General features: G+C 39.8%; 3 protein-coding genes across 5 annotated transcripts in view; 2 read left to right on the forward strand and 1 right to left on the reverse strand.

Annotated features, from left to right (window-relative positions):
* tmem164 (transmembrane protein 164) overlaps nt 1-15818 on the forward strand; it is a 21071-nt gene extending 5253 nt beyond the window's left edge. Inside the window, exons 2-6 of the mRNA XM_085363518.1 lie at nt 5238-5287; nt 7635-7701; nt 9337-9415; nt 12665-12765; nt 15460-15818. Coding sequence (XP_085219644.1) covers nt 5238-5287; nt 7635-7701; nt 9337-9415; nt 12665-12765; nt 15460-15666 — 504 coding nt within the window. The 3' untranslated portion in view covers nt 15667-15818. The remainder of the gene's footprint in view (nt 1-5237; nt 5288-7634; nt 7702-9336; nt 9416-12664; nt 12766-15459) is intronic.
* A 14839-nt stretch (nt 15819-30657) lies between these two features.
* On the reverse strand, nt 30658-49264 carry ammecr1 (AMMECR nuclear protein 1). The gene is made up of 6 exons (XM_085364382.1): nt 47686-49264; nt 40264-40374; nt 36667-36781; nt 35943-36033; nt 35728-35824; nt 30658-34039 (listed from the first exon to the last, which is right to left on the reverse strand). Exons 1-6 carry the CDS (start codon nt 48156-48158, stop codon nt 33925-33927), a joined length of 1002 nt encoding a protein of 333 aa, XP_085220508.1. The 5' UTR covers nt 48159-49264; the 3' UTR covers nt 30658-33924.
* A 6721-nt stretch (nt 49265-55985) lies between these two features.
* On the forward strand, nt 55986-70982 carry kif4 (kinesin family member 4). 3 transcript variants are annotated; one of them, XM_085363514.1, is made up of 30 exons: nt 55986-56108; nt 56236-56350; nt 56533-56723; nt 56806-56895; nt 57013-57179; nt 58604-58698; nt 58839-58958; nt 59854-60029; nt 60161-60222; nt 60335-60467; nt 60649-60707; nt 60883-60988; nt 61245-61400; nt 61497-61673; nt 61937-62040; nt 62133-62277; nt 63354-63464; nt 63606-63689; nt 63817-63930; nt 64033-64188; nt 65310-65407; nt 66608-66737; nt 66870-67040; nt 67127-67246; nt 67360-67437; nt 68145-68246; nt 68325-68492; nt 68697-68822; nt 69444-69551; nt 70794-70982. In XM_085363514.1, exons 1-30 carry the CDS (start codon nt 55986-55988, stop codon nt 70980-70982), a joined length of 3774 nt encoding a protein of 1257 aa, XP_085219640.1. The 3 variants fall into 3 exon arrangements, with proteins under 3 accessions (XP_085219640.1, XP_085219641.1, XP_085219642.1); XM_085363515.1 differs by having other exon boundaries at nt 61245-61352; XM_085363516.1 differs by having other exon boundaries at nt 61245-61352; nt 61515-61673.
* Nucleotides 70983-72089: the final 1107 nt, after the last annotated feature.

The following is a 72089-nucleotide window of genomic DNA, read 5'->3' on the forward strand; positions in this document are numbered from 1 at the left end:
AACAAGCCATTCTGTTTTTATCGACATAAAGAAGTTTTTTCATTGGCTCTCCCTCATAAATATGTTTGTACGTGAGCCACCTGCAGCCCACTATAACATTTAGAGTGAAAGTGTTTACACAGCAAGTCCCACAAATATCTTCATATAAAAAAGTGCAGTTTTAATAACAAGTCTGGTTTTCTACATGACAGAAATTCTGCTGTAAATGAAAGAAATCTGTCAGCATTTCTGAGCTGTAGCTCTAAGCTGTGTAAAATGACCAAAAATGTTGGTATCCAAGTTTTTCTTAATTCACAGACAGTGGATTCGCTCTGAAAATGGAAAATTATGTACTAAATAGTCATTATGTTATTTAAATGTTTATTTGTTACTTCAGTGCACTATAAATGGCCATGCAGGTCTTTATCAGTAGGAAAAGCTGTGGGAAAAAAATCCTATTTAAAAAATACAGTTAGTCTAAAATCCCTCTTTCACATTTTCTAGTGGGCCAGATTGGAGTCTTGGCAGGCCAGTTCTGGCCCCTGGGCCTTATGTTTGACACCCCTGGCGTAGAGCCTTGGATTCTGTCTGAGCTCTTTGCTTGTCATCATGAGTGTTCAGGGATAAAGGTTAAAGGCATTTACATCCATACAGTGTAACGTTTATACGCTGTCCAAATGAGGCATCGCCTGCCACTGGATTCTCCCTTTTTCTTTTTCTTCTTTTTTTTCCCACAAGTTAAAGACACACGACCTTCTTTTATCAAGTGAACTTTCTTCCCTTGTAGATCTCGCCAGGCACAGCTGAACTCGCAGCTAACAGATATCACGTGGGCACGTGATAAATGTTGCTGTCGGCTGCAGGAAACGTCAAGTCATCTGTCTGCAAAGCAGGTATCTTGCATTTCTGCAGCAGCTTTGAATGGATGCGCGTAGGCTGCCGATAAATGGATGTATCGCAGTATTAACAGTCTGTGTATGGCAAAAATAATCAGCACCATTATAACAGATCATCGGCCTCATCGTTAGGTATAGCCACATTTAATGTAGCAGCTGTCGCAATAACCCTGAGCATCACAGTATGTTTACTCATGTGCATCGCACTCGAAACACTGCGGCATGTCACTCTATGGTTGCACTCGTTAAAAGGAAGTCTGACTTATTAGCAATGATGTATTTTAATCTATAAATAACTCCTTTATCTTTCTATGCAAACAACTTTCAGCTGTACCCTTACCTTGACACAAGTTGGTACACACTGTGAAGGTAGTTTAAATGTCCCCATCATATTCGCCCATGCTGAACTATATTTGTCTGCAAGGTCATGTTCTCAAATTTTTTATTTATTTTGTCTTGTTGAATGACTGCTTTCCCTTTTACTCCCTGTAATTCCAGAAAATGCTTCGAGTCAACACTACTTAATTATTGTTACCGGTATATTTATTTCTGGTCTTTTCCTTCTCCACTGCTAGTAGAAGGGCAACAGGAACCTGACAATATTTGGGGCACAATGTTCCAGCAAGCTGTACCTTGAGATAAAATTGTGTTTCAGCTGTAAAATTAATAGGGAGAAGCAGCAGTTAGACTTAACAGTGTCTTTATTAGTACAACAAGAGCATCAAGGCTGGTTTGACTCATTACTGTGATTATACAAGTGGAGATAATTCTATTAACTGTTGTTTTTGTTGTTGTTGTTGGCGGGGGGGGGCGGTATTATTGGTGCTCTGAGCTTTCTTTGCAGTCTAGACCCTTTCCCTGGCATTTATTTACATAGTCATATTTATTTCCTCATATTAGTTCTCCACATTGTGGACACTCTGCTCCGTTTAGCCATGGGTGCACCGCTGCTCTGCACAGCCAACAGCAACATGCCTGGTTCTCCGCTCATCCACTTAAATATAAAATATCAAATATGGAGTTACCTATAGTTCGTTGTATGTTAATCCTATCAATTGCTTCATCTAGCTAGTTCTGGCTAACGTTAGGGCCTTGATATCAAAATATGTTTAAACAAACAACCTGTTGCTAGGCAACCAAGGATGCCATGAGCATTTTTCATTGATTTCTATGGGTGTCAAAATGACTCTTTTAGCAATTCTTTGTTTCTTGCACACCCTGAAATTCACTATATGATGAATGAACCCATTTTAGAGTGAAATCTGACATGCTGGTATTTTTATTTCTAACAGAATTACATGGGTTTGAAAATTACAAGGGTTCTATGATATGGGAGCATTTTGATGCACTTGTGTGGTTGAGGTTTGCATGTTTTAGTGTGGTTGACGACTACAAAAACACCCACTCGCAATGCGTTGCTTTTTGAGCACATGACGCACTGTGTGATGTGTTTCCTGCAGAGAAATCCTACAGCTGTAAACTGTGTAATAGACCACAAAGAACAAACTGGACTTATTACAGATTAGCTTCACCAGCTTTAGCTTCAGTGTATGTGAGGAGTGGGCCCAGTTCCAGCCTTGTTAATCCATCCTACAGCTCAGGTAACAAAACAGGCTCTCATATTAATTATGAAAAACTTGCTTCACACAATTCCGTCAGCACGCTAAATAGTTAACCAGCCCAGTTTGTTTGCTTTCAGCGGCAGAGCGAAATTCACACTGCATACCAGTCTGTCTTTTGTCACTGAGCTCGCCTCCTGGAAGGTTCATGGTCACAACTCTGTCAATGTTCACAGCAATCAGGAAGTCATTTCCTGTCAATGCCAATTAACTCAATGAGCATCGAAGAACATGCCAGTGACGACGCACGGGAGAGAACTGCGTTTCCTGAACCAGGAAATAAAAATATCTAGTACCTACTTATTAATTGATGGCCTTTCTCAGAGAGCGCAAATATGATTCATTTCTGTACCTTTTAGTTTGTTCAGTGAAAAAATGAACGTCAGATCTGGCATTAACTGACACCTAATTTTTACTGTGCATACCTGATTTGCATATTTTTGTACTTGCATCACAGCAGATTTTATACCTTTTTTTTTTTTCCTTTCTTTGTTTTTAATCCAGGACTTCTTTGAAAATATACAGCAGTCACTGGATTACACTTAAGTAGTCTTTCTCACCTATAAATAGGATCATGACTTCTTGGACCAGTGTCCCACCCAGAGATCAATCCTAGTTATAGGCTTAAGTGGGATTTTGAATTGAATTAACACAGAACGTCTTTCCCTGAATACTTCTTGGATCAGACCCAACCTTAGCATAATTTCAAATGAACTCAACTTATTTTGATTGAGGAATATCAGTGTCCGTCCAAGGTTGGAGTGCCGGCATGACCACATGAATTTCTCTTTCTTTTTGCTTGCATAAAGTCAACAATCAGAAGTGTTTATGGGCTAAATCTTCTTGCTCAGTAATTTGCATGAAATCCATTTCTGAGTCTATTCTCTTGTGTACTGTTAAAGTAGAGCTAATGGCACCGCTGGAGCCAAGACCTTTACTGCTGCCACATACAGAAAAGCATCCACTTACTTCTCTTAAAAATGTGTGCAAATACAACCCATTATAACATTTGACATTTTATGATATTATGTTAATGTTATTTGCTGAATGTTGACTGTCAGTTTTTTTTTTTTTTTTTCTTAGTTGGCTCGTACTGCAAAACTGTGGAAGTTGTCGTTATAAGAAAAATACTTCAGCGAATGTTGTGAATTATATACTTCTATCCTTCACGGCATTAATGTTCAAATAAAACAATATTTTGCAGTGAAGGCTGCCCTAAGGCTCTGGCTAACAGTCAAGCAAGGAGTGACAAACATAAGAAAGGCAAATTTAATGTTCTCCTCTGATTCTGTGATGCAAAAAGTGAACAAGGTCAAGCCGTTACAAATAAGTAAAGGATCAGAGGGTAAAGTGACACTAATGCCAAAAGGGTAGCGTTACACTAGCGATTAACAGGTGCCATAAACTGGTGATTGGCTGAAAGGTGATGGAGAAAATGACGGCATCACTGCCACGTTCAGGCAAAATATTAAATCGTCACACAATATCAAAACTGATTGACACAGAAGTGTTCATATGAGACTGAAATGAGCTAAAGAAACCTTACATAGTCTGTACAACCAATTATATGCAACATTTATTTGATAATAGCTCGCAACTCTATGGCATGTTTATTTTATAACGACTTCTTATTCATTTAAAATGAGAGACTTGAGGGCTCCAAGTTGCAGAACGTTGTCTAATTGCTTTGATAGCTCAGACATGAGACAAATTATCAAAGTGACAACGTTTAACTGCCAGCAACGTATTGCCAACCCCTGTTTACAATGGAGGCTGACAGTAATGACATCTGCAGGAACCAACAAACTGTCAGCTTTGGCAAGCACGTTTTATCCACGGCAAAACATTTTCACGCATTGTTTCCTTCTCGTGACTTTATTGTGGTGTTTTAAAACGCGAAACATGACTCACGTGTTAGAATGAGGGGGAAATATGTAGAAAAGACTGAAGATGTAAATATAACTATGAAAGTCTGAGTGTTTTTTAATAGTCCCACACACGCTGCAGATTAATAAAGTTGATAGGCACGCCACAGATCAATCCCGGAGACGCATTTAAAACAAAAAACAAACCAAATATATCAACTGTGTGTTTGGAGAATGAATCTCGGGTCAGTTTCTTTTCTGTAATTCTGTTTCCAGCCTTCAGGCAAACTAAGTTTTCGTGTGTCAGATGGTGTTTTGAACAAATTCCTGTTTGAACTATTCTCGGGGCCCAGTAGCCCAATCACCATGCACAGATTGCAGGCTGTCTTTTGATCCACTCTCCTTTACAAGAATAAAGTCAGATTGTTGGTAGAAATCATTTTTGGCAATGGAAATATATCAGGAAGTCACTTCACCTTTGTTTTCAAATGCTGCCTCCCTTTTCTTGTGAAAGCTGACTTCCAAGTAGTGAGCTGTGAACTGAGATTGTTTAGCATGAAATCAGCTCATTAGTGCCAACACCCAGCAGCTCTAATGCCTCAAATTCCATCCTAATTGTGGGCCTATCCTCTTGTCTGAACCTCTTCTATGTATTTTTTTTTTTTCTTAATTTGGACTAAGGAGACCTCACAGTTGCCTTTGGGATGTTCTGTTCAATGCTTCTGCTCTTGTGTTAGCACAAACTTGTTAAAGCAGTTCATTTTCTCTTGCAGAACTCGGAGCTGAAAGCTCTTAAAAGCCTTCGAGCTGTTCCATAACAACCGTATGAGCTTAATGCAATAATGTCGTTGCTCATTTCTCTCTGCTTTCCTCAACAGATCTTCCTGCTGGCCTGCCCGCCATGTAAGACAGCTATGGTTGTGTTCAGGTGAGCGTACGTGCACTCCTGGGTTCTTCCTGTTTAGTGTTTTCAACTTGTCGTCTACATTTAAGTTAAACTTTAAAGGTCTGAATTGGCTAAATATAGAGTTTTTTAGTGCAGACTGTAGAAAGGCCACGACTGCCATATGAGCCGCTTGTCCTGCTGAATGTAACGTCTAATGACTGGGCAGACAAAGCTCATGGTTTTTGTTTTCATATAATCCAAATTGTGGTTGACGTTGATTGTAATTACTTATTGGTTTCCCCCATAGTAAGCAGTTGTATAGTAATGTATTTGGGTTTATAGTCTCCTCTTCAACAACTCATCCGGTCTGAGCAGTTAATTATTCAGCAGAAATGACTCTGGTTTTGCCGGTGGGAACACGATGTGGGATTTACTCAGAAATAAATACAAGCAGGGTCACTTTCTGTTCCAGTAGCCCACGGGAGCCTCACAGTGAACACAGTGTACAGAGTCATAGCAACTTTATGAAACCACAAAAAGCTGGTTCTTACATGGGATAGAAATGTGAAACATGCCCCAATAAATATCCAATCGTTTGAAGAATTACTGAACTGCCAACATTATTTATCCACCAGGTCAAGATGTTCGTTCACATAGTCGGCTAGTTCATTTGTTGTCGTAACAACATATTTTAATTTGTCTCATTTATGTAAGAAATAGAGTCATGGCCTTTTGTTCGAGGCGCTTGTCATTTGTTTGTGTAAACATGGCATTTTACTCTGTGATGGTGGTGTGGAACCAGGCCCACTAACTGAAACATGCAAACCTCAAGTTTATTTCACCACATTTACAGTTTCAAAGTGACTGCCGTGTAGAATGCCCCAACTAATCCTGCTACCCACCAAAGAGGGTTTGGTCTTCTACCTGCAATGAGCACAGCACATAACAAGTTTAAAATAGATCCTTTTTTATTATTTTAATATTTGACATTTTTGATGTGCTACATTTCCTGTGACTGCTTCACAATAACAGTCACTGTACCTTTCTGTAATGTGAAGTAGTAGCTGCTGGAAACGTTTGCTTGTTGCGTGTAAAGCTCAGATTCTCCTGCAGTAGCAAATGGTAAATCTATGTTTAAGATTACATCTTTATCCCTTTTATGTATGAAGGCAGTTCAACAACCACTGGACTGTACTTGCCAAATAAAAATTGTAAAATTAGCAGGAGCAGCGTCATATTAAATAGTTACTACATAAAGTAGAAGTTTACGCTACAACAGTATCAGAGGTTCAGGTCTTGGCCTATGACATGCAATTAATTACAGTGATGGAAAAATATAAGGTCGCTAATGCTCGTTACGCTTTGTAAATTTTGAATTTGAATGAACCGCTTTTCAGAAGAGTGACAGCCGGACTTATTTGAAGCGGCATTACTTCGGCACTGCTGTTTTCCCGGCGACCTCGTCTGTCACAACAGTTATTTTGGCTCATTTGACAAAAAGAGCAGTCACAGGAGATAGATGGAGCTCCACACTCTGACACACATGCTCCTTGGCTTCTGTTCTGTATTTGGAGCCTCTTAACATTAATGTTAGTTCAAAAGACACATTTTTCCTTATGCTGGGTTTATTTATACAGGTTTACTAAATAAGCATCGCAGCTCCCACTAGGAGCAGATAGGCTATATGTGTGCGCTGGATGGTGCAACTAAAAGCTTCAAACCAAATTATACTAATTAGTCTGAATGAGTAGATGGATGCACTGATTTGTTAAATCGTGACATCAAAGCAAATTTATTTTGAGAGTGATCGCCTGAAACTTTACTGACCTGACTTTAGACAATAAGCGCTCCCACAAGAAACTGACCTTGACAAAGAGTAAGAGACAGCTGCTGCTAACAGCATCAGGGAGGAGTCTGATTGGTTTTCGGCAACATGGGATAGAATCTAAGCTGTCCTCCACCTGTTCCTCTGTCCCTTATATCAGCTGGAATTGATTCATATGTCAGTAGTGGCAGAGTCTTCTATGGGTTGAATGCTTTGGGGAGGGCAAATGGCCTGCAGAAGTCAAGAGGGGAGTGTAGTAATAACAGCCCTTTTCCCTCCCTCTCCTATTCTGTTTTTTCCTCTTTTCTTTTATTGATGATAAATCTGAAAGAGATGCTTTAGACAGACTCACACTTGTTAGAAAGCCTTTATTGTTTTAACCATAGCTCAACCCCGGTAACTTCTCTCCTCTGCGCTGCTCTGTGTCTGGAGAGGGAAGAGAGCAAAGTGAAACCAGAAGGACAGGAGAGAAACTAACATGACTCAGAAAGGTTTACACAGATTAGGTAAATAGCAAGTGACCTTGTAGGTATTTTTAATGTCTGACATTTTTATTGTTTTCAGGCTGCAGGTCCACATGTTGAATGGTGCATTACTTGCTTTAATGTTCCCTGTAGTCAACACCAGACTGGTAAGTAGACCGTGATCTTCAGATCTCATTTATGAGCAGCCCTCTTCTAGCCTTTGTTAGGTCTCCAAGGTGTACAAGGTTAAGTGTCGCACTCACTGAGCAGCTAAACGAATGTTATCACTTACCTCTGGAACGGCGATGTTGTGTTGAAAAAGACTACACTGTGTCTGTGCAGGTATCATTGGTTTCCTCTATAATATCGTAAGCTCTAGAACTTGCTGTGTAAAGAGACCTATGATGATGAATATGTTATGATTTGGCGCCGTATAAAACGATTGAATTAAAATTGAAAGCTCTGACTCACTCAAGGCGCAGCTTGAGTGGGTGCAGGAGATATTTCACAAATTTAAACTTGATCTGTTTGAATGAAGTCACTTTGGTAAGTTTTAAACTTAAAAAAAAAAACCCAGCATAGCCATTAAGACTAAGTGCTTTTCCTTTTATAACAGTTCTCACAGAAATAAGGCTGAGCTGTTCTGCCATATCTGCAGTTCCCTATCAGATAAACTTGTTTTTCTCAAGCAGGGAATGAAGGCTTACACAGCTGTTTTGCATTTTATAACATCAATAAACTTTATGTCAGTATTTCTTACAGAGCACAGTAAACTATGATTGCACCCTGAACATTACGTGCCTGCCAACCAACAGGAAAAGAGGCAGTTTACATCAGTCACTTGTAAATTAAAAAAAACACTGTGGACAAAGATCTCATGTGTTTCTTGAGTTATACCATTAAAGGGAACCCATATTATGCTTTCGTGGTCGACACAGTGGATCATCTGTCTCCATCTAAGCCTGTTCCTACCATTCTCCTCAGTCACACCAACCCTTTACATGTCCTCCTGCTTTACATCCATAAATCTTCTCTTTTGCCTTTTCCTGCTGCCTGACAGCAGGACAAACAAAAGGTGTAGCCATATTCAACATCTGTTGTTCAATATTTGCACTGCATCTGTCCTCTGCACATATCTAAACCATCTCAGCCTTCCCTCTCTAACTTTTGTCTTTAAAATGTCCATGAGATTCACTTGTTTCTAAACTATCCATCTATCTTGGGCTCTGCAGCTCTTCCTGCTGTCTTTTTGGTTGCGCCACTGTTTCTAAACCAGACATCATAGCAAGTCTGACTGCAATCTTGTAAATCTTCCCTTTCACTTTTGCTGCCATTCTTCTTTCACAAATCACCGCGACACTCGTCTCCACCCACTCCACCCAGTTTTAAAAAAACAAAAAAAACATGGTCAACATATGTACACGTAATCCCTGAGAAACGAAAGCTCCAACTTCAAACTGCTGTAAACACTCAAGTTTCATACAATTTTATTATTATTATTATTATTATTATTATAGATTTTGTATGATGACAGTGATCATTAATGAGGCCATACATTTTTAGAAGAAAGGTGCCTTATAAAGGCAGCTAAAATAGACAGACGGTGTACCTGCTGTTCTTCCATCTCTTTGTTCACTTGGGTAATGTTCTGTCATGGTTGCTTGTTAAGCAGTAGCATAGCTGGAGACTGTGAGGCCACAGGTCTTTAAGATTTCAGGGCCCAGAGCAAGTTGGGGGCTGTTCTGCTGTATCTGGGTGCTGTAAAAGAATTAAAATGGTTTGTTTGCTTTTCATTTTCTCAGCTGCCATTTGAGAAAGAGATCTATTACATCCAGCACTCCATGATGTACCTGGTGCCTGTTTATCTTTTCAGGAAAGGAGGTAGGTGTTTCTTCATTCTGACTTTTCACATGTCAGCCGAGCAAAGTGATAATATCTCCATGGATGGATTCACTTTTTGTCTGTGTCATTTGAGATGCTGTGGATACCAGCTTTTTGTTTTGTCTGTTCAGTGTCTGTTAATGAAAGATTGTTTGGTCATTTCCACTTACATAGATGATACTGAAGAGCAACTATAAAACCAGTTTAACTAAAAGGAGTTCTCTAAAGAGCTTGGAAGGAAAAGCGTCTGGACTTCTTTAAGTTGCTTGAAGACGTTTCACCTCTCATCCGAGAAGCTTCTTCAGTTCAAAGTTCAAATGGTGTCGAATCCCAGATTTAACATGTGTCCTAGGGGAGTGTCCCCCCAAGAGGGTCATGAACTCCCTGTTGATCCTCCACCTAATCACACGAGCCAAGATGTGAAAAGGGGTGTAGGTCACAATCAGCCAAGGTTTCGGGTGAACCCGCTATAAAAACCTAGCTCTTTAGACTACAATGACCTGGATGACATAAAAGGAGTCTCATACAACCATATACAGGAGGCCCTTTAATACAGCTAACTTTCAAACAGTACTACTAAATTGCTCAATCTCTATATAGCAGATTTCATACTGCTTATGGCTGAAAGTACTGCACCTCTTACATGTTACATCTATAGGAACTGCCATTGGTGCTTAATGTCAGAGAAACCCATACTACGATGCACCAACTGCAGTTTCTGTGCTGACGATAATGTCAGAGGAGGTTTGGGACTCTGCAGTTATCATGTAATTTTGACAGCAAATTTTGATTTAGTTAGGACCTATTTGGACCATTAAAACAAACACACACACAGGGGCAGATCAAATGTGCTCATCCAACCTTACAGTACAAGGAGATCACTTCCAAACTTGTCCTTTCTTTCAACACAACTTGATTATGTCTGATTTGAATTGCATCTCTCCAGAATATTTTCGTAAAATGTTTAATCACTGAAGTGTCAGTACATTTCATCATAGTTTTTGCCCTCCTACATTTGTTTTTATTTAGCCATCTTCTTATTTTCGCCCGATGATAAAAGTCATGGACAAAAACTATGACGAAAATCATTGGTCAACAAAATTAACAGTGGTGTCAGAAGAGTGTTGGTGAATTTTGCATATAGTGCATTTCAACAGTTGTGAACCCCACTCTGTAGCTTGGCATGGGCTGAAGTTTCTGTCGCTCCTAGATGCAATAAGACCTTTTACAGATAACTGTGAAATTTCATCCCTCCCAGACATTTCAAACACTGACTTGTTGCAACGGTGGCTTCGTATTACAACAGAGCGAGTACAGAGCTCTGTAAAACAACCTATTTTTCTGCAAGTGTTTGTGTATGTGGTAATAGGCGCCAAAACACCTGAATTTCAAAGATTAAAAGACTTTGTCCCCCTTGTCCATGTGGTGTCCCGACTGACAATGTCTGTGGTAAAACTTTGTGCTTACTTGTAATTGTCCACTAAGGGAAAAACCAGTGTGTCCAAGCCATGTGACTGCACAACTTTGAAAAAAATTCACTGACAGTTATTTTGTTCACACACCATCACTTGAACCCAACCACCAATCCCCATCCCAACCCGTCATGGCAGATGCCTACCCCTCCCTGAGCCGCCTTGTGCCAGAAGTTTCTTCCTGTTTAAAAGGGAGTTTTTCCTTCCCACTGTCGCCAAGTGCTTGCCCATAGGGGGTAATCTTTTTTGATTATTAGGCTTTTCTCTGCATTATTGTAGTGTCTTTACTTTACAGCGTAAAGCTTGAGGCCACTATTGTTATGATTTGATACTGTATTAGTTAAAGTTTAACTGAATTATTGGACTAATTTTTTGATTATTTGGCAACAGTAGATCTATTATGCATTAGACATTATTGAAAGCTCAGTAAAGCACAATAGAGAGCCTTTGAAAGCTGGATATAGTTTCTGATTATGGACTTGGGTTTAAAAAAGCGACCAGGTTATAGTTTCTGATTATGGACTTGGTGAGTGATGCCTTTTTTTGTAGCTCATGGTGATCCACACTCAGTTATGTTTACTCTCTGGAAGTTTCACTTCTAGTTTGTTAACTAGTCTTATTTCCTTGTTGTGTGCCTCTTTTTGATTTTGCCAATCTCAGTAAACTAGTTAACATGGTTCCTAAAAATTGTTTATGCAACGTGTTGTGAATGCAGACAGATTTGAACATGAGCACAGCTCTTACTGAAGACATCTGAGCTGTTAAAACCCAGGGGTTGATAAAAGGAACTAAATGAGTGAGTCTAAAGCAGGACATCAGTGGGAGCAACGTTTATTCAACTTTATTCAAACCTTGATCTGTAAGCACAGATGACAGTTCATCTTGTTTAACTGGTAAAACTGACATCGATGCAAATTTTCAAGCTTGTAACCCAGTAATAGAATAGAAGTGCCTGATCATGTTTATTAGCAATGTAACAGTAGAGCTCAACAGATGGGGTTATTTTCTTGCCTATGCAAATCCAATTCCAGAAAAGTTGGGATGCTGTTTAGCATATAAATGAATGCAGAATGCAATGGTTTGCAGACCTCAAAGCTGTAATTTCTTCACAGTAGAACACATTTTAAATTCACACATTTTACATGTGAAAAATATTAGCTCGTTTTGACTTTGATGGCAACAACAAAAAGTGAAAATGGGCAGCGGTTCTCCATTCTGCGATAAATTGCATTTCAGATTAATGTTCCTCATCTACAGTGCATCTCTATCATCAAAAATTCAGAAAATCTGAAGAAATCTCTGTGCGCAAAGAACACAGAAAACCAATATTGGAAACCTGTGATTGTCATTCCCTCAGTGTGCATTGCATTAAAAGCAGGAATGATCCTGTCAGAGCCTAATTTCTGTCCCATTCATAAATGCAGCTTAAAGCATTAAATTGCATTACATTTACAGCATGCCAATATCTTCAGAATTAAGGTTGTACAATTAGAGCACATTTGATACGACTTCCTGGTACTTGTCCTCCGAATGCCAGCAATGAGCAAACAGGAAAAGCCAGTTTGACACCATATCCTGTTTCTTGTTTTTTCTGCGGTTCCACTTTCTCTCTATGAACTCTGCTGACGTGTTAAGGACACATAAAAGAGGAAGTGTATAGAAATAGCTTTTGGTTCTTCTCTAGTTTACATGTCGTCAAACAGGTGGCCAGGACTGGCACATATGACACATTTTGTGTGTTTGCTGTCTCTTTAACTCAAAGTGTTTCTTTTTGCAGGTGTGTACAAGCCTGAGCCTCTGGGAGATATGTGGTGGGCTGTGCTCTCTACAGGCATCCTGTTCTTCTATCACTTCACCTTCCTGCAGCTCCTTGGCCTGGTAAGATGGAGCCCTCTGCTGGACACTGTGTGCTATTTCACTATATTTTTATTACACCATCACTGCCTTAGACATAAAGTTGTGGTAAAGCTTTAAGATTTAAAAAACAAACAAACTGAAATTGTAGGTTTTTGTTTTTAAAAAAAATAATAACATAAACCTAAAAAATAGTAGTTACACAGGTACAGAGGGAAAAAAGTATTTCAGCATTGGCCTAGACTGTTAAGGTCTAAGCTTAATGAGCAAACCCTTGTGAAAATACTAGATATTTTTGTTTAGAGTTCACAGTGTAGCTAGAGCTGTTCATCCATTCACCCATCCACTCTGTCATAGGAGGGGTTGGAGCCTGTCTCAGCTGACATTAGGCGGGGTACACCCTGAGCAGGTCAACACTATCGCAACCATTTACTCTCGTATCCAACTTAAAATGACCAACACGCATAACTTTGAACTATGGGTGAAAACCCACACGAGGAGAACTATTGGTCAATTTAAAAGTGAAGAAAATGTATATTTGGATTTAAAATTATGGCCTTTTATCTAGAGCTAAAAAACATTACACACTGCAGTTGATAAAATGGAGCTTAGTTAAGTACTCTGGATGATTTCTCATTGAGCAACATGCATACTTTTCCCCCAATATGTCCTGGATAGTTAATCATCTGCCAATTTTTGGATTGGTCTGCAGCAGGCAGCTAAACAGAGACAGCAGGTATAATCATTGTCATGTTTTTAATCCATGCATGTCTGAACTGGTCCCCACAGTGATGCACACATGTTAGGCCTGTTTCTGAACATGCGACGTGCTTATGAACACCAACAAACAACCTCTTTTTCCCATTTTACAAAGTTAATACTTAAATTTTCACATAAATAATTTACAATAAGTAAATATTAAAACCGAAAGAGCTGATTCAGATCATTTTATACCAGCTTGTACAAGCAAACTGTAGGTGCATTTCCTTTATACTACTCTTAAAAATAATAAGTGAGTAATAAAAATAAACTAAACAGGGTGTCACTGGGGTAGAAAGGGAAGAGTGAGGTTTATTTGTAATAGAAGCAGGAAAATTTGGCAGGCGTAGGCTTCTGAGCGATGAGGGCCAAACTGTGACAGCACAGGCTCAGAGCTTCATGTGGACTGTTGTCAGCATGCTGTTGGTAATACTTATCAAAATTCTTCAAGGAAGGACAACCTGTGTACCAGTTGCTGCAGATGATACAAATATCCTGTTGTATCAAATCCCAAAGGTTCTCTATTGAACTGAGATCTGGTGACTGTGGAGGCCAGTGAGTACAGTGAGCTCATTGTTGAAGAAAGCAGATTACGGGGTACGCTGTGATTATAGAAGGATGGACACGGTCAGCTCCCTGTTTGGCTTGTTCATGCAGGCTGTGGTGTTTGAATCGTGCTCACTTTGGTACTAAGGGGCCCCACCTGTGCCAAGAAAATATCCACACCATTACAGCACCAGCAGCCTGAACCACAGTCTGACTCTACCATCTGAATGACACAGCAAAAATCAAGAGATCAGACCGAGCAACGTTTTTCTAATCTTCTGTCCAATTTTGCTGTGCAGTGAGAATTGTAGCTTCAGTTTCCTGTTCTTAGCTGGCAGCAGTGGTAGCCATCCGGTTAAAGGTTTGACATGCTGTGCGTTGAGAGATGCTCTGCTGAATACCTACAGTCCAGCCATTCTCCTCTGACCTCTGGCATCAATGACACATTTTCACCAGCAGAGCTGCTGCTCACTGGGTATTTTCTTCTTTTCAGACCATTCTCTGTAAACCCTAGAGATGGCTGCGTGGGAAAATTCCCAGTTGGGTCAGCAGTTAATGAAATACTCAGACCAACCAGTCTGGTGCCAACAACCACATTCAAAGCCACTTAAATCACCTTTCTTCCTCATTCTGATGCTACGTTTGAACTCAGATTGTCTCTACCATGTCTACATGCCTAAATGGTATTGAGCTGCTGCCACGTGATTGGCTGAGATATTTGCATTAATGAGCAGTTGAACGGGTGTACCTAACAAAGTGTGTGTGTGATATTGTTAGTCATAAATCCTGAGATATTAACACCTAATTATTGATGATCCACTGATGCTCCCTGTTTGGCTTGTTCACAACTTTAGAGTTTATAGTAAAAAATTATGCAGCCTGTTGCCTCCAAATTGATCTCCTATTTTGGACCAACATTCAGTTTATTTTCTGCTGGATGCAAATCAGCATTATTCCCTAACAAAGCAATTCATCAGCTTTAAGTTCCAGGGTGTTTCTGGCACAAAGAGGGCAGAGAGTAGCTGCTTGATTGAAAAATGATAGTACAGAGTAATCAATGAATTGTGATTGTAAGGCCCACAGTGCTGATGTTTGTCTTTTCTAGCATGTGCTGACTAAATGGTTGTAAAACCCCTGAAAATCTTTAGTAATTACAATGATACGACTCATTCAACAGCCGGTTAATAAGTCATGGAGGATTTCCAGGCAATGAAGTCTGACATCAGTCAATTAAGTGTCTGCTTTTTGGAGCTGAAATCTATTGGAAGAGAATGATTGTAAAGATATGTACAGCAAAGTCAACCATAATGTTTGCTTAAAAAAATTAAAATAATGAATTATCCACTGGATAAATTTGGATTCATATTGGCATCAAATTAGGTCTTACTCTGTCTCGTCTCTGCTCTCCTCCAGGCGACTGAGGTCAACTTGAATAACATGCTCTGCCCGGCTGTGTCCGATCCATTTTACGGCCCTTGGTACCGGGTTTGGGCGACGGGCCACCAGACCTTGCTGACGCTCATCCACGGGAAGCTCCTCACACTCCTCTCGCAGCACAGCGGCACCGCCTGCAGATACCTGCTGGACACACTCAGACTGCGCAGCAAGAAAGTTGACTGAATGTCCACGAAGGTGCATTCAGACCTAGCCTTTCACTCCTTTTACTCCAAATGCCTGCTTTTACAGTGTCTTTTTTTTTGTCTTTCTTTTTAAATCAACATTTTAATGCATCTTTTAAGACTTGTTTCACAGAAACAAGCGAGCATTTCAGGGCCAGTTCGTGTCATTCTTTTAGCGTTGTAGTTGGCTTGCATGCACAAACGTACCGGGCATTTTAAAGCTGGCACTTAGAATTGTGGCGTTGGCCAGATTTTAGCCCTTGTTCGTTTTTTTTTTTTTTTGTTGTTGTTTTTTATTTTCAGAAATATGTCAGCGAATTTGTGGCAATTACTCCAGCTGCTTCTTTTTAAGCTTTGAGGACAGAAAATAGGGGTCACCCAAATGTCACTACTGATCTCCAGCTGTTACACTTTTCTGATTGTTGTCGGGGGGGTTTTTTAAAGTTGCACTAGATCATATGTTAGCGAGTTTATTTGCTTCAAACTTGAACTTTGGAGCTGAATGAAAATCTGAGCAGTTGTAAAAGTTACTGCCTGTGTATAGCGTGAGGATTTCTGTTTGACACTCAGTGTTGTTACGACTGAAAGCTTTCTGGCGTTCTTCTGTTCCCACTTGACTCCACGGCTGTGCGGGTTATGAAAGCATCGCCGTGGAGGTTTCTTTTGCCTTTCTGTCTCCAACTTGTTCAGATCATTCCAGTTGTGATAATCAGGGGACAGGAGGGTGTATTAGATGCTGCGACTCAAAGCAGTGAAAGAGGATCCAGAAATCTACAGTGGGATGTTAATATTATCTCTGTGAAGGAGTTTTTTTGTTTATTAGTCTTTGTTTTATTGTGCCGTTAGACCATAATAAGTGAGGTATAATCTCGAGTGGGAGGAATTCGGTGTTTCCCAAGATAAAGTGTCTTTCTGGGTTGGATTAATGTATCTTACAAAACATCCATTCTCTCCACCGCAACTGTAACGAGCCACACTCCAGTTTGTATTTTAAGAAATGCATCTGATGTTCTGCATCAGGTCACTGTGGGTCATTTATTCATGGCCCGTTTGAAAGGAAGTATTAACTGATAAGTTAGAAGATGTCAGTCATGGTATGTATCATTTCAAATATGAGGGATGTGTGTGTATATTACTGTAGCATATTCTAAACTTCACTGCAAAGAAGGGATAAGAGGAACTTTTGTATTTCTATCAGTTTGAGTGTATGTGCTGTATTGAAAATAAAGGTGATTGTAGCTCATCACAGTTCTCCTTGTGTGTATGTTTAAGCGTGTATTTTTTGCCTTTTAACCATGTTGCTTGCGTTAGTATTAAATCTGAATTTATTCTGCTGACGACCAACAGATATTACCACTTTGTGTCTCCGTTAATACCGTGATCATGAATTGGAGCTCGCCAAATAGACTGGCATTGTGGGAAATGTGCATATTGTTACAAAGAGCTGAGAAGATTAAGAGGATTTGCCATGCAGCCAGCATGGAAGTAAAAAGGTATCTAAGCTCTACACTGCAGAAAATGCCCTGCTTCAAACAATATAAATTATAATTCAGGATTTCACACCACAGCGCTCATGCTGATAATGAGGTCCATAGTTTTTTGTGGGGTTTTTTGGAACTGTAATACATATTTTTAAAGTTTTTCCTCTGTGCACTGTCACAGTGGATTTTAAATCAAGTGTAATGAAAATAGAGACTTTTAGCTTTAATTTAAGGTTGGCTAAAACAAAATTTGCATCAGTTTTTTAGGAATTTTTGCAGAACTAACTGTGCAGACTCTTTTTGTCTGCCACATTCTAATCTGACTTTATATTGGAGCGGTTTACACCGTGTTTTCACATTTATGGGGCAGGACGGTGGTTAGCACAGTTGCCTCACAGCAAGAAGGTGCTGAGTTCAATTCCACCATCACGCCAGGGCCTTTGTGTGGAGTTTGCATGTTCTTTCCGTGTTTGTGTGGGTTCTCTCCGGGTACTCAGGCTTCCTCCCACAGTCCTAAGACATTCAGTTAGTGGGGTTAGGTTATTGGAAACTCTAAATTAGGTGTGAGTGCGAATGGTTGTGTGTGTCCAGGAGACCTGTCCAGGGTGTACCCTGCTGGGATAGGCTCCAGCGCCCCCCGCGACCCTGAAAAAGGAGACGTGGAAGTGAATGAATTAGGCATGTGTTGATTTCACACTGAGACAATTTTAAAGTCTAAAAAGTGTCCTTGGGTGTTCATGATTTGGTTGATGTTGTTTTTCTGAACCAATGAAAGAATACTGTAGTTCTTCTGTGACCTTACAGTGAGCTGCTCACTGCTTTTCTTATTTGCAAGAATGTTTCAGATTGTTGATTTGGCCACTTCTACATTTCTTTTTTTTTTTTTTTTTAAATTTATGAGGGCCTCCCTCATTTGTACTCGTATCTCTTCGTACATCATATTGAGAGTTTTGATGAAAAGCTACAAATTGCACATTTATCACTTGGATCAACTCTATTATCTGCTTAATTTCTCATAGAATAACAAGGGAACCGGTCTGAACCTGCCCTACTTGCCCATCAATTATCCAATTGCTTTTGTCTGACAATGGGAGACTATAAAAATGGATGTAATATGCTTGTCAAATATCTTGAATTTATTTATTTTTAGAAAAAAAATTACCCAGCATGACATACTAAGTTCATTATTTTTATGAATTGACTTAAAACTCAGACAGAACAGAGAGACCGCAAAGTTTAAGAGCTGATCTAATTAAGCTCACTAGAAATGAGCGATGGAGGTGGCAAAGACCAAATTACTCATCTTGTTAGATTCAAGATTGACAACCACCGTCGGCCTATTTTAAAAACCGGTTTTCTCCCAGTCCCACCAGTATTGTCTGTTACTCTCTCTGCAACCTTGATATCCGTAGGAGCATATTTGACAGGCAGCAAGCACAACTCGACAACAAACAGTGACATGCTAGATTAAATTTGGACAGCCATCCATCAAACATTCTGCCCCTATTATTGTTGCGCCTGTTAATAAGGGTTGCACACACGTTTCATACACTGAGCACAAACTGTAGTAACATAGCCAGTATAAAAGGGAACACCACAGCCAAAAACCAACTGGATTATTCAAACCAAATATCAAACCAAGTTGAGAGAGAATCCTAAACAGTGAGCTTGTCAGAGACGGTGGTGCTATGCTACAAGAAGTTACTAACAAAGTCTCAATTCATGTAGCTACAAACTAGGGAAAAATATATATATTTTTTTTTGTTAAAAAGCCATCATCACAAACCAACTGAAGGCTAAGATTAAATAGGGAGACCACAAAATTCATTTCTTCTCATTTTACATCTCTGCAAGAAGGGAATGAATTTGTCCTAAATTGTCAAACTGTTCTTCAGATAATAAGACCTTCAGATATACTACAAAATCCGTTTGCTGCCAAGTTGCAGCATGACTCATGAGCACTCAAGCCTCAGCACTGTACGTTACGGTTGGCTGTTCTCTCTGAGGCCAGACAGGGTAAAAAGCTTTAAGTGCAGCATATTGACTGAAGTGAGCTGCAGAGAGTCTTCACGGGCCTGTAGCACCTCATGATTCCAGACAGTCAAGAGTGGAGGTTGATCTAAAACCACCGCAGTGGCTGCAAAGAGACGCTGGATTACAATACACGTTGCTCTCCTTGAAATACTGGTAAGCAAAGTAACATACTGCTCGGCCAAGGAGGGAACTTTTTGATTTGTTACGGTTGATTACGGAACTCGATGGCACGTTTTGTAACTCTTGGCACATGACGTATAATAATTGCTCCGAATTATAGAAAATGAATCCAAGAGAAATTGAAAGAGGTGGCGTTTCTTGCATTTACACCACCACCATTAATTTCCCTCACTCACCGATATCATTTATTCTGGCAGATGGAAGCCCGGAGGCAGACTCAGGAGAGAATGTGATGTGTCGGACAGATTTGACCTCACGCCAGGGTTCACGTGTGCTTACATGCAGGCAGCAGACTGAGCCACTCAACTGTCTCTGAGCTCTTAGCCCCAAAGTGTCATGTAACAAGTATTTTCAGATACACCTGCCCAGACTGTGACGGGAGTGCAGCTCAGACATTTCGGTGGGAGAAATAGTAGAAAAGTAGAGCAAGTATGTGAAACCTCTTATTATGTTCACAGCTCCACACAACCCCTAACACACACACACATTTGCTTTTTTTTTTTTTGATTTATTTTCATGAGAACACAAATATAGAAATCTGTCAGATGATGCATTAATAATGATATCCACTTTCTAAATATAGTGTAGATTCTACATGCATTTTACAACAGAGAGAACCGCATAGCGCTGCTTTTATGTCTCATTGCAGAGATGCTTAGTTTGACTTGTATTTCCTATATATAATTAGTATAAATTATAGCATATGCAGTGCTATGCAAAAGTCTTGACCCACATTTCTTTACAGTTTGCAAGGAAAATGGGATATCAGTGCAGGGATTTATTGAAATGTGCCAACATACTTGGAAATACATTGTTAGGCACAACCTGAACTCTTTTAGACAAGCTCTCTTGTAATTTCTTTAGGTAGCCTTTAGGAATAGTTCTCCCGGCTCATCGAAGGACATTCAAAGATACAAAGGAGTATTATGGCCAGATTAAGGAAAAATAATATTATTGTTAATTTTGAGAAAAAGTCAGAGTCAAAATTTAGAATTTAAAGTAGTCGTTTCAAGTCAAACTACTGCCATGGCCGCTCTACGCATGTGACCAGCTCTCATGTGGCTTCAACAAACCATAGACGGATCAGCTGAAGTGCCAGAGGTGACTGCTGTTTTGAATTGGTGCTATGTAAATAAAATTGAATTGAACAGAATTTATGCTACCACTTCTTCTTGTTTCCTGTAATGTCCAGTTTCCTCAGTTTCTAGGGAGACATTGCACACCATACTCAGAATCACCTTAGTGTACAAATACAATTTTGTGCCTGTCAAAAGTGTTTTTGTGACTGGTTGCTAGCACCTAAAGATAAAATTAAAGCTGGTTCTTTGCTAAGCTGTCAGTTAAGTTTAGGCACAACACTGGTTCATCCCTCGAATTTTTTTATGCTTGAGGGATTAATAGGTCAGCAAAACATTCCTCTAGAAATGGTCAGGTACAAAGAAAAGCCGTGTCCAAAAAAAGACCCTCAGAAAGTCAGGGGAACTGCTGCTCTAGGCCACTTAAAAAAATTGAAAGTGTGTCCTTTGGAGCAAAATATAGAGAAATGAGAGGGGCTCCAGACATTTGCACTGTACTGGATCCTGTTAAAAATAATTGCATTAAAAGGCTAGTCATGCTAGCTGTACTGACCTAACTGCTAAACAGGTGCGTTCTGACTTATTGTAAACTGATAGCTTGTTATAGAGCAATACAAGTGCAACCAAAGCTAATGTGGATGTCAATCATTTTGTTGGTATTTCATCATAATGTATTGAATAAATGGAGAAAAGTGAACATTTTTGCCATGCTATTTCAATAAATTCTTGTGGAGTATTAATTATTTCTACAAAATTCGGTAGTTACATGTCCAAGTTGAAGTTGAAGTGTCGGATAGATCAAAATTGTTACTAGCTATGCATGTTTCAGCCCTTCATCCCATAGGGTGCAGGCCATCAACAAGATCTGTTGTTGGGTGTTATTTAGAGTCTTTGCCTTTAGCTGGTTCCAAGTAAGGCCCACTTTCTGGGAGTTTGCCTGGAGGTGTAGCTTGACCTTTCTTTCTTTCTTTTCCCTTGAGGAGTTCTATGTCAGGGCCTCTCTGGTAATGCTCTGGATTCCATAGAATGTGCCCAATCCAACCTCATCATCTTCTCACTCATTCCAAGCAGGGTCATGTTGTACTTTTGCATTTCTACTCCTGTTGGTGTAGTCTTCCCACTCTGGTACACAGTCTTCCATATCCCACGAATTAGGGTGTCAGAGAAAGAGTGTTTGGTCCTGTGGCTTCCAAGAACTCCTGGCTTTCATTACACAGCATCATATTCTTCAGATGCCCATCTTAGAGTCTTGGAGTTTTCTACCATTGATGTTTCTTTTTTTTTTGTGTGTCCCGTTTGGATCTTTAGCGATCAGAATTGTTGTCTTAAGGCCAAGAAAGATGCCAAGCGGATTTATTTTACCAAGTGGATCATCATGGCCTTGCCATATTGGTCCATTTGATTGACCTTTATTATAATTATGAATTTATTTTATTTTCGGTTGCTACAAACGGGACAGACATGACTGGGGGATAGGACAGGGAGAAAGAATGAAAGAAAGAGAGGGAGAGAAAGAAAACCAAAGGGGAGAAGAGACGGTGAGAAGGGGGGGAAGAAAGAAAAACAAAAACAAAAAAACACATGGATCAGGTGTATGGAGAAAAAAAACAGAAGAGAAAGCAAACAAAAAAAGAGCAACATAATAAAAAACAGCACCATCACAATAAACTAGCTAGCAGTAGATAACAGTAGATACTAAATATTAAACGCTATTGTGCAGCACGCAAGATAGACAGCGCACAATGTGCTTTGAGGCAGCAGCCAAGAAAGCTCTAGTCCGCGTCTGTGAACACCCGTGTGTACACCTGTGTGCATACCTGTGTGGATCAGCATGCTTGTATTCCAAAGGTTTCTCCATGTAACGATCTGCTAGGGAGTTTGGGGAGCCATAGCCCCGTCCACCAGGGTATGAAGCAGGTATGGAGGAGATCCAGGCCCCAGATATCCAGAGGCCCCAGTGTAGACATTTGTTCAAACACAAGTAAGAGAAATGAGACAACTGCAGACCGACTCAGAGTGTAATTAGAAAACGTGCGCACGGGTGAATGTCTCTGAGAAGACAAAACACACCGAGCACAGGCTCGCTTGCTTTATTTATAAGGCAAAAATGGGTTACATAGTACTTCCTCTTTTAACTGTCAGGGAAGAGGTTAAACATTAAATCAACTTATCTGATCTTTCACACACTGGGATAAGAATACAGAAGTATATCATGCTTTATCTGACATCACAGACACTGAAGGAAAAGAATGCATCATTATATCATGCTGTCAAACATCTCAGACACTGAGGTAAGGAATGCATCAGTTTTCCTTTAACAATAGACTTGGTTAGGTGATTCTTCAACAATAGGCTTGTTTATGTGAAAATATATGAACACACAAAATATAAGGCATACTTGGTTAGAATATAAGGCACACTTGATTATATTGTATTATAGAGATTTGGTTATAATGTATAATGTAGAAAATCTCTAACACCCAGAGTACAAGGACCCGAGGAGGACCACCAAAAGGGGGGGAACCGTGCCACCCTCCTGGGAAGAGCTGAGTAGAGCCCCAAAGGAGAGGTCCCCCCCGCAGCTACGGCGCAGAGGCCAGAGGGGGTTGCAGTGGCGTGCCCGCGGGCTCTGCTGGCAGCCAGCTGTGCCAGAGAGGACCAAGCTTCAGGCCCAGAGGCCCGAGGGCATCCCACCCCCCGGAAGGGGCCCAGCCAGGCCACAGGCGCCAGGCCCCGCCAATCGGCCACCAGGAGTGAGCCGGTAAATACATGAGCGCCCAGCCCCAGACGACAAGGACCACCAACACACCAACGTCTGAGGGCATCAGCCACCGGCAGGGAGTGTGGTGAGGGGAGATAGGCCTCCGTACTTTAGAGGGCCTGAGATGTACCCAGAGAGGTTGAGTCTAAGACCCAACCTGACATATAGACACAGACGAACAGGCGCACGCGGACACAAACGTGCATTCCCACCCCATATGCACAACCAAATACTCGGCACTCACCCAACGTGTAGACAGACACAAATAGACACTGCACAGACAGTCGCACTCCCCAAACATACTCTATATCCCAGGTCCAGGTACCCCCGCCCTCAGAGGGGCAAGCCGCACCTAGACACAGGAGATGTAACCCTTCTCTCTAGGGTGGAGGCACACGGACCACCTCCTACCATTGATGTTTCTGTTTCAAAATAATTTTTATAGGATAAGGGTCTCGACCTGGAATCAATCCTTGCTCCAAGCTCCTACCCTTTAACCTGTCCATCATGGGTGACCATAAAAGGCACAGCTCTTAGTGTCCCTATGGCACGCAAGCTCCCTGCCCATGACAAGGTGGCAACCCAGAGAATGCAGAGACTGAAGAAGCATGAAGAAAACATGCAGATTGGACAAACTGATGCCAACAGTAGTGTATTATGAAAATAATACTTGTGTATTTGTGAGCTTTACAATACATTAATGCCACGTTTGTCAAGTTTTCTGTTCTTAATGTTGAAGCAACCAGCTGTTACATGCTTTGAACAAGACAACACAGTTTCAATTTACACCTTGCGTATCAAGTTGGTGGCACATATTTTTGAGATAGATATCTTTAAGTCGTTGTTAAACACTTTACTAGGAACATAATGCTAATATTGGGTAAAGGCTCCTTTTGCTCAAAGGATCCTTAGTTTTGAGCAGATTGTACAATATTCATACCACATCCCAAAGATATTCAAGGGATTCACATGTTGTGACATGTGGGGAGGCCATTAAAGTCCAGTGAATTCACTGGTATGTTCGTGAGACCTTTTGAAGACAACATGATGTCCCCTCAACCGACCCTGCTCCGGTCCTGAGCACTCATGAGCTGAGGCGTGTGTTCCGGAGCATTAACACCAGGAAGGCGGCCGGGCCGGATGGAGTGCTGGGCCGGGTGCTAAAAGACTGTGCTGCGGACCTGGCGGACGTCTTCACCTCTATATATAACACCTCGTTGTCCTGTTCACTGGTACCATCCTGTTTCAAAGCAGCAACCATCGTTCCCATCCCAAAACAGTCAAATGTCACATGTCTGAACGATTTCAGACCTGTGGCACTCACCCCCATTCCCGCCAAATGCCTGGAGAGACTGGTCATTAAACACATCAGAGCTGCTTTTCCACCATCCCTGGACTCGCACCAGTTTGCATACAGGGAGAACCGGTCAACCGAGGATGCGATCGCCACAGTGCTGCACACATTACTGAAGCACTTGGAACACAGGAACACCTATGCACGGCTCCTCTTTGTAGACTACAGCTCGGCTTTTAATACCATCCGGCCATACAAACTCCGTCCCAAACTCCACCAACTGGGACTTAACTCCTCTCTGTGCAACTGGATTGTGGACTTCCTCACTAACCGTAGACAGAGTGTCAGAGTGGGTAAGAACACCTCTTCCACCCTTGTGGTCAACACCGGTGCCCCTCAGGGGTGTGTTCTGAGCCCTCTGCTATACACTCTCTTCACCCATGACTGTATTTCCTCCTGCGCGTCCAATCTCATTGTTAAGTTTGCAGATGACACTACAGTGCTCGGACTTATATCCAACAATGATGAGACAAACTATAGGACAGAGGTCCAACAACTAGAGTCATGGTGCCACGACAATAACTTGGTCTTAAACACCAAAAAGACCAAGGAGATCATTGTAGATTTCCGGAAGAGGGGTCATAACAACCATCTGCCTCTCTTCATTGGCAGTGAGGCGGTGGAGAGGGTGAGCAGTTTTAAATTCTTGGGGGTAACTGTGACCGAGGACCTGTCCTGGAGCAACCATATCACCTCAGTTGTACGGAAGGCCCAACAGCGCCTCTACTACCTGAGGAGACTGCGGAGCGCACACATTCCCAGATCTCTGATGTTGAACTTCTACAACTGTGCCATCAGCAGCGTTCTGACGTATGGATTTCTAGTATGGTTCCCCAGCTGCACCAAGGCCGATCAGCAAGCACTCCAGCGGGTGGTGAAAGAAGCTGGCAGAATTATTGGAACAAGTCTGCCAGAGATCAGTAATATCTTCCCCACTCGCTGTCTGAGGAGGGTGCACAGTATCCTGCGGGACCAACATCACCCTGCGCGCCACCTTTTCCATCTGCTGCCCTCAGGGAGAAGGTACAGGTCTATACAGGCCAGAACATCCAGACTGGCCAACAGCCTGTATCCACAGGCTGTGAGGCTCCTGAACTCTCTGCCCCCCTCTCACGGACAATAACCATATCCAACTTCTTAATAGCAATGAACTGGTCTGCATTGGTGCATCATATCTTTATTCTCTTCCCCCCCCCTCTTTCTTAAATAGATAACTATCATATCTGATATCATATCTCACAGTACAATAATATTGAATGGGTTGCATTGTTGTATTTTGTCATGTTTCTCAGGTCTTTGTCTGAATTTCTACGAACATTATTGCTAAGGATTGTCTTATTGCATTGGAGTCACACTGGGTTAAATATGTACACTTGGGTTTTAAGGGGTATTTATTATTTTCTTCTTTTTTTTTTGGGTTGTATGGAAGCCCCAAACGCAATTTCATTGTTCTTGACAATGACAATAAATAAATAAATACTAAAATACTAAATGTATTAACTTGCTTTAGGTCATAGGTGTCAAACTCTGGCCCGCGGGCCAAATTTGGCCCGCAGCCTAATTACATTTGGCCCGCGAAGCCATACCAAATTACTATTAGAGCTGGTCTACTGGTATTATACAGCTAATATATATATTGTTTAGTATTAAGCTTTGCTTGTTCCATATTCAGTTTTTCAGCAAAGCTTGTTTGAGTCCATAAGAAAAGATTCATTCTTATATCTGGAGGAAGATTTTTTTTTCAATAAATATTAACGTTAGCCCGCGACTTTGTTCCAGTTTTGAATTTTGGCCCACTGTGTATTTGAGTTTGACACCCCTGCTTTAGGTATTCATTAAAAGATAAAAGCTTACAGAGTAGTAATTCAGCATGTGTGGACTGTAATAACGTTCAAACCACGATTGATTGGTATTGAGGGGCCAGAGTCTGCCAGGAAAACCCTGCACCATTTCACCATAACCTGCCTACACTGTTAGCACAAGGCACAGTCAATGAATTTGCACTGTTGAAGCTAAATCTTGATGCTTCAACAGTAATTATCTGCTTTTAAAATTAGGCTTTTGAAAAAGTTTGCACTGCATTTAATCATTAGTTGTTTTTAATCTATGGCTCTTCTACAGTGTGTCTATTGTCCTGTCTTCCTCACCTCACCACAGATAGCTTCCCCCTCCCTGAGCCTGACTCTGCCACAGGTTTCTTCCTGTTAAGGGGAGCTTTTCCTTCCCGCTGTTGTCAAGTGTTCACTCATACGGGGTTTATTGCTGAGGTTTTCTCTTTTTTTGTAATATATCTTGAGGTGACTGATGTTTTAATTTGGTGCTATATAAATACGACTGAGTTGAACTGAATTGAAAATAGAGATTTATGAGACCAGACTACACTTTTCCTGCCTTCAACTGGCCAGTTATAGTGAGACTATGCCTACTGCAGCCCCAAAGTTTTGTTTTTGCCAGGTGGGAGTGAAACCTGAAGTGGCGTTCTGATGTAATCTATCTGCCTCATGATTGGCTCTGATTTTATGATTACCACATTGTTCTTGGGTTTTAAAGTGTGATCTGGCGCACATTTTCCTAGCAAAGATGGAACTTTACACCCTGGTACAACACAGCAGGACTTCAGGGAAATACTTAAGTTTTAAAAAAGCAGTTATGATTGTGTTGATAATTTGAGCTTTGGATCATTTCACGATGCCTAGTGGTTGCAAAATGCAAATATGGCCCAGTTTTGCGTTAAATTATTGGAGCCAGAAATATCACATCTTCATTTAGCCCATTGTCTCAGCATGTACCCAGCATGCTCCATTGCTAATCCAAACATCATAAAAGTATGTGTTGCCTGAAGTCATTTTGAATAATTATAGAAAAGCACTGATAGAACACTGCATACTAACATGAGGCTACAGGGGGATTGAAATGTGATCAAAATTTAAAGGGCCAATTCACATACGCTTACAGCCAATTTATTAGGTATACATTGTCATCTGGTTGTTAACGACAAAATCTTAACAGCCAATCATACAGGCAGGTAGACATGGACCAGAGAACCTGCCAAAGTTCAAACTGAGCTTTAGAATGAAGAAAGGTGATTTAAGTGGCATTGAACATGGCTTATGGTACCAGACTGGCAAGTTAGAGTATTTCAGAAATTGCTGATCTAGCTGGGAATTTCCCACATAACAATCTCTAGGGTTTACAGAGAATGGCCTGAAAGAGTGAGCAGAAGTTCTCTGGGTTAAAAATGTCCTTGTTGTTGCCAGAGGTCAGAGGAGAATCAACACACAGCCTCTCAAACCTTGAAGCAGATGAGCCACTACTCCTCTGTCAGCTAGCAAAAGCAGAAGCTACAGATCTCACAGGTGCAGACAACAGAAGAATGCAAAAACGTTGCCTACTCAGGTGAGTCGTGATTTCTTCTGCGACATTCAGATGGTAGGGTAATAATTTGGTGTTAACAGTGAAAGCATGAATCCATCATGTCTTATATCAAGGGTTCAGGCTATTAGTCATGGCTTAATGGGGTAACTCGGCCTCAAGAGTCGGTGTCATGCAGGTTTTAGATGTGTCCTTGATCCATCACAGCTGATTTAAATGGCTAAATTAGCTCCTCAACATGTCCTGAAGTTCTCTAGAGGCCTGGTAACGAACTAATCATGTGATTCAGGTGTGTTGACCCAAGGTGAGATCTAAAACCTGCAGGGACACCGGCCCTCGTGGACTGAGATTGCCCACCCCTGCACTAGAGCAGCGTTGGGATCCGCAGCATTAGTAGATTTGTATCATGTGTGTACAACAACTGTGTCAACATGGACCAAAATCTCAGAGCAATGTTTCCAGCACTGTGGTGAATCTCATGGATTTTGTTTTTTGAGGATTTGCCTGGAAATTGCCCTCCACCCCATCACAGCAAGGGTAAAGGAAACATAATGTGCTCTTAGTAAACATACCATTCACAGTTTTCATTAGGGGAAACCTCCATGTACAATGCAAAACAATGAGAATTGCTGAGGGCAAATTTGGTGTTTAAAAAGAAAATAAGATGCCAGAACACTCACGGGGGATCACATTGTTCTGCCAATTACACCAAATATTATCCTGCTCCATTACTGAAGACCATACAAGTTAACCGGACTCTTGCCCATGCTGCCTTTAAACTGGACCATGTTCCCTGAAAAATAAATGTTTAGGCATACATTAGTTCAACACGTAATTAAAGCAGGACAAACTGTAACTGTCCAAACAGCATAATGCATAGGTGTAATATAAAGTTTAGACCACCATCAGTCAGCTGAAGATACTGGAGGTTAGTTTAGCTAATTTAGTGTACATGCTGCAAGAAAGTAGAATGACACGTTCTCTTTCAAGTTGATTTTGTAATTTTTTTTATTGAATAAATGATTTTAAAAGGTAACAATGTTTAAAACTACATGATCTTCACAGCCATTGCTTACATACTCAGATAACCCATCTATATATATTCTTTCAACCCTCCCCACACTTGTCTTTTGCAATTTTTTGCTAATTTCTTTTTTTATGGTTTTTTTTTTTTTTTATTGAGTCATACTATCATAATAAATGCCCATTTCAAGTCTTGTCACACTAACAGCTATTCAATAGGAAAAAAGGAAGGGTCTAGCTCTACAGGGGTTGGATTTGAAGTTCCCAGTTCATATTATTCCATCAACAATTTGTCAAGTTACTAAAGCAGAAGGAAAAAAACAAGGATCCAAAATGTTTTTTTTGTTTTTTTTTAAAGAAATGAAATAAAAGTTGGTATGAGGAGTTACACCAGGTAACCCTCCCAGCCCATCAGGCCACTGCAACAGAAAAAAGTCATTTTGTACAGTGACACGTCTTAAGAAGTCAGTGTCTCAAAAATTCAGAACATAGAAAACCACTAAAATAATTTTGAAACTAGATCCAAAATATTCCTTTGAAAAGAATTTATTTTGATGTACAAAAACAGTCATTTTCCTTTTTTTTTTCTTTTTCTTAGGTTTTTTTTTTATATAATAAAACTCTCAAACACAAGTTTATTGTAGTTCTTATTTCTTTTGTCATTATTATTATCATCATCATTATTATTATTATTATTATTATTGATTCATTTCTTCTTTTTTTCTAAATTCATCTATCAGTGCGATTGTATACCAGTGCAGCTACTGGGTCCAGAGTAAAGAAAACAGGCTTTTTCATCTTTAATGGCATAAAAAAATAAGGAATAAATCCATAGTTCATACAAAGTATAACTGCTGGTCTTTAGGGGAAAAAAAAACATTTATAAACCCATAAAGCTAGGAGGCACACCATGGGATTTTCATTTTTGAAAATTATAGCAATAATAATAATAATAATAATAATAATAGTAATAATAATAATAATATTAATAAAACAAAACAAGTAACAACAACTTGCAACCATTTTTAACCATCCTTGAGGCCAATTACGGCTTCAGAGATAGAGTCAATGAAAAAAAATCATTGAAAAATTGAGTTGCTTATTAAGTCAAGACAGTTGAGAAAAATCGCACATTTAAAACAAACGAAAAGAAAAGAAAGAAAAAAAAAGACAAAACATTTTGTCAATTGCAGGGTTTTTTGTTTTTTTTTTGTTTTTTTGGAAGGACAGGAAGCCAGGCCTGAAGAGCAGCATTTGGGCATGGCCGCTGGCATCTTTGGTTCAGTCAAACATACGAAGGTAACACGAGCTTGAGCATTCCACGAAATATGAGAATGACCACGCAAGGAATGCTGAGGCTGAACTCTAACCCTGGTATGGAACCAAAACACAATCTGCTACAGACAAACTACAAATGTCGTTCCATAAGATCCCATGAGGTATTAATGCTTTAAACAGTTAAACCAGTACAGAAGCAGGACTGTTTTCTGTGTCCTTACGTAAAATATTAACTCTCCGTCCCATTTTAGGAGATGCTTTCCTTCAACGTGGCTAAAAAAAAAAAAAAAAAAAAAAAAAAAAACCAGGATCGTTCACTAGTCAACAACTCAAACTCTTTGAGGAGGTCAAACGATTCAGCAGCTAGAAGAAAAACTAAGGATTTGTTGTTTTCTTTTAAAAAAAAGAAAAGGGAGAAGAAGAAGAAAAAAAAAAAAAAAAAAAAAACAGCATCAAATTTTGCAGGAGGAGGCTAAAGACGACCACGACTACTGTCACCATCTACCGAACGACATACATCACACACCTTGACAAACTAGGCCATGAGGCTGGGCCACAGTGTAGGGAGCGATCAAGGGGAATGAGGTTAACTTGTGACTTCTTGTCCTTTCAAACCTGCAAGGGGTGTTGACTTGCACTGGTAGGAAAAAAACTAAACAAAAACAAACAAAATACAAACAAAATAAAAACACCTGTTGAACAGATCTGCATATATCAAGGATAGTAAAGGTAAAACATGTAAGATTTTCTCTTAATATATCACTGGTAAATTGTAATGACGACCGCAGACAGTACATTCCATAGCCCCTGTAACGTGTTGCTTCTGGGACTTTTCCTTCTTCACTATATTCCGTATTTCCCATAGGGAATTGATCCCAAAATAACCCACAGTGAACTTCGTGAAAGCAGAGGTTGCTGGGGGCTACTGTATGAATTGGTGACTATCATACTTCGGTATTAAAATGTGCCGTCATGACTCATTTCACAGGAATGTACTAAAGAGAAAATCTTATATGTATCATCTTTAAGTATGATATGATCAATGAGTCCGCATGACCAGTCACGAGATGTGACCACCCCAATATGAGGTCAGATAGCACCATATTTGTCTTAAATCTCTTAATGGTTAATAAGAGTGTGTAAGCCATAGATCAAGCATATCATGGATAAAACCATAGGTCTCATACTCATACATACATGCAACAAAATACATTGCATGTGTATACAAAGACATATGTAAAAGAGCATGGTCAATTTGGTTTTGCAGCAGAAAAATTCAGGTTGTGCTGTGTTTAAATGGACCAGGAAATGACCACCTGGCTGTTCCTCCTCGTCATGTAGTGTACAAGGAGACGCAGTTTGAACACCACAGCGGCTGACGTCACCTTTAAGAGCAGGGGTTGGGGTTTTTTTTTTTCGCCAGCTGGGTGAAAAAACTGAAGGCTGCGGGCATCCAGCTGCCCTCTTAGAGAGAGCACTGGCATTCTAAAGCAGGAAAACGTCATGTGGCTCTTTCCTACGCTGTGGTGTGATGATGGAAAAGAGAAGAGCGACAGAGGGACACTCAGGGCATCATCTACTGGTCCATTGTTTTTTTTCCTTTCTTTAAATCATTCATTTAAGGCAACACAACTGAAATCTGGGTCATTTCGGGTTACTGTGGATGGAGTGCCAAAAGCCCTTGACATTTTTGCATAAAGAAAAAAATACCTGTCAGTTAGTAAAGGCTGTTACAAAGAAAGATGTTGGTCAAGTAACAAGAACCTCTCAAAAATTCCAGTTAGCGAACTAAAACCCGAAACAAGCGACCCGCACGACGATCCTCCAAGACTCAAACGTTCTGACAAGTAAAGCCAACTATCCAGGTGTGTGTGCGGATGAGACTCACAGCAAGTAAATATCTGGATGGGAGATGGCTTGTTGAGTCTTTATGTGTAGGCTTTTTCATATATACGTAGACCTCGACTGCGAGCCACTGAGCCCCGTGCAGAGAATCTGTTCCAACTAATTCAACTGTGTTTGCTTCAACCTGACTGCCCATACAAGCTGACAAAAACGTTACTAGCGCCGTGGACACACAAACAGGATCAATGGGATCTCACTAAAGTACCGGAGCAGAATGGCAGTAGTGCAGTTTCAACAACTACGTTGACTGGCTGCACTTCTAAACAGCACAATGACATGAACGTCTACATGACACAAACATGGTAATGAGATCACTTCCTTTGTGCGTCTTCAATGGATCAAAATGACAGCTTTGATACATAATACTTTGTGGACGAGTGACCATTGTTAGCTATAATGTAAAGAGACGAGACAATCTTTCCCCATTAGCGTGGGCAACATGCAGCACATTCAGCAAATGACTAAACCCACCTGGTTTGACAAGTATATCAAGTGATGCGGTCTGTCTCGAAACTGGTTTTGCATTCAGAAGCTGGAGACTTGATACATCTACCAGAGGTTAAAGAATGCAAAACCAAACAACGGACTACAAAGTGTGGAATAGAGAGAAGACATTATGGCTTTGAGTAGTTATAGCATGTCCCTGTCAAGTGACTCCCTGCCAGTAAACTCAGAAACAAACACATACGTTCAACTTAAATCTAAGTATTACTCAGCCATGCTTTTTGGGGTGTTTTTCCTCCCCTCTGTAGGGACCTGTAGTTGTGCCCGCTCCCCCTCTCCAATGCAGAGAATTTTACACTGTTTATTAATAAATCACTGTGACACGATTATCCCTGGACAAAATGGCTTCCTCCAGCAGTTACTTTAAACTGAAAGAAGTTTAAAAAAAATGATTAAAACAAAAACCGATAAGGGACACAGCTGTTCATGGTTTAGAGCTTCCACACCAAAACACTACAAATACTCAGAGGGGGAGGTTTCCAAACTCTTTTGTAGGGGAATCTTTAAGTATCATCCAATTTCTACTAGTTTTTTGTCTTGTGGCAGACCAATGTCTATATCCACACACAGAAATCACACACACGATTGTGAGCTCAATCAATAAATATTGCCAGCAAAAGCTGGTCAAGAGGCACCACAATCCTACCATCTATACTTTGGAGTATACATATTCCAATACATAGTTCCAACTACAACACTACAAGAGTTTACAAGCTAAAACAAACCTCAGTCTTTTTTTTTTGTTTTGTTTTTTTGAGAGGAATCAAGAAGAGACGACAGCCTTTGAAAACTGCAGTTGCCTTGCTACATGGTGTTACATGTTTAAGAGTAGGTTAACGTAAAGATTAAGAAAAAAAGAAAATTCTTAGTAAATGTAAAAATTGTAGCAAAGCTTAAACAACAGAAGCGCGAGACTAATCCACTCGAAGAGACTTCCTTCCATCCACAGACTTAAACACCTGATTAGGTTCGCTGAAAAGATTAATAAAATCTAACGTTTGATTAAATTTCCAAAAATATGAATGAACGGGGGGTTTCAGATATAGGAATACATATGCTGCAAAAACGTAACCACAGGCAAAGAAAAGGAAACGTGTGGATTTCTTGTCAGAATCAAATAACGCTTCGTTGCCACCCGTTGCCATGTCAACGTCTGGGAGACGGCCAGCATGGCAACGGAAACTATCATCATAAAATGGTACAGTAGTAGAAATAGCTAGACCAGGAGGGGGCGGGCTCTCCTGGGAAAAGGTCCGCGGAGAGGTCCAATGATTGGTCATGCGGCTCGCTGTCAGGAATAATGGTTGTAGGGTGGTAGAGGGTGCCCAATGCCATTCTGGTAGTGATGGTGCTGGCGGTGGGCGATGTACTCTGCATAGCCCATCGTCATCTTCTCGCTACGGTACCTGGGGACAAAAAGAGATGTGTTGTGATGGCTAACTGCTCTAATCCAGTGTTAGGAGAGTCATGATCACTCTCACTTTGCTCTTCATATACAGTCCAGTGTCAGTGCTAAAATAGGCTGCATGTTCAGTAGCTATCAAAACTAAAGCAGCAGGCCCACAGATGATACTTTACTTGTATGCGTGATTTCTTTTACTAAACCTGACTCATACAATAACCATGATGCAACTTCCTGGAAAGAATTACGTTTAAAACAAAATTTACATAAAAGATGGATGTAGGCAATGTGCATCACACGTTGGCTAGCAACGTGAACATTTTCTAAACTTCAAGCTCAGCATTTCCACTGTTGCCATCTTAGCTTTTTGAAACCAGACATCAGTATCACTCAAAGAGACAGACAGTGCACACACTGCAGTAAACCATACATTAACTTTCTTTTTTTTACTAAAGGGGACCATAAGTTACTAAATGAACATCCTGTTATATTCAGCAAGGCTTTTAACTAGTAACTGAGACCAAACAGGAAGATATTTACTGAGGATATAGATTGAGGAAAGTCAGGGACATCTTTCCATATATTTCAGTACAACTGGTCTTGTTTGCCACCAGGGGTCAACCCTTGCTGGCCATTAAAAGATTACAGATTTCTAGCACTTCTGTTAATGCAGTCTGCTAATACAGTCTACAATATGGACTTTAGCTGTGTTATGCTAATGAGGGCTAATGTGGCCTCAAGAAGGGATATTCAAGCAGAGGAGAGTCTTTTTTTTTAGTGTCCACGAAGTAGCAACGAAAACTGCAGCCAGAAATTTCAATTTCACTTAACCTCCTAGGACCTGGTGTCCGCATATGTGGACATCACATTTTGGGATGTCTAGACCAAAAATACTACATTTTTCTCTACAAGAAAATACAAAATTTAGGTTAAAAAAAAAATAAATCTGCTAATTCTTTGTTTTTACATTCATCAGGTCCCAATCAATCCAAATAGCAAAGAAAAATTCAAAATGCATGTCATGAAAGAGTTTGGGTTTTAGGAGGTTAATGGGAGCTCTAAAAGCAAATGAGTCACCGCAAACTGATAGTTTTATACCAGAATATATTTAATATTTTATATTTACATCTAAATATTTTATAGCCTAGTGCAAGGCAGAATGCATTACTGGTGAAGTTATGATCCTGATTTTTATATTACTGAAGAGTAAATAGCAGCTAGCCACAGTAACTGGATGCAGCTTGATAGTGTTAGCTGAAACTTTGTCCAAAAAACAAAAAACCCTTGGACAAAGCCCCTTGAGCTAAGGTTTTAAACCATTACTTCACATAACAAAAGGGTGATGTCACTGTGGTTACACCCATCTCTTACATCCTGGGTTTTCTTCTTTTGCCTGCCACTGTCTCACTTCAGCCTCAACAAAAGTGGCATGGCAGTTCCTGGAACATTTGCACATAGTTTCCTCAAGAGCCACAAAAGGTTTAATCAACAGACTCAACATATGCCTTTTCACATATGCACATAGGTACATCCAGACACACTGACGTATACAACTATTTGTGCTGGTTCTGTTAAGCCTTGTGCACGTCAGGTAAAAGGATCTAAATGAAAGTGTGCTGCAAGAACAGAGTACAGCAGTGACGCATTAATGTTTCAGCATTAGATAATTCAATCAATTAAATGTAATCTTACCTGGTTAACTTAATGGTCTTCCTGAAGTCATTTGTGATGGGAGCTTTGTAACCTCCCTTTCGTAGTAAGGAATCTATGGTTTGAATGTGGTCCCAACCTAGTTAAAGTAAAAGGAGTGAAAAGCAATTCCACATATTCCCTACTCTGTTCAATACAACTCAGTCTTTATTAAAAGCAGAGGAAGCTAGATTGTTAGAGGCACAAGAAGATCTTACCTTGCTCCTTTGCAACCTCTGGTAGGTAGGTGGCGGTGCGTTTTGATCCTTTTTCATTGAAAAATTCTATCCTAATACCGTGAACACCCACCTAGAATTCAAGACAGGCACAAAAATAAATCCCTATAAATCTCTTCATCCAATGAAGACAGAGCTGTGGAGAAACAGGTTATTCCATTCAAAATGCACTTCCAAGTTAATGATGGAATCTGTTTTACATTTTTCATCTAAATGCAATGTACTGCATGGTTGAAGCTCCAGTTTATTACACGATATTCTCATTTTTGTTCACATATTATTCTTAATTTTCAGTCTTCTGCTGGAAATTAAAACTACAATTAAAAAATGGTACTATTGATCAAACTGTAGCTCCAAATCATATTTATTTTCACAGATAACAGCTGGTAAAGACATCTACTGATGTTTTGGAAAAGCATACAGCACCCAATCAAACTAATCCAATTTTGAAAGCCAGAAAACTTTAATTTAAAGCAGACTTTTTTCTCTTTTATAAATACAATGCTTTAGAACTATGCTGCCACTTCAAGAATGCTGGGTATGCCTTCAAGTGACAAACCCAGAAATAACGTGTGGACACATTCGTGTACAATAATAGCTTGAAGAATGAGATGCACGTGAGTCTGCATCAAAGCTGCAAAGCACCACAAAAGTGCGGGGGCAAAAGCCTGTGCTCAGCCATGTTCAAGCAAATAACATCTCTTACCTCCCAGTCAAGGTAATCACCGACGTCTTCAAAGTTGGTGAGAAGAGACACTGAGCAGAAGAGGCGAGGCAGCTCATCCCTTGTCATAGGGGGGAAGCGGCTGTCTTTAAGGGCACTGGAGACATCAAAGTACAAAAGCAAAACAGCATTACAAGAGGTGACTCAGCACAGGGATGCAGGGTGCTGGTATGTAACAGATATAGTAGCACACTTTGCAACAGAATGAAATATGTTTTGCTTGTTTTGGGGGGGGGTTTTGTCTTTTTTTTTGGGGGGGGGGGGGGGGGGGGGGGGGGGACGACTAGTGGACTTTCCATGTCCACAAGTCTGTGTGATGTAAATTTCCTCATCAGACAGTGAATGTGAAGACCCATTCGGATGGCCAGCCGGCCTGTTTTGTTTTTGTTGACTTGTCCACAGAGAATTTACATTACAATGTATCAACTGCACATGCACCTCAGGTGGCGTTCTTCAAAGGAGTATGACAGGAACGACTATTTAGCCATCGGGTCTCCAGCTGTCCGCATCCACAACAGAGTATAATCGAGGCAGTCTCAGTTACACCACTTGCACCGTTTAGTTGTGACTCAACTTCTCTTCTACGACTGGCCATAAACAAACCAAGCCTATTTAGGAGTGGGGATACAAGTGCACAAGCTTGTAATAAAGCATACTTGCAGCCATGTTGAATGTCGGATACTGCCTTTCATGAAACCAGACTATTTGAGGAAAAGGAAAAGCCATCTCCTGAACATATTTAACATTTACAAGCTAACTGACAGGTTTTAATTCTATATGAGCTATTTATCTGTATATACTACAAGGATGTCAAAGGAACAGAAGCAGGTCAGCACTGCTGCTTTCCACAGTGGCAAAAACCAGTAAAAGGTGGTTTAGCCTCACCAAAAACATGAATTACACCACTGTTTACTGATAACACTAGTGGAAGATCCATATGTCTGATTACCCCACCTTTCTTGAATTGATTGGGAGGATCTGACGCTTTTCCCATGATTGTTTGCTTAGCATAAGATGCTCCATTCCCAACAACTTTCTATCTATTTATTTCCTAATCCACTACGGTTTCTTGATCTTTTGCCACTCAGACAAGTTTTTGTGCAGATTGCACACTTTTTAATTGTCTTAGGCCTAGAGCTGGGCGATAGAACGATAACGATATGTATCGCGATATAACTTTTACTCGATAGAGAAATTAAGCTATCGCGATAGACCTCGCCGCTCTTGTCCTCTTAAAAAAAAAAATAATAATAATAATAATAATAATAATAATGTCAGCCAATCCAAATTAAGTAGCGCAGAGCCGAACCAATCACAGCCGCAGCGTCATGTCGCGTGACTTGTTAGTACAGCACAAGTGCCAAGCCGCACGTGTGTTTGTTTGGGAAGCAGCCAGCGGGTAATGGAGGAAATGAGTGTGCCGACTAGAAAAATCAACCGAGCGTGACCGAAGAGAAAACAGATGATGGTTCCAACGCCGGAGAGATTGTCGAACGGAAGAGCCATAGAAGTTCCGTAGTGTGAAGGTATTTCGGCTATTTCAAGTCTGACAAAAAAACAGAGTAGCGTGCACTGTAAATTGTGCCGAAAGCAAGTCTGGAAATACAATAAACTGGTGCATGCGTCACACTGCGCCACGTTATTGTTTCGGTGAAATGAATTTCTACAATACTGTTAATTCTACTCTCTTGCAGTGTTTAAATGCTTACATATACACACAGTTACTGTCCCTCCACACATACGACTCGGTTCTGCTTCTATGCCCCAGCTTTGTTTACTTTTTCCCACCGAGGCTTCTAGACTTCTGATTGGCCAACATTTCTGCACGGTTAGGAATCTAGCGCCACCTGCTGCTTTGGCATGTTCATAGCAGCGTTTTCCTTCATTTCTGCCTTTATGTGTGGACGGGATTATTTTTTAAAACGAAAACGGAAAATCTCCGTTTTCAAAAATACCCGTGTACGTGTGGACGTAGCCTCAGTCTCTGACTGGAAGCGCTAATTCGTCATTCGGCTTTTGTCAGACTAAAGTAACTGTTAAAACTGTTTGAAAAGCTCAGCTATACAACAAGGAGAGATTGAGAATTTCCTTTTAGTTCTCAGTTTATTTGATATTGACAAAAGTTAGTCAGTTTTGTCTGTTCTTCTGTAAAACAAACTAAGATTTATTTTTAGAATTCATATTTTGTTTCTAAATAGAATTGACAATTTAGTCTGTTTCGTTTGTTCTATTTTGAAACTTAAACGCTTTAGCGGCTGCCTTTTGTGTAGTTTGCAATATTTGCCTTTATTTATCTGAAAAAGTCTCATGTTCCTTAAGTACATCTACCCTGTTGAACTTATTATGGGAAATAAATATTTAAATAAAAACAAGCTGCTGATTATTTCACATTTTACTTGTGAGCAACGGCACATTTAAATCTTACAAATATAGTTATTTGGCTTATATCGTGATAGATATCGTTATCGCCTGAAATGAAAAAAACATATCGTGATATGAAAAAATCTCATATCGCCCAGCTCTACTTAGGCCTTTTTTCAGCGATTTTGCCTTTTTTTTTTTTTTTTTGCTTTGGTCATTCATAATCATCACAAACGGGGGTAGTTAAGACTTGGTGAATGTGAGTGTCATTCTACAGACACGTCTTAGCAAAGACCAACACAGCAGTTAAGACCAGCTGTTGAAACTTATCCAAGATCCTAATGGAGATAGATTACATGCCAACACATACCACACACAGGCAGTGTAGTTCAAGAACAGTGATGCGTGGCACAAATGTCCTAACAACTGCTAGTGAATGGTGCACTTTCGTGTTGTTTAGCCTTGTCGCATGGACAGTGTTATGGCACCTGCACTGAGACAAGACAACTGCATTTTTGCATGAGCATAAATGGTTATGTAGCATTCTGCTTGACAAATGACAAACACAATCGTGGCACTGCACATTCAGAACCTAAACAGTATTTTTATTTGTCTTCTTTAGACAAAGGTAAATCTTTATGTCGCTTGTTTTTAATACCAAAAGAAAAGGTGGTCACAAGATAGGAGACCTCCATGTATCTCCAGAACAGCTTCAGTCCATGTTGGCATTGATTCTCTCAGTGTTTGGAAGTCTACTATAGGAGCAAAAACACTGTCCACAGTGTTCGGCATCTGATAACCGAGGGGAAGAACTAACGTCTTTCCAAAAAGCCTACGATGACTTCTCCTTATTACACCCTTCAGTGATCTGCATTCCTGGGATTCAAGGGTTCATGTTTGTCCTTTAATCACACTACTTTTTTTTTTCCCAAATAGATGTCATTAATTCAAACCTTTACGGAAAACTAAAGAACATTATTGTGGAATATTTTCCAAGCCCCAGGATCAGGAATCAAAGACAAACATCAGTTCCACTCAAAACGCAGCACAAATGAAATTTAAAAAATAAATGAATTTAAAAAAAAAACCTTCAATATGACTTCAATTTACTCTTTTTTCCCCACTAATAACATTTTGTGCCGTTTCTGAATGTTTCTTCTCTGTGACAGAGGTCTGCAGCTCTGAAGCACAAATTAGCGAGTCCCCATTTTTGCTTACCTGGTAAGGGTGTACTCCCTGAGTCCTGAGTGCAGATTCATGGCAGAAAATGTACCTATACAACCCCTCAACCGCTTGTCTCTGCCTATTTTCCATGTGACAAACAGCGGGCTGAAAAACAACAGACGAACAAGATACTGTGTTAAAGTAGTTGAACATTAATGTGTTTACACAAGATGAGAAATGCCTACTCAGGGCTTATAAAAGCTCATTAGAAGTACACATCGGCGAGTTTTTTGCAGCTAGTAAGACAGACCTTTTCACATTGGACTGAAATGGGACAAGTGTCTCACATTATTACGGATTAATTGTCATCAAAGACTTTAGCCCATAGCACTGGGCCATATGTCCAGCCACAACAGAATAACCCAAATCTCTTTTTGAAACAATGATTTTCTACACTTACTACATTTTCCAGCTTTTATGGTAGCGGGTAAAAAAAAAAAAAAAAAAAAAAAACACATACTGGAAAAAAGAAACCAACTACACAAGTTTTTTGTTTGTTTTTAAATTCCTCATTGGACTCACTGTGTGGAAAAACACCGAATTACTTAGTTACATGCTGTTTCACTGGAGCCAAAAGTGCATTAGGCAGAGAACAGGACAGTAAAAGGTACACACCTCCTTTTGGTTTGCATACATTCATCAAGCATTGCTGAGTACAACAGTCAATGCTGGAAGGCATCATGGCATGTCCATGGCAAAAACCATGCAAAACCGGGTGTATGGCCCATGGAGAATTATGGAAATAAGAACACACACCCCATCTACCCTGCATACCTTTTTGTCATCTGTCCAATGTGTGTCTGAAACACTATACTTAAAGGGTTTTTTTGTCATCTATAGCTTCACATTGTAAAAAAAACGAAAAGAAAATAATAAATACATAAATTTTATATACACACACTATATATGTATATTGCATCATGTACAGTCATTTGATTATGTAAAGTTTTATTCTCACATGCCACTGTAGGGCTCCAAATGATCTCTTTCCAGATTAAAACCACCAGTCAGATTCTAAGTACAGATAAAAATAATTCAGCATTCAATTCAAAATTCAGCATGACACTTTTACAGTTTAGCTACAAAGGTTTCACAGTATTATTATATCCCTGCCAAATTATTCAGTGACAGAACAGTCTTTTCCAGCATCTCTGAGTTCACTCCTAAAATATTGGACATGCGCAAAGCCTAAGAAAAAAAAAGGGTGTGTTTTATCTGAAAACATTTAAATGATATTTTATACAAATCAAAATGACTCCTGGTTCAATGAAGTTTCATTTATCTAAAAAATAAAATAAAATACATTTAAAAAACTAAAACTTAACTAGTTTAAGTGGCTTCAGCTGGCAACAGAAGTGAATGATTTTCTTCCGTTAGATGGTAATGTAGTCAAAAAAGGAGCCATTATTCATTTATTCTGGTAACGCAGTGGATCAGTACACTCAGAAACTTAGCATGATTTCTACATTTTAATTTATTTATTTATTTTAAATTGTAAACCTTAAATTTCAGTGGCTGCTTCACTTCAAAACTTTTACAAAATTTGTATCCAATAAAACATTTTATTAAGCAATGCCTACCCATTCAACATTGCTCATTCCTACTAGGGGTCCACTATGCGTGTAGTTCCCAAAGCGCATATGGATGCATCTCAAAACCAGCTCTCTGCTTTACTAACAACACACGCCGAGTCTATTTTTAATGGGAGCCGGGTCAAGCTGCACAAACCAGATGGTGAGGGCAGGAAGTCAGATGCAGGAACGGCACAGAGCATCCGGTCTGGAGTTTCAAATTAACCTCACCCAGACTAAAGGGTCTGGTATGATTTGAAAGAACTGAACAAAACGGTCACAGTCACGAGCACGCCATATTCCTGCTGTGTCAGCTAGCAGCTAGTCAGCTAATTTAGCTGACGAGCCTTGCTAACATGACTGTGGGAGCAGCTGGTGGACGGCATAAGTTATTAGTCTCCTTGCAGTAAAAATACAGCAAATGTATTTTAAATACACTCAAATATTTCATTACATTTAAAGCGGATGCTAAATAGCTGTAAATCCAAAACTAGATAAACAGAAAAAAATGCAGACAATGTTTAATGTTGTTTGATCATTGAAATGGATGCACGGGAAACACAACAAACTCATGTTTATGTCTTCAGAACACACATTTTTATCCCTCAAAATTTTGATATCATCACAACTAATGTGACTTTGCAGAGCTGATCGACTAACTGCGCAGAGCAGTGCATCTATGTCAAATACAGCAGCATTGTTGCAGCATTTAAATAATTCAAACTGACAATGGCCCCAAGAGAAGGGCATGTCAAGGGCACCCAAGACCATGAGTTGCTCAAACCTGTGGGAGTTTTTCTGTGTGGCCATTAGCATGCTACATTCCTAGTAGAGCTGGGCGATAGAACGATAACGATATGTATCGCGATATAACTTTTACTCGATAGAGAAATTAAGCTATCGCGATAGACCTCGCATCTCTTGTCCTCTTAAAAAAAAAAAAAAAAAAAGGTCAGCCAATCCAAATTAAGTAGCGCAGAGCCGAACCAATCACAGCCGCAGCGTCACGTCGCGTGACTTGTTACGTAAAGCACAAGTGCCAAGCCGCACGTGTGTTTGTTTGGGAAGCAGCCAGCGGGTAATGGAGCCAGCGGGTAATGGAGGAAATGAGTGTGCCGACTAGAAAAATCAACCGAGCGTGACCGAAGAGAAAACAGATAATGGTTCCAATGCCGGAGAGATTGTCGAACGGAAGAGCCATAGAAGTTCCGCAGTGTGAAGGTATTTCGGCAATTTCAAGTCTGACAAAAAACAGAGTAGCGTGCACTGTAAATTGTGCCGAAAGCAAGTCTGGAAATACAATAAACTGGTGCATGCGTCACACTGTGCGCCACGTTATTGTTTCGGTGAAATGAATTTCTACAATACTGTTAATTCTACTCTCTGCAGTGGTTAAATGCTTACATATACACACAGTTACTGTCCCTCCACACATACGACTCGGTTCTGCTTCTATGCCCCAGCTTTGTTTACTTTTTCCCACCGAGGCTTCTAGACTTCTGATTGGACAACATTTCTGCACGGTTAGGAATCTAGCGCCACCTGCTGCTTTGGCATGTTCATAGCAGCGTTTTCCTTCATTTCTGCCTTTATGTGTGGACGGGATTATTTTTTAAAACGAAAACGGAAAATCTCCGTTTTCAAAAATACCCGTGTACGTGTGGACGTAGCCTCAGTCTCTGACTGGAAGCGCTAATTCGTCATTCGGCTTTTGTCAGACTAAAGTAACTGTTAAAACTGTTTGAAAAGCTCAGCTATACAACAAGGAGAGATTGAGAATTTCCTTTTAGTTCTCAGTTTATTTGATATTGACAAAAGTTAGTCAGTTTTGTCTGTTCTTCTGTAAAACAAACTAAGATTTATTTTTAGAATTCATATTTTGTTTCTAAATAGAATTGACAATTTAGTCTGTTTCGTTTGTTCTATTTTGAAACTTAAACGCTTTAGCGGCTGCCTTTTGTGTAGTTTGCAATATTTGCCTTTATTTATCTGAAAAAGTCTCATGTTCCTTAAGTACATCTACCCTGTTGAACTTATTATGGGAAATAAATATTTAAATAAAAACAAGCTGCTGATTATTTCACATTTTACTTGTGAGCAACGGCACATTTAAATCTTACAAATATAGTTATTTGGCTTATATCGTGATAGATATCGTTATCGCCTGAAATGAAAAAAACATATCGTGATATGAAAAAATCTCATATCGCCCAGCTCTAATTCCTAGACACGAGTACATGTCTGGGTTTAATCTGAAGGTTAAGCCCTAGCCCAATGCTCAGCCTTAAAGACTGGCCAGCCAGAGTTAAAAATGGACAAGATTTGTGCCTTTAAGAGAGGCTCCCAAATGTAAATATTGCATTATCACTTCAGTAAATTTGTTCTGCTGTGGAGAATATACCCTTACTGCAATATTTAGAAAGTCAGCACCAAATACTCGCCATTTATTAAACTGCATGACACTTTGCTGGACACGGAAATATTCAGTAAATATGGGATTTACCAAGGTCTGTGCCCCATTGCTGGCATTTCAAATACTCATACTCTCCTTGCAGTGATGCACTTATCCTGATTACCAACGCAATGTCGCTTAATGTTTGAGGGGTTTTTTTTTGCTAAGAGTGGACAAGAGACTGTGGAGTAATTTGCACTAATTTTTTTTTCACAGTTTTTCCTTCTCCATAGTCTCTTATTGGGAGGTACAACAGAAAATGTGGGCTTGAGTGTATCATCACTGGAAACACCTATATAGGCTGCAAGACCAGTATGGGGGCCAACATGAGGAGAATTCTCTTATGAAGGATTTTTGCATTTGTCAGTGCAGTCCTGGAATTAATGAGCAAAAAAATGACTACAACTTAAATATGAAAAATAAACATTTTTTAGTTTTACCACCAAGAATGCATTTCTTATTTAGCTTATTGTGCATTAGGTAAGTCTAGCAACATAAACTCTGGCCTAACAAGCTCTATCTATTTTGTCAGAGACATGTCAGGTGACACCCACCACTGAGTTTTGAGCAATCTGTATATTTGAATGTGTAAGCATTTCTGCCTACAGTTTTCTGACATGCAGTTGAGAGAGACTTGGAAATGTCTGACAGACTTCGAGGATGCCCTTTTATCATTAAAGATTCCTGCAAGCTGGATTTCCTTTCAGAGGTCAAGATAGGGCTGCTCGATTATGGCAAAAATGATAATCACGATTATTTTCACTGAAATTGAGATCACGATTATTTGACGATATTTATTTAACCCTTTAAGACCTACTATAGAACCAAGTCCACCAGAGCTTATATTATTTTTATTTATTTTTTTTACATGCTGTAGTGCCATTTGTGGGAGCATTTCAAGTTGCTATACATCAATACAACTGTTATAGCCCATATTTTAATAATATGTATGCATTAAGTGCATAGTAATTACATAAATTGCAAAAAAGTGCAATAAACTACAAAAAAAATTGAAAATCGCTTTTGTTTTGTTTACATATATTTCTACTTGGAGAAATTTAAGAGGTTTATCCCTCAAAACTTTAAATACAATAAAGTTGCAAAAAATAGTTTCCCACCACAGGAAATTTATTTTGAGTGTCTTCATAGTTTTATTTTGGAGATACAGCAATTTTTATATACTGCAGGAAAAACAAAAAACAATCCTATGATGCAAATTTGCAAAGAAAACAGCATGTGCATCATTTCACTGTGGGAAGTGTTACGAACAGCTGATAGGAACGGCAAAGCGTGTTTCTGGAATATTATGCTTTTGTTCCTGCAAGCGCTTTTTATGCAGTTTTTGCAAAGCTATATGTGGAACGAAACCGTGACCGAGGACAAGCTGATGGCATCAGATGTAAGTACAACTCCTCCGGTTTCATATGCAAAACAAATTATTGCGCTAGCTTACACGGTTCAGGTTCTACAGGGATTTAAAAATAGTTACGCAAAACGGAGCGTGCTGCTCTGACCGGCTTTAAAGGGTTAACAATGACTTTAAAAAAAAATAATATAAAATAGTGTGCAACACCACTGAAGTTTTTTTTTTTTTTTTTTTTTTTTAACTCTTTTCAACCAACGGCAGTCACTCTCCAAATAACTTCTGCTTAGCTTTCCGAGCTTCCCTCGGGTCCTCTTAATCAGCGGTCTCCACCCTTTTTTGCGCCACGGACCGGTTTATGCCCGACAATATTTTCACGGACCGGCCTTTAAGGTGTCGCGGATAAATGAGGGAGGGGCTAATAATCGGCTCAGTCATTTTTAATGATCGTTGAAAGCCCAGATCGTAATCGTGATTAAAATTCGATTAATTGAGCAGCCCTAGGTCAAGATGTCAAAATCAGCATCTCTGCATATTCAACACAATAAATGCAAATAAACACTTGCAAAAAGCAGTGTGTGTGTTACATATGTATAACAGTGTACACAGGGGACCGTTTGCCATGGTAGGTAATGATTTCCATAAACACTGGAATGTTTGAGCTGGTAGATACAAACAACCCACAGCATGCATACACCCAACATGTATACAGCAATGTAATTTATTGTCTGACTAAAGGGATAAGAATGCCTCTGTGTCACGTGACAGTACAATGGAAAGACAAGATTTCTCATTATTTTAGTAATGATCACACAAGATCAAAAAGTTATTTCAAAGTCATCTGGTCTATTATATTTATAATGGTTAATGAAATTGTTGGGTAGGGCTGCCAATGTAAACAACCGTCTTACAGGCTTATGTTGGGTTAAACAACCGCAAGCCAGACGCTATAACATAAGGTGGAGACAAAATGTCTCGGTTGAGGGCGCAGGAATCATACATTTATTGATTTTTTTTTAAACAATTAATACAAAAAACACCTCGTTCAACGAATGCTTCGCATGGTTAAACAGCGAAACAGTTAAACTATCTTTTAGCTCTATTTATCTAACGCCGCCACTGCTCTTCTTTTATCGCCGGTTAAATTAAGCAAAGATTAGTGCTGCTAAGTACTTAGCAAGCACCACCTTTTCTTTGTTGTTTGGTGCCAAAAATCGGGTATTTTTATGTGTTTCTACACTGGTCTTGTCCACACTACACAAAAGCTTGCTGTGAAACCCGCCGGCTGGTTTCGTAGTCATGGTAGCCGAGGTTCTCAGCATATTTACCATTAATTTAATTCCTAAAAGCTTGTTAATACTTCGTTACTAAGCTAATGTAGCTCAAAGCTAAGCCTAGTATGTGGCAAAGCAGAGTTCATTCAGGGCGACTTAAAATATTCTTGATATTAACATACAAAATATTAAAAGTTAACACGTTGAGTCGTATGTTTCACCTAACGAAGCTATCGGTGTTACACTAAAATAAAGTCAACGACGTTATCTTCGTTCAAACCTCTATGATTTTAGACTAAGTGGCTAGCTGGTAACAGCTAAAGCTAGTAGCAAACACCCTTAGCTTACGTTAGCAGTGTTATTAAAGAGTTCGTCTGACAGCACTGTAAACGGTTTCTTTCGCAAAGTGCCAACAGGAAATATAAGAGTGACCTTTCACTCTATCCAGTGACATAAAAGATTACTTTATAAGCACTATATCAAATTCGCTGTAGCGTTAGTGGTCAGCTAGTTTAGCGACAGGCCAGTGTAGACAGTCTCTTCGACAAGGCCCGATATTCCAACTTGGCCAATTCAAGCTGTATTCGCGAGCTTTTCGGTGTAAATTCACGAGAAGCAAAAGGGTGTTTCGAAGTGACAGTTTGAACAGAACCCGGAGCTGAAGCCACGAAGCGTGCTGCCACATACATTTTCTGGGAGAATAGCATAGTGAGCCTTTGACATGCAGCAAACAACAGCAGACAAGAAAATACTCACTAGGGATCATTTGTAAACCTGGGTGTTCTCGGAGGTTGGTATCCGTACAGATGGCAATAAAGCACGTCAAAACAGAAGCAGCACATCTCCGCCGAAACGACCATTTTTCTGCCTCCACTTCCCGAACCAGGTCCTGGGCTGAGATTCGGGGAGAGGCCGGATGTATTATATCCGGCCGGGGCTGGGGACAGAGCGTTTGTGCCGCTGCTACCACTACTACTACTGCCGCTAACGTTACCCCCGGGTCCCCCCAGGCCGTTGGCTCGGCTCACGTTCGCCGCCGCTGCAACTGTCGCGGAGGAGCCAATCCCCAGCTCCGAGCCACAATGTCCGGTTCCTGCCACCCCGCTTCCCGCCCCCACCCCGCCGGGACCCCCTGATCCGGGCGATCCCGACAGTTTCTGCTTCTTCACCCCGCAGCACCCGGCCGCCATCTTGGAACAATCTGCACCGACACACCGCTTCCGACCCATAACCGTCACCGCGGGAAGGGTGGGGGGGAACGCCGACCAGACGTAGAAATCCCACTGCGTTGATACGTACGACGGACAATACTCCACTTTCACTCTTTTATTTTTTGTCGGACGACGAAATAACCGATGTGGCGAGAAGACTGCAGTGTCACCCTAGCGTTGCCTTTAAAAATGCGTGACTTTGCTACGGAAAATCCATAGCTGGGATAAGCAGTTTTTTCTCGAGTAGTCAGCCAGTCCAGCTTTGGATCTCGGTGTTCCAGTGGATCACCTATAACGTCAACTCCCAGCCTAATAGCCCCCCGTTCTCCCTAACACGACACCATCCGCATCCGAGGAGATCACAGTCAGTCCCCCTTAAAACACACAAGTTCAGGGTGGGCACGGTCCGAACAGGCCGCAGATGACAGTAGCCAAGCGGTCCAGATGTGAAGCCGACAGCCAGTGCGCTGTAGCCCCGCTGCACACCTCTCCAAGTGGAAGCCGGGAGCTTGAGTACGCAGGACCCATAAGCTTCAGCACAAATTGCGCACAGTGTCTTGGACAGCGTAGCCCCTCATTGCACCAGCTTGTTTGCTACTGCCTCACGAACTTCTAATTACACAACAGGCCCAGTATGTTGGAATTCCAGACGCTGGGATAGCGCAGAGTAAAATGGCATCTGACAATGCAGGGTTGTCATGGCACAATGAAACGCGTCAGCGCCCAGCAAGTCATATCAGTAACGTTAGCCCACAGTTTGCACCTGCATGATGCCTTTTTCTTGAATCTGGTGAGAAGGAGGGGGGAAGAAATCTCAATAACACCCCCGCGTCAAACGGACAGCTGAAAGTTTTCAGTATAGGTTTGTTTGGAGGTTGTCATCCGTTCATGGGGATACACAGAGAAGAGCATTCTAGTCCGTGAGCCGTGAGAAATCCTCTGGATTTGACGAGCCCCGCATTCGTCTCTCAGCTGCTACAATTCGGTGCTGTTCGGGTAAAAGCCCTGTGATCAGTCTGTGGGCACGGGCATCGGTGTCGTCGGCACACCGGAACCGGATTCAGAAAACGTGTTGCGCCCACTTGCTACACATAATGCGTAGCTTCTGGGGTATCAGATTTGCAATTCAGAAGAAGTGCACAGGGCCGTGGAAGCATGCGCGCTCTTGACGTCCATGCGTGTGTATGTGTATATGCGTGCGTGCATGGTAAAGTATCGGTGCCGACGCCCCCCAAGTTATAAAAGGCATAGGAGCCGACTGACTGCTGTAAACTGATTTGACAGTGTCTGGATTTCACAGCGCTGTGAGTTCGGATAAAGTTACGCACACCGATGCACGTTCTTTTGAGAAACTGCCTCTAATGTAATCTATTCCGAGTGGCCGATTTGAAATGTGGCACACAGACATATCATATGGCCGCTCTCGGGGCTGCTGCTGCTGCTAGAAATGTCGTGGCTTCATCTCATCCAGGACCCTGGAAGAGTAAACAAATAAATACATCCACACACGTCTAATGTCGAGTTCTGTGTTTCCTGAATCGTTCTCTTACCCCACCTCCTTCCCATTCTGCCCTTCAGTCAGGAATTAATATATCAATAAAGAACGGAGTGGGTAGACATTAAACACTGCATGTACAGCAGAGGGAAATAATGCTTAGATGCAGTTGGGAAAGGACATCTTCTTTTCTACGGGCTCTGATAAAGGATGTAGACAGTGAAATTAGCACCTTCACTCCCGTATATTCAAAATACTTGCAGTCAGCTACACAAATACACCTGCCATTAGGTTCACTTTCATTTGAAGGGGGATCACTGATGTCTGTCATATTTAAGACAAGTATTATTTAGACCATTTGCTGCTTTGAACCAGAGTCAAAAAACCAAATTTTTAACTAGATGCTTTGACCAGATTCAATTACATTTGTTTTACAATGTACTTTGTAAAGAAATTACATGCAAAATTTAGATGTGATCAAATTAATTAAAGTCAGCATTTTGGGCTTTGCCTGTGTGTAGGTCTTATCAACACCTACTCCATGATGCAAAAATGAACAAAAATATAACATTCTCATAGATATGTGAACATAACAATAATAACAGGCGACAGTAATATCATTATGACCACAGTGAGAACTCAGCAAAACAGAGAAGTCAAACCACTTATTTACCAAGCCAGCTCTTCCTCATATTCTTTGTTTTTTGTTTTTATACAGCTGTGTGAACATAGGCAGTGACATGCAAGTTTTTGTTTCCTCTGTGCAGTTATTCCGCAGTTTTAGTCTCTTGACTGTAATACTGAAATATTTACCATAGGTTCTTACAGCCTGTTTATTAAATATATAGTTTTATGATACTACGTGATGTTTTTGTCTAACTTGAAACAAATTCTTTATATTTGTGCGTTTGGACAGTTTTAAGCTCAACCAGGTCATTAAATTAAAATGTTCATCTTTAATTTACTTAACTCTTTCCCCAGTGCATTCAGAAGTTGTTCCAAATTATTATCACAACATAGAAGTTTGGTGTCATCTGCAAATAATATTGTTTGTAGTGATCTGGAAATTACACAATGTCATTAATGCATAAAATGAACAAGAATGGTCCTAATACAGATCCATGAGGAACCCCCCAGTTTTAAGTTGTTTGTTATTAATTTGAACAAAAGATGTGTTTGATAAAAGGAGAAAAAGATGTATGTTTGTCAGTATAAATTTATTTAATTCCATTTTATATGTGTTGTATTATCATTTACCCAAACAGAATAAACAACAGTTTTTAGACTCTTTTAAATTTAAGTGTATCAATTTCAGTTTTAACCAAAGCTGAATTACTAAATTTATATGGCAAAACAATTTCTATTTGAGGGACTCAAACAAAATTACAATTTGGCCAACTTTCTAACTTTGAATAGTTAAAATGTACAAAATAAACCCCCACAAAAAAACCCCACAAAAACCCAGAAATAGTGCAATTAATTATCAATTATATTCTAAAATAACCATGTCCAGACAATACATGAATGCAATTTTTTTAAAAAGTTAACAGTTGTCATCTTTACCAAATGTCAATATTCAACAAACGTGAAGTTGAATGAAAGCAGAAAAACATATTTACTTGGATACATCTGTGCCACATCAGAGCTAAATTTAGCTCTGATTTGGGTCCCATCAGACCCCGAGAACAATATTAGGCTTTTTAGCTGATTAACTTTCCAGCAGCCAATGACTTTTTTTTCTGTCAGCTGTTTGTTCTGTGTTACAGTGGGCTTACCAAAGCATTTTCTTTCTTCTTTTTTTTTGCTGGAAACGGTGCTGCTGAAAGCAGTTTCTTACAGATTAAGGTGTTTTTCTGTGTTTTTTTCACTTACATAAGCAGCAACATCTAGTTTGACATTTGCTATCCTTAACATTATATAGTCATTTGGTGACATTATTACTTGACTTATATTTTTTTGTGCTGGATTGTGATATAAGATGAAATCCATACTTTGAGCTCCAAGATGATGTTTTGCAGGTTCAACACAGCTAACTGTCGTCTGCTAAATATGAGAACAGACAGCAGAGGGGCAACATCAAACTAAAGTTACTCAGTCTTTGTTCCTTTTTTGTGCTACTAAACACATAATACTATAATAACACTATGATAATACTATGCCTATAAGATAACTATTTTTGCTATATTCAGAGCTAACGACAACATTGTCATTTTACAAAACATGGCTACGGGTACTAACACTCTCTTAACCAGGTGTCATGCCTTAACCCTCGACTGTTTGGCATTTCACATTCTCTCACATGTTTTTTATGTCCATACATCTGTATGTTTTAAAATAATCATTTATGTTCAACAGTGTCAAAGGCTGTTTTTTAATCTATAAGTACTCCACTGGCATATTCCCCAATATCAATTGCTGTTGCTGTGTTATCAGTAAACTCTAAGGAACTTTATTGTAACCATGGTCAACAAAAAAAGAAAAATAATCAAAACAATATTATTATAGTATCTACAGAAAGTTTAAAAAAATAATTTAAGTAATATTATCAGCTAAATTCATATATAACTTTGCTTGTTGTGTGTCTTTTTATTTGTTTTTTATGGCAAATAAATCTCAAAATTCAGTCAAGTTCCTTAGAGTCCAACTGTAACGACAAAAGCACTGAAAAAGAATAATTACACAGTACAATATTTTCATATGTGCTTAAATTAAACATCAGTATATCATCCTTAAATATTACTGTCAGCATCAGTTCAATGCCAGTGTAGCAACCCAACAGCATCCTCGGTTCTTCCAGAGCCAAAAAATTTATGTCAATTTCTGTAATGCTGCCTATGCCCAAAGTATTAGTATGCTTATACTTATATTATCATTGACAGTATTTTCCTTGATTTGGCTTCACCTCCTTGGCTGTCAAGTTCAGACATATTTCTGTTTATCAGAGCAGTAACCTACAGACACCGCTCCCATAAAGTGCCTCATGACTGACTCAGCATAAGGCTTCAAACCTCTTTGAAAATGTACAACAAATTATTGTTGGCTGTGCTGCTGACTGATCCCTTTCCGGCTTTCGCCTCCAAACAGGCTTTCTTGTGCAGAGCACTGCAGGTTTTAAGTGTTCTAAGCTTCCATTTTCCTGCTTGGCTGAATTGCTTGCTAGTTTTTTCTGTTGTCCCTTTTATGGGGAAAAACATGTAACCCTAACATTGGATATAAATGTAGTCATATTATATACTCACATTTTGTATCTATGCAGGTTCCTGAAAGCACTCAAAAATGATGTGAAGTGCGCAGACAAAACAGTTGTAAAAAATTGTTTTAAAAGAAAAATAATAGTAAAAAAAAATGCAGATGCCTGCATTTATTGTATTACACAATAAATGAAGCAAGTAAAAATTGTCTTGTGTTTTCTTATGTGGCAACATATAATTTCACTTATTGTCACATGGACCTCTACACAGTCAGTTAATCTCACTGACATCTCAGTGATTTATTTCTGTAGGCAATTGTTCAAGTTTACTCAACTCAACAGATATTTAGCATATTTTTAATTATTAATACATTTTTGTGAAACAGAAATGAGTTTGATCATATGTTAAACTTTCCGTGGTTAATGGCAAACACCATTATGGGGCTTTTAGCTCAGTAGAGCATGAAGCTGGTATGTACACATAGCTTAGTGCAGCTGAGCAGACTGTATTCTCTTTGAAACCCTGTTCGTGTAACCATTGGAACTGAGGCACGGGTGATGTCATTGCAATGCAATCCACCACGTCCAGATTATCTTTTGAAGCTGCAACAGGAAAGGGGGAAGCAGGCTGAATTTCCTCCCCTTCTAGCTGCAGTCTAAGTGCGTGTACTGTTGTCAAGGTCGTGATGGCTTTAAGTAACCCCCACACTGAGAGAATTTATCACTGGCTCTGCAGTTTTACCTTTTTAAGAAAAATACATGTATCTGCACTAATCATTATGTGAATATAAATGGAAAGATTAGGCTGTTTTGTTCCATTCATTTACTGTCTGCTCTATTCCTGGGAGCTGGGACTGTCTGGCATGTTGTTATTACGCCTTGTGGTGGAATTTCCCACAGCAGCAGGACTCACTTGCCTCTGAGATCACAGCTGAGAGGAGACATGATGATGAACATGATTCACATAAGCATGGAGTTAGGTATAGGGGCAACACCAGGGTTTTCTGGTTTTTTAAATCAATAGTAAGGATTCATTGGTTCTCAAATCTCCTTCAACATATTGTGACAAACGACTCAATAGCAAAACAATCACTTAATGGTGAGCAATTGCAAAATATCTCTATTTCATAGCACTGTCAGTGTGTCGTAACTGTAGGGTTTTAGAAATGGCAGGATAGTGGCTAATTCTTAGGATGAATATAGGACATGCCCGTGGTTGATATGTGTTATTATATTTCATTTAATCACACTGCAAAAATGTGATATGAGGTCAAGAGCTTCAGTCAGAGGAGGGGTGGGGCTGAGTCAGACATCTGTGTTGGCTGGTGAGGATAAGCTCTATTGGCGCTTATGCTTCTCCCAAGGAGTTCCAAGTATTGACAGAGGTCAAAGTTTGCATATGGTCCAATTATGTGCTCACTTGTCCCATTCATTCAATAAATTTCCTTGATGTGTTTGGTTGGACTGGTTACTGTCATAAAATGATACGTTACTGCATATTATCAGAAACACATAAATGCAATGTGAATCTGTGCCCCAGTTTCTGCTGCTCTTATTGTCAGCTTAGCTCTGTCTTCCCTGCAGAAACCTTGTCATCATCGTTTTATCTGGACTCAGCTGTTTTCCCCCTCTGGCTCCCAGCGTAATGACCTTTCTCTTCCAGCCAGCAGACAAGAGTCACTCCCCCATTTCTCCATTGTAGGCTGAAAAACTCATCTCATCGAGTGGGGCGTTATGTCACTCACCCATCTCTCCTTATATTCCTCCTGTCTTTTTGAAAAAACAAATAGTCCCCTCTTGCGCTTTCATTCTTTTGTTCATTTATTTATTTGTGTTTATTAATCCTGGCATCTCTACCTTAGCTACTGAGTTTCGTGTTGTTGCCTGGACAGTAAAACTCTAGTGCTTTCCTCACTGTGTCTGTGGTTAATTACTTTTTTAGTATGGCTATTTAAATATCAAGTAGGGATTTCATTTACTAATCGCACCTTCAAGTATATTTCGAAGTTCAGAAACATTGAGGAGAAAGGGTGTAACGGATAACACAGAACAACGTACTAACGCTGTACTCTTCCGTTTATCCTGTAGAGGTCGGTAGCGTTGCGTTTCTGCATTGACTCTGCAGTAAAATTACAAGTAGAAGAAGAAACAGGAGGCGGAGCTGAGTGTTTGAAAGTGGCGGGCAGTAACAACTCCTCTTAGGGACCTGACTTGAGTAAAATTTAAAAAGTCGAGGAAGTTAGCGTTAATAATTTGATATATTTAAGGCTTAATGTTTATTTGAGAGCGTCTATCAGGCAGAACCAACGAATGTAGTTTTCGCTATACTTAATTAAACACTGGCTCTGGAGGAAACGTGTGAAGGTAACGTTAATGTCAATGTTTGCTGATAACTCCCGCTAGTTAGCTACGGTTAAGCTGTCGCTGGTTTCAGCTGAGCTAATTAACAGTCATCTTGATGCATTTTTGGTAGTGCTTTCTGTTCTGGAAAAGTAGCACCGCTAACTATGAAATGTGAATTGCTCGAGTGGACTTAAAGCATGGCTGCTGTTTGTGTCCTCCAGACAAACAGTTAAAATTTATCGTCAACGATACAACCCCCTCCGTGGAAAATGGTAGATTTCCACCAGGACAGGGAGTCATTGCACAGCTCTGTTTTGTTCCGATTAATCTCCAGAAGGGCTGAAAGCTGTGGTGCACAGAGACTGATCACGGAGTCGCAACATAGGAAGTCAATAATGGAGCAATTTTTTAGATACTGACACCACCCATTATTTTATTAAGTCATTTTCACAAATAAGCACTTATGTAAAAAAAAGACAACCGCATAAATGTTTGACACTCAGCCATATAAAGTGTGTAACCGTAAACTATCAGAAGAGATTTCTATTTTATTTCTAGGACGTTTTTTTGGTCTGTCAAATTGTCTAGCAAAAGTAAAGTCTTATATTTGAACATACAGGGAGTCCCTATTACACCACCTGCCTTAATATTGAGTACTCAGAACTTTTTTTTATTTTGTATAAATTATAAAGTTTTTTTTAAACATATTTGTTCTGCAAATATATAGTAACATGCCTTTTAATCACATCAGTGCCCAGCTTTTTTTGGTAATCCCTTCATTTTGTTGTTTTGCAGTTATTCATTGGAATATTGCATCATGACAAACGAGGATGAGAAGGTCATTCCGGTGCGAGTTGCCTTACGATGTCGCCCACTAGTACCAAAAGAAATCAACGAGGGATGTCAGTCCTGCCTCACTTTCGTCCCTGGGGAGCCACAGGTGCTCAACTGCCTTTCTTTTACAGGCATGCCTCACAATATATCAAAATCAAACTACACTGTGTTTTCGTTTTGTACTTACATTGCATGTTGTGTGTAAAAACTGCTGCATGTTTGTTTGGTTTCAGGTGATTGTTGGCACAGAGAAGGCATTCACTTATGATTATGTATTTGAGCCCACTGCTGAACAAGAAGAAGTCTTCAGTACAGCGGTTTCCCCTTTATTGTCTGGGCTTTTCAAAGGTAGCTTTTAACTTGATGCTTTTTAAGTGAATGTCTTAAGATTTAATCTTCTTCCTGAGACGTGATTATGTAGGCTCGAAAAATAAAATAGCTGTGTTTATTTTTTGTATTCCTTTAAATCTATTGAATAATTTTGCAGCTAATTATGCTCCATCCATCATGTGATGTTATTGTTACTGTAGGCTACCATGCCACAGTTCTTGCCTATGGACAGACGGGATCTGGAAAGACCTTTTCGATGGGAGGAACCTATACAACGGCTCAAGAAAACGAGCCATCTGTTGGAGTCATTCCTCGAGTTATCAGGTGCATCTTTGCAGAAAAGGAGCAAAGGACAGACTGTGAATTCTGTCTGGCAGTGTCTTACCTGGAGGTTGGTGAATGTTTTTGGTTTGTGGTGTGTATGTACAATAGCCCTATAAAGTAAAGTAGTTAAGGTTTTCTTTTGATTGTAGATTTATAATGAAGAAATATTAGACTTGCTGTGTTCATCCAAAGACAAACCTGCTATCAGCATTCGGGAAGATCCTAAAGAAGGCATCAAGGTGAGTGACTTGTATGTTAAAAGCAAATTCAAATTTTTTGACAGCCCACCTGAACCACATATGTGCATTTTTCTCCATCTTTAGTTGAACTTTTATTAAAAATGTCCTGCTTTCCAGATTGTCGGCTTAACTGAGAAGCAGGTATTTTCTGCCCCTGAAATGGTGAGCTGTCTGGAGCTTGGAAACTCTGCTCGTACCGTGGGCTCCACAGCCATGAACGCTGCCTCTTCACGTTCCCATGCTATCTTCACCATCACACTGGAACAGCGCAGAGGGACAGATAAGTCAGTTTGGCTCCCTTTTTCCTTGATAAAACATGTTTCATCTTATTGTCCAAACATTTTTTTCTGATATAGACACAGAATACCTGCTCACAGTGCTCAGATATAAGGTGACAGTCATTTGAATTCTGTACATTTTCATATTCCTGTTATGGGTATTTGTTATAGAATTGCTCTAAATGTTACAGTTTTAATTTAACATTTGTCCAGTAAAAACTTTGCCTTGGGTTGTTATTATATTGTCAATCTTTGATTTACTGGAACCGGCTTTGGACACTATGTTTCTGTTATTTTGCCTTTGTACATCACCACAGGAGGTTGTTGTTGTTGTTGTTTTTTTTTGTTTGTTTTTTTAATGTAATCCTCAACATGAGGCATTTGGTTCTATTTCAAGGGGTATTATGAAAGAACTGTATGAACTGCTTAGGAATTAAAGTTGTTTTTGTACATAATGCCCCACTGTCAAAGTGTCAAAAGAAACTGGACAAGCTGCTTCATGACCGGGTGTTGCTTGTTGCCTCATTAAGAGATTAGGCAGATAAAAGATCTGGAGTTGATTCCAATTGTTGAACTTGCATTTGTTGGTTTTTCATAGAGCTGGGCGATATGAGATTTTTTCATATCACGATATGTTTTTTTCATTTCAGGCGATAACGATATCTATCACGATATAAGCCAGATAACTATATTTGTAAGATTTAAATGTGCCGTTGCTCACAAGTAAAATGTGAAATAATCAGCAGCTTGTTTTTATTTAAATATTTATTTCCCATAATAAGTTCAACAGGGTAGATGTACTTAAGGAACATGAGACTTTTTCAGATAAATAAAAGGCAAATATTGCAAACTACACAAAAGGCAGCCGCTAAAGCGTTTAAGTTTCAAAATAGAACAAATGAAACAGACGACTAAATTAGCCTGATAAAAACATAGTGAATACATCAGACAAAGAGAGAAAATGTATGAAGTTGCTGAATCAACAATCTAGTCCGTTCTTTAAAAAAAAAAAAAACAACAACAACCTAATCCACTCACCAGCTCAGCAACACCAAAAGGACCACAGAAGGCACCACCACAACCTAAAACTAACAGCAAATATTCTTGTTTTTTAATGTCATTATAAGGTGTTTGTTTGTTGAATTTTGAGGTGAAAAATGAATCCATGTTCGAATAAGACTGTAACATGACAAAATGTGGAACAAGTGAAGCGCTGTGAATACTTTTTAGATACATTGTATCAGCTAAATTGTTGATTTACACAGAGGGTGGGCCCAGAATTTCAGTGTTTCTCTTTTGTAAGCTACTATAATATTTTCCCTTAAACTGGGTTAGTGTGTTTGTGCACGTCCTCATTCTACAACACCCAACAGGCATTTCCAAAATATTGCCTACTGCAGTCTGAATATTTGTACAATCCTTTGTTTCAGGGCTGATTCAGTTGTTTCAAAGTTGCATCTTGTGGATCTGGCTGGATCCGAGAGACAAAAAAAAACCAAAGCAGAAGGAGATCGTTTAAAGGAAGGTAACCAAGATCAGTTAAAAGTTGTAAGCCTTTAATGTGCGATTATCACGGAGACATGTGCTGCTATGTAAGGTGTATTAAGCTACATTTCTGTGTTTAATAACAGTACTTCTGGTCATGCCGTCCATATTTATGTGCAGGTATCAGCATCAATCGTGGCCTTTTGTCTTTGGGAAATGTGATCAGTGCTTTGGGGGATGAAAGCAAGAAAAACACCTTTGTTCCTTACAGAGACTCTAAGCTCACCCGCCTGCTGCAAGGTAAGCTTTGATGTAGATGGCCAGATGTTACATTATGGTCATTAGGTCAGACATGGATACATTCTCACTGTGAGGATTTTCAAAGTCAGTCAGGGTTTTATTTAGGTTTTCAGAAGGCTTATATGCCTGGAGTCCAGGATTGGTGATGCTTTTATTTACCTTTAATCTTGAATTTGAAGAAAAATGCAAGAAATAAGACTCATAATTCACAAACATGAATTTAATTTGAGTTAAACTGGATATGTGCTGCCCTTTTCTTTTTCTTTAAGTGTTTCTTTGTTTTGCTCATTATATTCTCTAGCAAAACCAATTTTATTAAAACATTTTAAATCTGTCATATAGTTTGTCCTGATTCCTTTAAAGTTGTATTTGTGGACTCTGCTGGAGTCGATAATTCCATTTTAAATCATTCTTATTTAGCTTATACCAGACTTTGGTGTGATTCCTCGATTCTTCCACTGTCTGAAACAAGACTTTTAAGGTCCCTTTCATATGAGGCCTTTAAGCCAGCTATGTTCTGAATGGCTGCATTCTGCAAACAAGGTTTGAACAGCAAGTGGAGGCTGCCATTCTACTTTCAGAAAGACCTGTATGACTGAGATGATCATAAGATGTTGTCACATAGGCCCGCTTCTACTTTCAGCAGACACAAACATTATGCCTTTCTATGGTAGGGCTTGTAGTATGTGGTATTTTCTTTTTTCCTGCTTGTTTCACTTCCATTACCATGAAAAACTGAAACATCTTCAGACTCCTTGAACAGGATTCGCATTAAGCTTAGGTTTTTATTTATTTGAGGGAGAAAAGCTACGGGTGTTCAAAGTGGTAACAATGCATTGTAGAACTTAACTGCACCCCTGTAAACGTATACATGTATATGTGTGTTTGTCCTCAGATTCTCTGGGAGGCAACAGCCACACTTTGATGATTGCTTGCGTCAGTCCTGCAGACTCCAACATGGAGGAAACCATCAACACGCTGCGATATGCTGACAGAGCTCGCAAGATTAAAAATAAACCAGTTGTCAACATCGACCCCAGAGCTGCAGAAATGAACCGCTTGAAACAACAGGTGCAAAAATGGGTGTTGGCCCTCATTATCATCAGCACTCAAATTACTAGTGTTGCAGTTTTTCATTGAGTGGTTTAGTTTGAAAAAGATTAAAGCATGTTCCAAATGTTTTCAATGGTACCCTGGTGTAGGTCCAAGAGCTGCAGGTGATGCTACTTCATGCACGTGGAGGAGTAGCTCCGGTGCTCTCTGGGTAAGACAGCTTTCTCAGTAAACCTCAGGGTTCAAAGAGGATGCCAAATAAATGCAGCCAGGATAAACATCACCTATAAAGCAAAAGGCCATAATAGTTGCCCCTGTTGCAGGTCAGAGAGTGCAGAGAACGTGACTAAACTGCTGGAACGAAACCGCGCTCTGCGGGATGAGAACAATAAACTGAGCAGAGAGCTGAGTGAGGCAGCTGGACAGACGGCCCACATGTTTGAGAAGATCATTATGGTGAGCCTGGTCACAGCAGCATCCTGTTATTACTGCTTATGAGAACAAAAGGATTGGATTTGACACGAACAAAAACAGTTGCAAATTATTTACAGTTGATCTTTTGACCTTAGTTTCTTTCTTACATTTCCACTGTTTTGCATCATCATAGTTTTTATATGCTGTTTGTTTTATTTTGTAGACAGAGCAAGCAAATGAGAAAATGCAAAGCAAGCTGGAGCAACTGCGGCACCATGCAGCGTGAGTTTGCTAAAGCAAAAAGCCAGCAAAGCTTTAGAAGAGGTCTCAAAAAGCTTTAACAGTAGCTGTGCTGAAATCTGTTCCTACAAAAAGCAGTTTCATTTTTTAATTTGACTCAGGATTTCAGCTTGTCAACAAATCCACTGAGTCACATTGATGTCCGATGGTTTTTCAGATGTACTGTAGATCTGGAGAAAGTGATGAAAACGCTGGAGGACCAGGAGCTCAAGGAGAATGTTGAAGTGATGAAGAATCTGCAAAACATCATCTTGGAGCTCAAAGTATGGATGTCTTCTTACATTACAATCCAGTCAAAGAAATATAAGTCAAGTAATAATAGAGTAAATTGGTGCTTCTTTTTTAAATAGAGAGCTTTGCCTGATGTTAAATATAGAAAGAAATGGGTTAAATAAATTTGATGACAACTTTCTTTTGCTGCTGTGTTATTAAACTATTTTGCAATTCTTCAATTTTTCCACTATTAAATTTGAATATTCTTCTTGAATGTTATGGTTTACTCCTTGTTTGCTTTGTCAGAATGAGAGTGCGGGCATCGCCGCCTCCATTGATGCAGTGGCTGCAGGAGAGGATTTACCTGAAGTGTCTGGGAATGGCAATAAATGTTCACCAGAGGGATCCCCATCAGTATGTTTTCAGTTTTGTTTTCTTAACGTATCTTCCACGAGTAGCGGAGCATCACATTTCTTTTATCTTGGCCAAACTAACTTGACTGAAGACTGAACCAGATGTAATTTTAGATGTTTTCCAACTCTAATACTCTCCAAATAGGATGCCACTGCCCTAAAGGACTCCCCAGAAGCCTTCACAGCCCATCATGCATTGCGGCAAGCCCAGCTCTCCAAGGAGCTGATTGAGCTTAACAAAGTCTTAAGCCTGAAAGAAGCATTTGTTAAAAAAATGTGCCAAAATGACAGCCAGCTGGAGCCGATGCAATCTGAGCACCAGGTCAGCATTACAGAGTCACTTAACTGTCATCTCACTACAGTAGACAAGTTTAAGCGAGGTGTTATTGACTGCCAAGTCACAGTTTATTATTGGCATTTTTAAACTTTGCAGACGTTTCCACTTGAATAACAAATTCTAAATGGTTTTATTAGTAGAGGCTGTCACATACACAGATCTCAAAGTGTAGTGCAAATACGTGTAAGCCATATTTCAAAATATCATGAAACGGTAGACACATTTTAATCTTTCGGACTCTCTTCCAGAAAAATGTACAAACTCTACAGTCTGCTGTGGATTCACTGCAGAAGGAGAAAGAGGAACTCGTTTTGGCCCTTCAGTCTGCAAAGAAAGACACCAACCAGGCTAAGTAGGAAAGCCCTTTCTTTGTTTTGGTGCTTGTTGTAATATACGTGCAGGTTCTTATACTTGACCTGACTTGACTCCACCATCCTCGCCCAGGCTCAGCGAGCAACGGAGGAAGAGACTGCAGGAGCTTGAGAGCCAGCTGGTAGACATGAAGAAGAAACTTCTCGAGCAGTCCAAACTGTTGAAACTCAAAGAGTCGTCTGTTCAGAAAGTTAGCAAGCTCATGGAGGAAATACAGGTAACGGTTTATTTTCCTTTAATGGTGTGTTGAATATTTTGTGTGGCATGGGTTTTGTTTTGTTTTTTAAACTGATCTTTAAATTGAAGTATGAGACAAAACAACACAGTTGGGAATTGTGATATAAACCACAGCTGAGATGCTTAATCTAACACTGAGTCCTGTAAAAGCAGGGTGTAGGGCTGGGCTATTAGTTAAATCTTATTTCTAATTGTGCTTTTTGGCTTTAGGGGATTATGAAAACAAGATGGTTGATTTTTATTTTTTTTTTAAATCTCTTTAGATTCGTTTTCATTACAAAGTTCTTGTGATACCAATCCAAATCTCAACTGGCCTGTTATACAATACATGCTTTTATTTTAGGTTTAGAATTGCTTTATGTCATATTTACCTCTTTCTTTTCGTTTTAAAAAATTTGATCTCCTTCTTTACCGTTTTTGTGTTGGCTATTTTTAATGGGAGAAATACTTTAGAGCAGCTTTTTTTTATTTTTTTTTATTTTTAATTTTTATTTTTTTAATTACTTTTTCCTTCATAAAATCGCAAACTAACAAACAGTTTATTTGGCTTCAGCCATGATGACAAGTCTTGATGAACAAAGGCTCTCTTTCTGTCTAGTGAAAGCTAAAATTGTAACAAGATCACAAGTTGTGAACCTTTGGAAGGATCATTAACTGCTGCCTGCAGCTGATTTGTCTGCAGATCACACACGAGAGCCTGTGATCGTATCTCCATATCAGACAATTATAGTTTTTGTTTATATTAAAAATCTCTGGCAGAGTTTTCAGATATTGTTTTTATAGTCAGAAACTAATTAAGTCAATGTGATGAGAGCCACCATGTAACTGATGAGTCATTTTTGGATCATCAAGCAGCCTCAGTAATAGATGTAATAGTTTATCTATTATCTTTGTTCAGTAACATATTTCTCTTCTGCATTATATGGCACTTTGTGAGCATGCAGTACAGAAACCTTTTGTCACATGGCGTCATCGCGTGTACTCTGAGCTTTGTTTTTCTTTAAAGCGTTTGAGTAACTACAGACACAAGTTTCAAATGTCGCTGTGTTCTCACAGGCTATGAAGACCCAACGTACACAGCTAATGCGGCAGATGAGAGAGGACTCTGAGAAATTCAGGCAGTGGAAGAACAAAAAGGACAGGGAGGTACTGCAGCTGAAGGAGAAGGTGAGTAGAGATAAGACTCTTATGGAGACATAAGAGGGATGACTTCAGTTGTTGCACTCTCTAGCCTTTTCTTGTCAAAAACCTGTTTATTCTGGAGGTTCTTTGACTTCTGTAATCCGTTTATTTTGTATTTTTTTGCAGGATCGTAAACGGCAGTATGAGCTGCTTAAACTGGAGAGAGATTTTCAGAAACAAGCCAACGTCCTGCGTCGTAAAACCGAAGAGGTGTGGCCATTCACTGTTGCACAGTTTGTTTGTTTTTTACCATTTGAAATTTTTGTGTTCATAGGGTTGAAGAATCACTGGAAAAGGTTTGTAGCTGTTTATGAGGTGCTCTTTTTTTTGCTTAAAGGCTGCAGCTGCAAACAAGAGATTAAAAGATGCTCTACAGAAGAGAAGTGAGGTAGCAGAGAAGCGCAAAGATGCCCAGAACAAAGGCATGGAGGGAGCAGCTGCGAGAGTGAAGGTAGAAAAACATGATTCTTGAGAAATGGTCAAATATTTTGTGTTGGAGATAACTCGGACTTAAAGTTTCACAATATGAACCGTTTTCCTTTTCTGTCATCAGACATGGTTTCTCAACGAGGTGGAGGTGATGGTTAGCACGGAGGAGGCCCGGCGCCATCTCAATGATCTTCTGGAGGACAGGAAGGTTTTGGCTCAGGAGATCAACCACCTCAAACAGCAGCTGGAGGCTGGGGAGAGGCCGGCTCCCAAAATCAGGGTGAGCTGACACATCTGTACAGTTGTTATAGAAAACGAAACATGCAGCAAGGCCCTGTTTCAGTGCCAGGTTTGGCTAACAACACTGAGTTTGATAACCCTGGGATTAGCTGGGTTTAAGATCTAAGCTGGTTACTGTGGAAACGGACTCTTTGACGGGCTTTCTTTTGCAAACTTTGGTGTTTCTCTCTGACTCTGCCCTCTGGCTACACCTGAACCAGCTGTCTGACACTGTTTAATATCCTCATTCACAAAGTGGCTATCAAAGATCAGAGTGGAGCCAATTAAGCTACAGAAGTTTACATTTTTACACACGCTGAAATCTCAAGAACACGTTAGCTTGCCGTTTGTTTGCTAAAGTTTTTTTTAAGTAACATGAGCAGTTGAATAATAAATGAGTGATAGAAGGACAGAGACAGTTGTCATTACACTGTATATTTATAATCGCCTCAGGATAAAATCTTTAGTGTCTAACTCTGTTTCTCTAGATAGAAACAGAGCTGTGTAAGTGTTTAAACATGTAACACGCTGATCAATAATCAACCATTTGTTGTGTTGTAATCGCTCACAATGATGGAAAAATGTCTGTCACAGTTGAGATCTTCCAGATGAAGCTGAATGATTCTTAAATATGTTTGTGACCTTTTAAATTCAGACTGCAGCAGGCAGCATTCAATAAATCGGCCTTTAAATGATGTTAAACAATATTTTGAAAGGTACAATGTGTGAAATTCAAAGACTGAACTCATCTGAACAGATGAGAACCACAGATTCAGACCGGATGAGGACCAGATCCAATTTAGATGTGGTTATTTTCCAGCTCATCGTGTCCATTTTGGATCCATTCACAGTGACTTATTTACATGAGTTAAATGCAAAACCAACTTGCTTAACTCTTAGTTTTAATAGCAACTCTGTAAACATCTCTGCTACAGCAGAGACAGCCATCATCTATCAGTGAACTCTGATTGGCTATAATTATAAACATTCCTCTGGGGACCATTAAAGCAGAGTTTGTCTATAAATCTAATTAAGTGTTTTCTTTTTTAAATAAAATAGTTAAAGTGACATGGATGCAGAGAAATGTGGTTAAATCATTTACTTTGTCATCTCTCCATGCAGCGTCGGACACTGATCATATCTGAACTGGAGAGCCAGGGGGTGCTGGAAACCCCTCTGACGAAACAGGTGGAGAACCTGGAGACAGAAATTGGCCTCAGGTGAGTCATGAAAACCAGCCAAACAAGACACCTCAGTCTGTCAAAACCAGACAGTATAATACCTAGCTGCCATGACATTTCCTTTGGTTTGATAAGTTCCACTGGCTTCATTCTGTTTCGAGGCCACTTAGATGAGCGTCTCTGCTGCTGTCATCTTGGTTACAAAAGTGACGAGGAGGGGTGGGTCTGAAAGCATTGTAGTGGCTAATGACCTGTGATTGAGAAGTCGTTAGTAACTGAGGACATAAACCTAGCAGCAAAGTGTTTACAGAGGTGAGGCCAGAAAGCTGATTTCTCATAGACTTCTATAGGACCAAAAGCCTATGTGCCTAATTGCAACTACTGCCACCTGATGGCCTTCACAAAGAATGCAGGTTTTAGGCACTTGCCCATTGGCTGAATTTTTCCAACCTGAAAGTACATCCATATTTTTTACTGTCTGTGGTCCAAACTGTTTGTGTGATTTAATGACTATTTCAAGCAGCCCTTTTTTCCCCCCTTTATATGTGAAAAAAACTCTATTGTCTATTTCTAAGATGCTCTCTGTAATAAGTAATAGCGGTTTTAAAAACAAACAAACAAAAAACCCTGAATTTGTTCACTGATTATTTCAGGGTTTTTTTTGTTTGTTTGTTTGTTTTTCGATTTTCCTTGAAGCCTCTCAAGCTTTTAGCAAAAGATAAGTTTGGAGTCCAGTTTATGCCAAACTTACACCAAACCAAGGGTTCAGAGCTGCAAAGAAACATCTGATGTTGCATTTAAGTACAGTTGTTGCAATTTTAGTAATAACTGTACTTAAATGCAACATGTGTGAGCTGTCACTTTATCAGTTTAATATTGCAATAAATTCGCAAACGTTTAATATACTTCTTTTTCTTGGTTCATGCAAATAGCGAAGGTCAGTCGTGTAAATGTTGTCAACAACCAGTAACTTGGTTCTCTCTGGTTTCTCAGCCACAGTCGGTATCTTCATTTTTCTTTTAGGCTGTTTTTCCAGAACAAACGATCACACATGCTGCACTTGTGGCCAAAGGTTCTGTACTCAAGCTAAAAGGTCCGCTGTATTAGCAAAATCCTGCTAACGAAGCTATGTACAAGCTTGTTTTATTTGGACTAAAATGCTGTTTGCGTTTGTTTTGTGCGTATATGCTACACGTTAAAGGTTTTATAAGATCTGCAGAGTGATTTGCACCTTCACAGGAATGCCCAGATAGCGGACCTGCAGCAGAAAGTTCTCGCTGCAGACAGCGAGGGACGTTTTAAGCAACGCATAGACAACATCACCAGTATAGTTGAGACCAAGTGTGCCCTCAAGGTCCTGATGTCAGAGGTAGATAAAATGAAATGAGAATGCATGCATATATTCCATGACCATAACTGAATTGTTTAATTGTACAATAGTCAAATCACTTAATGGTGTTTGGTTTAGAAAAGAAAATCTAATATTTTTTTCTTTTTTAAGTTGGTTTCTGCTAAAACAGCCCATGCCAAGCTAGAGAGCGAGGTGACACAGGAAAAGGCAAATGCACAAGACTTAAGGAAGATGCTGGCTGAAGAGAGAAATGTCATGTCCACCATGGACATGGAGCACCAGCAGCAGCTGGTTGAACTCGAGCAGAGGCATCAAGAGAAGGTGCTTCATAGATGGGCTCGCTTTAGACTCAAAAATATTGACCTGTCGCAGCTCCATATATTTACCTTTCTACCTTGTTTCTTCAGGTTCTTTACCTCCTTAACCAGCTTCAGAACAAACCTATCGGTGAAGATTCAGACGAAACAAACTTCACCATCAAGGAGAGTTCAAAGGAGAAGGAGCTCCTGCAGCGCCTCAATGTTCAGGTTTGTCTGGACAGATTTTACAGCCGTTTGTGGTTTAATTAACTTTAGCTTTCTTTGTTTTAATTAATTAATGCAGAGTTGTGCCCAGAGCTTATGTTGTAATATCATTATAGGAGGAAGAGCTTGAAAAGCTACGGGAATTAAGCGAGCAGAACCAGAAACTGGTGGAGCAGAATGAAGAGTACAGACGGGTAATGGTGTTTTTTGTTGTTGTTGTTCTTTTTTTCCCTCCAATGTCATTATATTTCTGTTGTCATGACTAGCCAGTTGTTCAGCCAGTTAAGTATGGCAGTCTGAGTGTTTTCTCTTATTAATTTTTTAAAGCAATCAATTGCAGCAGATGGCGGCCCCTCCCTGAGCCTGGCTCTGCCAGAGGTTTCTTTCTGTTAAAAAGGGAGTTTTTCTTTCCCACTGTTGCCAAGTGCTTGCTCAAAAGGGAAATTTCTGATTACTCGGGTTTTCTCTCTACTATGGTTGGGTTTTTCCTTACAATATAAAGCGCATTGAGGTGACTGTTGTTTTGGTGTTTTATAAATAAAATTAAGTGGAATTATTTAAGGCCCCCCTAAAGACGTTCATGCAATCCTGATTATGTCCTTATCTCTACATATTTTGCATCATACTAGTCTTTGATTGTTATTGACGAGGGCGCTAAGTGCTGCAGTGGAGACAGAGTAGACTACAGTTACTACCTGTATGCTGGAAATGTTGAAAAAAGTGTTTGCCTAGATGAAAAGAAACCCTGTCATAAAGAAAGTATTTGTGTAATTTCACTCACTGCCAGAAGGAAGAAATAAAAGTTCTGCAGTGCAGGTTTGAATAGTGAAAAGCAAAAAAAAGCATTGCAATTCTCTTCACCTAAGTTATATGACTAACCTAAACCTGCCCGTGTCTGCAGAAACTCTCAATGGTGCACCTGGCAAGTGAGAAGAAAATCCTTGTGCCTAAAACCAACAAAGAAAACAACCCAGATGATTCGTTTGAGTACGTCCCTCCAAAGGTAAGTTTTTCTTGCAGATTTACTTGAAGTAGCTTCAATTTATGATTATTTGAACATAACATGGTGCTTTCTCTGTAGCCTAAATCAAGGCGCTTTACCACAGCTAAAGCGCAGCTGAATGCGACCATCAACATCGAAGAGCTGATGTCACCCAGCGAGGACGAAAACGAGGAGGAAACGGAAGAGTGGCGACCTGAGAAACAGGAGAGAGGACGCAGAGTCTCAAAGAAACCGAAACAAACCGGGGTAAGACGGGAAGAGGAGTCTGGCACTTTTTTTGAATTGAACTCCTTGATCTTATAGAAACAGACTGTCCACAGTGAAAACAAATCATGTGCATCTTATCATCATGTCATTTCTTTGAAAATGTCACATATTTCAGACCAAAACAGAAATGAAACTGTTTGCATCAGGATAGAAGGCCTATGAACCTGGTTTCTCTTCTTTTAGTGTGCGTGTAAAGGTCGCTGCAGCAACAAGCAGTGCAGGTGCCGCAAAGGGAAGATGACATGTGGGGAGAACTGCCAATGTGATCACGAGAAGTGTCGAAATATGGATAACCAGGTGCCCGCTGAGGCAGGTTTTTCCTCATTCTTGCTCCCTGTTCTTAATTTGGGATAAATAATGGGTTGTTGGTGTAGATGTAAGATTTCCGTGCAGATTTAGAGCTGCACAAGCATAGCAGTCACTCTTAGCTTTTGGGGTAGAAATATATAAGAATCAGATTTCACACCAGTTTCATGTATGAAAAATGTGCTTAAAATGAACTTTTACTAACTGCTTTAGAAGAGAATAAAAGCTCATATGCTGCAGGGCTCCAGTTTTACTCATTAATTGCATCACAAAGAGTTTAGAGATCAGCCACCGAAGTCTGGCCTGATGTACTAGAAACAACATGTATTTTTTTTAATGCAGTGAAAGAGTAAAACTGGATCCCCACAGTGTTTGGTTGTCAGTTTAATTTCAGGCCATTTCCTGCACGCTTCTGGGATGGATTTTTATAGTGTGTATTATACAATAAACATGTTGTTTCATAATGAAAATGATTGAAAACCTAAGAAGTGAAAATAAGACTCAGAACTGAAGTGAATGTTAGCCTAAGAGGTGTGTTTCTGTGTAGTCAGGTCTGGCTTTCACTGCCCAGCATATTTCTATCAGTGAGCATTGTTCTGAATTTGGGACTGTTCATTATTTCAGGATGCAAGCTCCACAGAAAGCACTTCCCGAGACTCTCTATCTCTTCAGGATTCCAGTCCAGGCAACAATACGTTCTTCAAACCGCCGTCTTGCACTCCCACAAAAAAGGTAAGAACAAGAGTTGACTGGCATGCACAGGACTTTGTACCAAGGCTGCGTGTGAGTGAATGTAAACATATTTCTCAGTTACATTAGTTAACATTAGTTTTCTCATTCAATGAGGCAACTCAACTGTAGAAATATAGAATTGCAGCGAGAAAAAACTGCTACAGTCGTATAAATCATCAGTTCTAAGATTTTAAGTATCAAGATAAGGGGGGGAGGATCTGATCCTTGAGAGGGTCTAAATGATTTAAGTACAACGAGAGATGAACACGTGGGATACTGCACCTTATTGGGGTTTTTTTGTTTTGTTTTGTTTTTTTAGCAATGTCAAAATGCCAAAGTTTTTTGTGAAAAGTGCACCTGTACAGTTTCCAGAGGAATTAAGAGTGTAAGTAGCATCCAGGTGCTGATAATCAAATTGAGTTGATTATTGGATTATCAGTAGGTGAGAGCTCCTCTGAAAGCAGACGTTTAGGCAGTTTGCAGCTCTGGTCATTCAGGTGTATGCTAGCACACGCAGGAGAGACGTCATCAATGATCTTGGAGAACAATTGTTGCTGCCCATCAATCTGGAAAGGGTCACAAGGTCAACCTGAAGTCCTGGAAAATATTCAAGGCAGTTGCCAGTCTTCTCAGGAGTGGACGTGCCAGCAAATCCATCCCACAGTAAGACTGTGCAGTGCTCAGAGGAACTACTAAAAAAAACCCAGAGCTACTTCATACTCTACCAGCTTCAGCTAAATGAAAAGGAAGAAAAAACAGTGTGGCTTGTTTGTGTCTTCTCTCTAAATGGAGCACAGCATCACAGTTTAGCTTTACAGAGTTTTGTCTGAACAAACCACAGGACTTCTGCAACAATGTCCTGTGGTCAGACACGACCAAAGTGGAGATGTTTGGTGATGATACACAGCACCACGTTTGGAGAAAACCAAACGCAGCATATCAGCAAAAAAGGAGGGGACCTACGATGTGAGAGGCTAATAAGGTCATTTAGGAAAGAAGGTGGTTCTATAAACTGTTGAATCATGGGATGCATTTTTGCAGTTTTCCACAAACGGCTTCTGGATTTTCTTTGTCTTTGTTAAATGACTGGGTGTTGTTCATCTGAGGTTGCATTTAAGTAAGAAGACTTTTTTTTTTTTTTTTTAAACATCCTGACACTTAAAATCGAGAGTAAACTTAGACTGTTTATGTCTTGCATGTTGCATAACCAGCTAACAGTGTTGTGCTCATTTACTATTTTAGGTGCTAAAAGAAATTGGAGATATGGGACACACCACCGCAGACTTGAAGGTGGCAGAGGAAGAGCAGGAGGACAACGATGATGAAGAGGACAAAACAACAGTCAGCTTCCTCAAGAAGAAGAAACGACTCCTGACGAGTTTCCAGAACAGTTTTTTCTCGGGATGCACTCCAATCAGAGAGGAGTCCTAATCTGGACACTAGCTGTCAATGTTTTTTAGATGAATGTTGTCCGTGCGTTTAAGTCTTTCTGTTTATATGTGACTAACGTGTTACTTGAAAGTAGCTATTGACACTTCAGTTTCAGTAGATGCTGATCAAAGAACTGTGAATAGCACTCAATGAGTCACAATGACACGATCAAACTGTACATGACTCATTTATCCCCCCAAATGATAATAAACTCACTTTTCTAACACATTAAACCGGTTGTCACTACAGGTGCATAACATCTTCTTATGGATTAAATTTGAGTCCTTTTTACTGCGTACTATCTGCTGAATAAAGTTTTGAAGTCTATTCTTTTTCTTTTTTTTTAAAGCAAATTGATGTTTTTTCTTTTGTAACTGAAAGATAATTTATTTGAATCCTTCTGGTAGGATTAATGTGGAACTTCTGATTTGTTTTGTTGTTGTGTAGGTTAAATTAGTGTAAATGATAGATGAAATAAATGTTTCACCAGGAAAACAGTATTCAGTTGATGATGCTTTTGGAAAATGTACATCATGTCCCGGCTGAGCAGTGTGAGTACTGAATGTATTAAATTCTTCCAAATCAAATTCTCAGGTGGAGAATAAGCACTTATCAAGATGCCAAGTCATGTATTGCATGAAAACGTGATGTCAGGTTTTGTTGTTGCTTTTCTCCAGTCCACACATCCGAGTGCCTCAGCTGAGAGCAATCTTAGGTTTGTTTGTTTAACTGGTTCATCAAAGCAACTCCTGGTCAGATCTCATATGGTCATGGGGGGTTGTACAAAAACATTATGTACTGTGATACACAGGCATGAACAATGAATCCTTTAAGTATACAAAGGACGAGGCTTTTAGATTTGTACTGTCACCTCAGACACCACATATGAATTCTCATACCCATGTTTCATTACCGTATGTAAGGCTGTCTTTGCTGAAGAAATGAAAATGTGCAGAAAAGAGACCACGACCAACATATAGATGACAAGTTGTGACTTTTTAACACAGATATGCTCATTTATTTTCAGCAGATTAAATAATTGACCCTCCCTCTCCGGACAGCTGACAACAGCTAAACAACAACTGGTTATATACCAACACTTCCCCT

This window comes from Diplotaxodon limnothrissa, linkage group LG10 (genome assembly GCF_057381915.1).
Source record: "Diplotaxodon limnothrissa isolate DT_005_m linkage group LG10, D_limnothrissa_male_GT1.1, whole genome shotgun sequence".
Lineage (NCBI taxonomy): Eukaryota > Metazoa > Chordata > Actinopteri > Cichliformes > Cichlidae > Diplotaxodon > Diplotaxodon limnothrissa.

Coding starts and splice junctions, on each gene's coding strand:
- kif4 (XM_085363514.1), top strand. CDS start 55,986: ATGACAAACGAGGATGAGAAGGTCATTCCGGTGCGAGTTGCCTTACGA. Junction 56,109..56,235: donor TCGTCCCTGGGGAGCCACAG/GTGCTCAACTGC, acceptor GTTTGGTTTCAG/GTGATTGTTGGCACAGAGAA. Junction 56,351..56,532: donor ATTGTCTGGGCTTTTCAAAG/GTAGCTTTTAAC, acceptor TTGTTACTGTAG/GCTACCATGCCACAGTTCTT.
- ammecr1 (XM_085364382.1), bottom strand. CDS start 48,158: ATGGGTCGGAAGCGGTGTGTCGGTGCAGATTGTTCCAAGATGGCGGCC. Junction 40,375..47,685: donor AGGTTTACAAATGATCCCTA/GTGAGTATTTTC, acceptor GTTGTTTTTCAG/CCCGCTGTTTGTCACATGGA. Junction 36,034..36,666: donor GTGATTACCTTGACTGGGAG/GTAAGAGATGTT, acceptor CTTGAATTCTAG/GTGGGTGTTCACGGTATTAG.